The sequence below is a fragment of the Nicotiana tabacum genome, chromosome 6, assembly GCF_000715075.1.
Source record: "Nicotiana tabacum cultivar K326 chromosome 6, ASM71507v2, whole genome shotgun sequence".
Classification (NCBI taxonomy): domain Eukaryota; kingdom Viridiplantae; phylum Streptophyta; class Magnoliopsida; order Solanales; family Solanaceae; genus Nicotiana; species Nicotiana tabacum.
The window spans coordinates 46,296,377-46,368,465 of record NC_134085.1 but is presented as its reverse complement, the minus strand read 5'-3'; the positions used below and the strand labels follow the sequence as shown (position 1 = coordinate 46,368,465).

Genomic DNA, 72,089 nt, shown 5'->3' with positions numbered 1-72,089 from the left:
ATTATCAATTATTTGGAATTTAGAAAAGTGCACAAAAATGGTTACCCAGTTGCAATAAAATGATACAAATTTCTGTATTTTGTAAAAATGGGAATAATTATCAATAAATTACATTACAATTAAAAAATGTGTAAAATATTATATTTTATTGTTTTTGACAAAAAAGCTAGCAAAATTTATTTTTTAAATACAAAAGGGTCAAAATTGAGTTTCAACAGTTGCCCTTCTATGACCGGAGATGATGCAAGAGTCTTCGGGAAAAGAAATTGACATCATACTCATGAGAGAAGTGAGAGGATAGAAGGATGGGAGATGAGAGTGACATGAGGGGGCGTCGCTCCGTGGCCGGTGATGAAATCTAACTATAACGACCCGAACGGTCGTTTAGCGGTTTGAGGCCATGAACAACTTCACTTCAGGTATTATGACTTGTACTCATGACCGACATTAAATTTCGAAAAGTTCAGAGTTGATTTGGAAAGAAAATTCTAATTTCAGAAGCTTTAAGTGAAAGAATTGACTAAGTTTTGATTTATGAGTAAATGACCTCGAAATCGTGATTTTAAGGTTCTAGCATGTTCGTATGATGATTTTGGACTTGGACGTATGTCCAGATCGGGTTTTGGATGACACGGGAGCGTTTCAACGCCTATTTTGAAATTAATTCTATTAACTTCCATATAATTAATATATTGTTCTACGAATTGAATAAAAATTATTTAATTATAAAATCTTGTAGTATTTATTTAAAATGTAATTACTACGATGACATAGTAATTTTTTGAAGGACAATAAATTGATAGAATATCTTAATATTTGGAAATTAGGAAATTATCAATAAATTATCTGGAATTTAGAAAAATGCATGAAAATGGTAGTATTTAACCAGTTTCAGTAAAATGATAATAATTTTTGTATTTTGTAAAAATGGGAATAATTATAAATAAATTGCATTACAATTGAAAAATTTGCAAAATATTACTCCCTTTGTTCCAATTTATGTGAACCTGTTTGACTCGGCACGGAATTTAAGAAAAAAATAAAGTCTTCTAAAATTTGTGGTCCTAAACAAGTCGAAATGGGGCCCAGAGTATTTGTGTGATTGTAAAAGCTTCTCATTAAGAGTAAAATTAGATGTTTAAGCTAAATTGTTTCCAAATTTAGAAAGACATCATTCTGTCATGACCCTAAACCCAACCCGGTCGTGATGACGCCTCTCATGAAGACAAGGCCAACCGACAGATTCTCATTCCAATCTTAAGCAATAAAATAATAAGTATGAAGTCATAAACACGATTAAATCTCAAAAATAAGCAGTTAACAGTATAATTTGCGGAAAAACAAACCCAACACAGCCCGATACCGGGGTGTCACTAGTCATGAGCATCTACTAAGGTCTGAATACAACTGAGTCAAAAATGTACTAAATACAGTCAAATGAAATCGAGAGGGAGAAAAGCAGTTCTGCGAACGTCGAGTAGCTACCTTGCTAAACTTCGATGACTTTGCCTCTGAGCAACCAATACCTGCTACCGGGTTCAGAAAACACTGAATCTACACACAAGGTGTAGGGAGTAAAGTGAGTACTTCCAACTCAGTGAGTAATAAAAATAAATGAAGACTGAGTGATAGGAAATCACGAAGAGCACATCAACATGCTGTATAGAAGCAGTACAAAACCAGTAAGAAAGCAATGAAGCTGTGAAATCTCTTAAGCACCTTAGCTCAGTTTAAACTTCTTCAAAAATGGCCTTTCAATAGTTAAGCAATTGAGTGCAAGCAATTAGAACAGATAAGCATAGAAGATCCGCCCCTCGGGCACAATTACACAATTAAACAGGTACATGATAGATAAATAAGAAAGATAAGTACATAAAGGTTCGCCCCTCGTGCATAATGTCAACAAATCCGCCCATCGGGCAATATCTCAAAACAATACCAGCCCTTCGGGCTATATCTCACATCACAATTGGTACCCGCACTCACTGGGGGTGTGCAGACTCCTAGAGGGGCCCCTTAAGGCCAAGCACTATATCAAGCCATCTCGTGACATCATAAACATGCTCTCAGCCTTTTATCAATATCAAGCCACCTCGTGGCGCACAATCTCAATCTCTCGGCCTCATTATCATAATCAATATATCACTGCTACGGCGTGTAGCCGACCCAAAAGTATCCTCACAATTCAGGCCCTTGGCCTTACTCAGTCAGAATCTCATAATCCCCTCGAGCATCAGTAAATTATGAAGCTCAGCTCAAATATCTTTGAAAATATCAATTAATGTGGTTAAAATAGAATAACATAGCTGAGTTTTTAAAATAGTGAAAATATAGCATGACTGAGCACAAGTATAAAATTAAACAGTGAAGAAAATATCATTAACAATCCCCTAAGGGATCAAACAGTTGGCACGATGGCATTTAGCCCAAAGTATAATAATATCAAATAAGTAGCTTCCCATTATACAGAAAAATAGTCATTCGGGATGGACTAAGTCACAATTCCCAATGGTGCACGACCCCACGCATGTCATCTAGCGTGTGTTTCACCTCAATATAGCACGACGTTGTGCAATCCGAGGTTTCATACCCTCAGAACAGCATATAAAATCATTACTCACCTCGAACTAGCCCGAAAAGTAACTCTGCAACACGCTTGCCTCTCGACCCAACTTCCGATTGCTCCAAATCTACCAAGTTCAGATTTTTATCATCAAATTATTCTAAACGAATGAATTCCAATTGAAAAATATTGACTTTAAGCACAAAACCCGAAATCAGTCAAAACCCGACCCCCGGGCCTGCATCCCGGAACTGGACAAATTTTATAGCAAAATATTCTTCATCATCTCACGAGTCCGTACATATAAAGAACTCGATAATCGTAGTTCGTTTGACCCCTCAAATCATCCCTAAAAGGTCTCATAATCTCAATCCCTAAGTTCACCTTTTTTTTACTGATGTTCATGTCTAAATCCATGTAAGATCACATATTTAACTAAAAAAATAGGAAGAAATCACTTACCTAGTGTTGCTTGGTGAAAATCCCTCCTTGAGCTCTCCAAAATCCAGTCAAATCAAAGAAATGAAAGAAATGGGCTAAAACTAGTGTTTAAAACAATCTGCCTAGGCTTCATCATGTTGTACCTTGTGCTGTGTAGGTTGTACATCATATTACCATTTTCCCCTGATGTATACCTTCTGTTAAAATGCCATAACTCCTTGTGGAAATATCCAAATAACAAACGGTTTGAAGATATAGAAACTAGACTCGAAGATCTTTCATTTGATAGGTTGTACACCATATAACTCTCTAAATATTCTGAGATATGATCTTTTAAAGTCGGCTCTATGCATCAGAAAATTCTGTCAAAACTGCTCCACCAGCCATCTTCAGTCGATCATAACTTTCTGATAAAATGTTCAAATAATGGATGGTTTAACTTTCTGGAAACTAGAATGCAAGGGATAGAAGTTTTATGTTTTGTAAATTTTCGGATTTCTTATAGATTGCAATATATGAGCTTCCAAACTCGACTCCTCGCATCAGAAATTTTCTGGTGAACAGCTGAAGCTCAAAAATTTGCAACTTTTCCAAAGCATGAAATAGTCTGTTTAACCACCCGAAACTCACCCGAGGTCACCGGGACCTCAACCAAACATGCCAACATATGCCATAACATCATTCAAACTTGTTCCAACCTTCGAAACACTCAAAACAACATCACAACACCAAATTCGCATCAGATTCAAGCCTAAGAATTTCAAAATCTTCAAAATTACGCTTTTGATCAAAAACCCAACCAAACCACGTACGAATGACATGAAATTTTACACACACATCCCAAATAACACAATGGAACTACTACAAGTCTCGAAATTCCATTCCGACCCCTATATTAAAATCTCACATATCAACCGTAAAACGCCAAAACTCAATTTCGCCAATTCAGGCCTAAATCTACTCTGGACCTCCAAAACACATTCCAATCACGCTCCTAAGTCCCAAATCACCTAACAAAGCTAACCAAATCATAAAAATTCCAATTCGAGATCATATACTAACAAGTCAAATCTTGGTCAAACGTTTCAAATTTCAAGCTTCAAACTGAGAAGTGTTCTTCCAAATTCATTCTGATCACCCTAAAAACCAAAACCAACGATTTACATAAGTCATAATACACTACACGGGGCAAGTCATGCCCCAGAACTGGTGAGCAAATTGCAAAAGCTCAAAACGACAGGTCGGGTCGTTACATCCTCCCCCACTTAAACATACGTTCATCCTCGAACGTGCCCAGAGTTATTCCAAAAGCCAACCAATCGCCGAATAACCTTACCACACATATACCGAGGATGATCCCATGTCACCCTATCTCATATAGGTCTGATAACACATTGTAACTGAAATTCACAATCCAATCTAGCCCATAAACCATAGAATCACATTTCCACTTCTGAAATCATCAATACGATCAGAATCTCACATTTATACTATGAATAAGTCCAAACAAGCTGTAATAAACCATATCTTTAACCTCAGGTGCAATTACATGATATACCACATAACTCAAACACTGGTAGCGATAACTTCTAATCACAGCAGCTGCACAAAACAACCGAATATCGATAGAAAACCTCTTATCAACTAAAGTCTCATTCCATCACTTTCATATACTGCCAATGATAAATGAAACACACAATAAGCCATAACCATTTCTCAGATCAACCAATCATGAAGTTGCTTCTCCGTTGGCAAAGACCATAGCAAATTTCTGAGCCAAACCTCGATATTATCTTTCCAACATGCTGAAATCAAATCAGTTTGTACTCATTTCAGATCCCGACGATCTCATATAATCCAACACCACTACCATAGCAAATTTCTGAGCCAAACCTCGATATTATCTTTCCAACATGCTGAAATCGAATCAGTTTGTACTCATTTCAGATCCCGACGATCTCATCTAATCTAACACCACTACTCTGGTGACATCACACATCAATACAATCTAAAGCCACAGCTCGTGTAATTCGTGCACCAATAAACAACAATCTGAATGTACTCCAATCATGAAGACGGCTCGAACGAAAGTGTTGTACCACCAACTCACCAGTACAACCACAACAAAATGCTGAGAACCCATCACACGTCGTAGAAACAGAATACGCGAATCTAAACTGAAGTGTCATACCTCCACATAACTTCTCTGCAATGCGCGACCCTATCCAAACACCGGTCCACATGAAACACCTCAAGTCACTATGCTCGAAATCGACAACCACGCGCAATTTGATATCTGGAACCAAAGTAAATCATCATACCCACGGCGAAGCAAATAACATACACCACACAAACTCGAAAGTACATAACCGATATGCCACTCGACTTCCACTATGAAACCCCAATAGAACTACACCATATGTGCCTATAACCAACAAATCATAACACCTCGCAACACAGAAAGGTAACTCATAGATCTCCCCAGATTACTGATAAGCTCAATAACAATCGAATCAACACATCCCTCAACATTACAACTCGAAGCCAACCAAGCCGACTCAAGTTAGAACACACATCCACATTGGCCTGCCCACGAACCCCTTATCAAGGAAACTCTAAAGCTGCTTCTTCAACTCCTTTAACTCTGCCGGTGCCATACGATACGGTGCCCGATACCAAATCAATACCAAAATCAATAATGCAGTCCGGCGACATGCCCGACACCGGAAGAATCCCTCATCACCGAAACTAAATCAATGGTAGGAGTCTCTGCACTGACATCCATCACGAAGGCCCAAATAAGAAAGACAATCCTTCCCAGCCATCCGTTGGGTCTTCGAAATATAAAACCACCCTACTAAGAACATAATCTGTTGAACCTCGCCACTCAATCTGTAGCATTCCCGACATAGACAACATTTCTGCCTTAGCGCAATAGTCAAGAATAACACGACATGGAGACAACCAGTCTATACCCAATATCACATCCAAAGCCCAACATACGAAGCAAAAAGGATCCACTCGGGTCTCCAAACCACTATAGTCACTACACAGTGCCAATACATGCGACCCACAACCACAACATAACCTGTTTATGAGAACTCCCAATCTCCAACTCCATATAGCACACGAATCGCCATATCCGATCCCATCTATCCGAGTTCCTCTAATTTCACCTTCAACTTGATACTCATTCTTGATATAGCATTACAATTCCTCAACCCAGACTCACCATACGAGACCCAAGCATAATACCACATAGTCTAAGGCTCACAACCTGCTGAATACTCTTTTGAATGTTCCCAAAAGCACCACATTCAAAATACCTACCCTGAAAAGACTTCCTACGAATCTGAAGCCATTACCTTCCTAATACTGATGTATAGAATCCCATAATTGACATAGAAATGACACAAGTCTTGACACCCTCCAGCGCAAACCTCAGTTCCTAGCCAAATCATACACTTGAAAATTTTCTAATTATTACATGTACAATCTTGAACGCATTAGAACCATTCTCGAGAGTCATTCACTCTACTCAAACTGCAATTAGCCTGATCAAACGGACCGAACAACCAGTGCCTCATTAGCACTCCAACACCGTAGAATGTAACCTCATTCCAAAACAACCAAGCAACTCCTACTCTATGCACCAAGCATCCTTTACCAACAACAACTCAAGACATTCTGTGATTCACACACACCTATGAAGCATACTATAACCTTTGTCAAGAATCTTCCTTTACTCGAGCCATCCTCGGTCTCAATCTTCGTAGGCCATAACTGATTCACCCGTATGCCTCAACTGGAACCAACATAGCACATAACCGTGTAGTCAACTAATCAATAGCAGACTCCCCCACTTGGCTCGAAGCCATAGATCAAAACACATACAATACCGCATAATGTTTATACTCTACTAATGCCATAATACCATAGTGAGATTAAACTCGATCCATCATAAACTCGTGAAACACCAACCATCTAGTACTTTAAATCTTCTGCAAATCTCACATTCACCCTCATAACAGTTAAATCCACTCTCTTGAGCGACCCAAAATTTAAATTTCACCACGTATATTTCACTTGTAAATAAGATCTCCTAACATACAACATAAGGATCACACAACTTCAGAACACTCCACATGAGATAACCCACCTGTTTTGCCTCAAACTAACATTTCTATATACTTTCTACCGTCATAAACATTACGCAGTCGCTTGATCTTCCTGAGTCTGAACTCATACCGCAACATGAAATTTACTTCACTCCCAACTAGGAAACATGAAAAGGTTCTTCACACACCATAACTCGGGGTTATACCTCAAATCAATATGGAAATCAAGAACCTAATAGTTCTTCTATCCTCCAGCAGACCCTTCTCATCTCTTCTAAATCATATGAATACATCTCGCAGTCACATCACACTCATCACGTAACTATCCAACCATCACTTCTACTAATAGGGGCACTACCGAATATATAAGTTCAAAAACACGGCTCACCTAATCAGCACCTCGATGCTCAAGCTATAGGTAAAAATCCGGCCTCAAGTCCTCTAGACTGGCCCAACGTTAAACACACAAAGATCACATCTCGCCCCTCGATCGGGGAATCACCAGCCATCGATGAACATCTGATACTGAGAGCTCATGCGCGCATACGAACGCGTGGAAAGAATTTAAAGAGTTGAATTTCAAGCTGAATCAAGGACACATGATAAGAATTTAGGAATGTGAAGTTTTTCCTAAAGGTTCAACAACCTCTCGAGGATAAATACAAACGTCTCAGTACCGATCCGCGAGACTCTACTAAACCTACTCATGACTCGTGAGACCTATGTAACCTAGGCTCTAATACCAACTTGTCACGACCCTAAACCCAATCCGGTCGTGATGGCGCCTCTCGTGAAGACAAGGCTAGCTGACACATTCCCATTCCAATCTTAAGCAATAAAATAATAAGTATTAAGTCGTAAACATAATAAAATCTCAAAAATAAGCAGTTAACAGTATAATTTGAGGAAAACAAACCCAACACAACCCGATACTGGGGTGTCACTAGTCATGAGCATGTACTAAGATCCGAATACAACTAGAGTAAAAAATGTACTAAATACAGTCTAATGAAATCAAGAGGGAGAAAAGTAGTGTTGCGAACGTCGGGCAGCTACCTTGCTAAACTCCGATGACTCTACCTCTGAGCAACCAATATCCGCTACCGGGTTCAGAAATACCTGAATCTGCACACAAGGTGTAGGGAGTAAAGTGAGTACTTCCAACTCAGTGAGTAATAAAAATAAATGAAGACTGGGTGATAGGAAATCACGAAGAGTACATCAACATGCTATATAGAAGCAGTACAAAACCAGTAAGAAAGCAATGAAGTTGTGAAATCTCTTAAGCACCTTAGCTCAGTTTAAACTTCTTCAAAAATGGCCTTTCAATAGTTAAGCAATTGAATGCAAGCAATTAGAACAGATAAGCATAGAAGATCCGCCTCTTGGACACAATTAGACAATTAAACAGGTACATGACAGGTAAATAAGAAAGATAAGTACATAAAGGTTCTCCCCTCAGGCACAATGTCAACAAATCCACCCATCGGGCAATATCTCAAAACAATACCAGCCCATCGGGCTATATCTGCATCACAATGGGTACCCGCACTCACTGGGGGTGTGCAGACTCCTAGAGGGGTACCTTACAGCCAAGCGCAATATCAAGCCATCTCGTGGCATCATAAACAGGCTCTCGGCCTCATATCAATATCAAGCCACCTCGTGGCGCACAATCTCAGGCCCTCAGCCTCATTATCATAATCAATATATTACTGCTACGGCGTGTAGCCCGACCCAAAAGTATCCTCACAATTCAGGCCCTTGGTCTTACTCAGTCAGAATATCATAAGCCCCTCGGGCATAAGTAAAATATGAAGATCAGCTCAAATATTTTTGAAAATATCAATTAATGTGTTTAAAACAGAATAACATAGCTGAGTTTTTAAAATAGTGAAAATATAGTATGATTGAGCACAAGTATGAAATGAAACAGTGAGAAAAATATCACTAACAATCCCCTAAGGGTTCAAACAGTTGGCACGAAGCGCAAATATGGCATTTAGCCCAAAGTATAATAATATCAAATAATTAGCTGCCCATTATACAGAAAAATAGTCATTCGGGATGGACTAAGTCACAATCCCCAATGGTGCACGACCCCACGCACGTCATCTAGTGTGTGTTTCACCCATTATAGCACGACGCAATGCAATTCGGGGTTTCATATCCTTAGGACAACATTTAAAATCATTACTCACCTCGAACTAGCCCGAAAAGCTACTCTGCAACACGCTTGCCTCTCGACCCAACTTTTGAGTGCTCCAAATCTACCAAGTTCATATTTTTATCATCAAATTATGCTAAATGAATGATTTCCAATTGAAAAATATCGACTTTAAGCACAAAACCCGAAATCAGTCAAAACCCGAAATGAGTCAAAACCCGACCCCCGGGCTAGCATCCCGGAACTGGACAAACTTTATACCAAAATGTTCTTCATCATCTCACGAGTCCGTACATTTAAAGAACTCAAAATCGGAGTTCGTTTGACCCCTCAAATCATTCCTAGAAGGTCTCATAATCTCAAGCCTTAACTTCACTTTTTTTCTACTGATTTTCATGTCTAAATTCATGTAAGATCACATATTTAACTCAAAAATAGGAAGAAATCACTTACCTACTGTTGCTTGGTGAAAATCCCTCCTTGAGCTCTCCAAAATCGTCCAAGCCAAATGAAAGAAATGAAAGAAAACTCGTGTTTAAAACAATCTTCCCTGGCTTCATCGAGTTGTACCTTGCGCTGTGCAGGTTATACATCCTATTACCATTTTCCCATGTTGTACGCCTTCTGGTAAAATGCCCATAATTCCTTGTGGAAATATCCAAATGATAAACGGTTTGAAGATTTAAAAACTAGACTCGAAAATCTTTCATTTGATAGGTTGTACACCATATAAATCTCTACATATTCCGAGATATGAGCTTCTACAGTCGGCTCCATCCATCAGAAAATTTTCTGGTGAACAGCTGAAGCTAAAAAATCTGCAACTTTTCCAAAGCATGAAATAGTCCGTTTAACCACCTGAAACTCACCCAAGGTCACCGGGACCTCAACCAAATATTCCAACATATCCCATAACATCATTCAAATTTGTTCCAACCTTTGGAACGCACAAAACAATATCACAACACCAAATTCACATCAGATTCAAGCCTAAGAATTTCAAAATCTTCTAAATTACGCTATTGATAAAAAACCCAACCAAACTACATCTGAATGATATGAAATTTTACAAACACATCCAAAATGACAGAACGGAACTATTGCAACTCTCGGAATTCCATTCCGACCCCTATATCAAATTCTCACCTATCAACCAGAAAACGCCAAAAATTCAATTTCGCCAATTCAGGCCTAAATCTACTCCGGACCTCCAAAACACATTCTAATTATACTCCTAAGTTCCAAATCACCTAATAGAGCTAACCAAACCATAAAAATTCCAATTTGATATCATATACTAACAAGTCAAACCTTTCAAATTTCATGCTTCAAACTGAGAACTGTTCTTCCAAATTCATTCTGATCACTCTGAAACCCAAAACCAAAGATTTACATAAGTCATAATACACTATAAGGGGCAAGTCATGCCCGAGAATTGGCGAGTGAAGTGCAAAAGCTCAAAACGATTGGTCGGGTCGTTACACATTCTTTTTGGAAAGAAATAAAAAGAAAATAGGTTCACATAAACTGGAACGGAGGGAGTATATTTTATAATATTTGACAAGAAAGCTTGTAGAATTTATTTTTATAAATACGGAGGGTCAAAATTGAGTGTCAACAGCTGCTTCTCTATGACCAGAGATGATGTAAAAGTCTTCGGGCAAACAATTGACACCATACTTATGAGAGAAGTGAGAGGATAGAGGTTTGGGAGATGAGAGCGACATGAGGGGCGTCACCGCAGGGCCGGTGATGAAATTAGACGGTGGCAACAGGCGGCCGGAAATCGCCAAGAAGGAGCGAGCTAAAGGGGTGAATGGCTAGTCTCTCGATTTTTGGAGAATGAGAGATATAAAATTAGGGTTTTTGGGGCCCTTTTAAAAAATCTAATATCTCTCCCCTTAAGTATTGTGTGTGTATAGATATTTTGTAGGTGTGTATAGTGTAGAAGACTTACGGGTTAAGAAAAAAATTTTGTGGACTAAATTTAAAGTAAAATAAATGTAAAAATGAGTGAAAAAGCATGTGATCAAAATGTAAAGACAGACATGTCACATTGCTTGTCATGTCACATCAATGTCTGTCGCATCAATTGTCTTGTCACATCGGATATTGACATAGACATTAAATTTGATCGGACTTGATCTATATTTTGAAATTAATTCTATTGGCTTCCACATAATTAATATACTGTGCTACGAATTGAAGAATGTATATTTAATTAGAAAATCTTGTAATATTTATTTAAAATGTAATTACTACGATGACATAATAATTTTTTGAAGGACAATAAATTGATAGAATATCCTAATATTTGGAAATTAGGACAATTATCAATAAATTATCTAGAATTTAGAAAAATGCACCAAAATGGTAGTATTTAACCAGTTGCAATAAAATGATAAAAATTTCTATATTTTGTAAAAATGGGAATAATTATCAATAATTTGCGTTACAATTATTAAAAATGTGCAAAATATTATATTTTATAATTTTTTACAAGAAAGCTGGCAAAATTTATGTTTTTAAATACCGAGGGTCAAAATTGAGTATCAACAACTGCCCTCCTATGACCAGATATGATGCAAGAGTCTTCAAACAAGGAAATTGATATCATACTCATGAGAGATGTGAGAGGATAGGGGCTGGGAGATGAGAGTGACATGACAGGTGTCGCCGCGTGACCGGTGATGAAATTCGACGGTGGCAACAGGAGGCCGGAAATCGCCAAGAGGGAGGGAGCTGAAGGGGTACGTGGCTGGTCTCTCCATTTTTTGAGAATGAGAGATATAAAATTAGGGTTTTGGGGACCTTTTAAAAAATCTAATATCTCCCCCCTACGTGTTGTGTGTGTATAGATATTTTTTGTAGGTATGTATAGTGTAGAAGACTTAGGGGTTAAGGTAAAGTTTTTGTGGACTAAAATTAAAGTAAAATAAATGTGAAAATGAGAGAAAAAACATGTGGTTAAAATGTTAAGACAGTCATGTCACATTGCTTGTTATGTCACGTCAATGTCATGTCGCGTCAATTGTATTGTCACATCGGATATTGACGAGGCATTAAATTGTGATGATCCTAAAGGTCATCTTTTGTTTTAGAAGTTGAATCTGTGTTTCGAGGCCTTGAAAACCTCTTTTTGTCTCACATCGATTTGCGTGTGCAATCCGGATGCATTTCTGAAAAGCTTTTATGTGAAATTTTAGAAAAATAATGATTTGGTCTTTAAAATTGGTTAATGTTGACTTTGGTCAATATTCTTGGTAAACAGACCCGAACCCGTAATAAGACGGCCCCATAGGGTCCGTAGTAAAATATGGGACCTGGGCGTATGCCTGAAATCGAATTCTGAGGTCCTAAGTCCGAGAAATAAATTTTTATAGAAAATTATTTGCTGGAAAATATAAAATTTAGAAGTGAAATGATGCGTTTTCTTGATGGTATCAGACTCGTATCTTGGTTCCGCAGCCTGGTACAAGTTTAAAATAATTAAGTTGAATCTGTGAAATTTGGTAAGAATCGGAATTGATTTGGTACAAATCGGACCTATAGTTGAGAAAATGGAAATTTCAATGTTCTTGGATAATTTTATGAATTTGAGGTTTAATTCGTAGTTGTTGATGTTATTTTGATGATTTGATCGCATGAGCCAGTCCATATGATATTTTTAGACTTGTGTGCATGATTGGTTTGGAGCGCCGAGGGCTCGGTGAGTTTTGGATAGGCTACGAAGTGAACTTGGACTTAGAAAAATTGTTGCAGGTTGCAGGTCTGGTGTGGCCTCTGATCTCACAAATCTCGCAATTACGAGATCAGGGATCACATTTGCGAAGTCTGATAGTTTGGAAATAGTGAGGGGCTGTTCGCAATTGCGAAATAAGCCCTGGCCAGCCTTGCTCGCATTTGCGAGCATTTCTTCGCAAATGTGAAGCCCTCAGAAATCCCCAGCTGTCACAAATGCGACAATTCATTCGCTAATGCAAAGGTATAAGAAATTCTCAGGGTTCGCAATTGCGAACCTCTAGTCTCAATTGTGACATTTGCACCTGATAAGTGAGATTTTTGACGGGATTTCATCCATTTTTTAAACTCTTTCAAATCCTAAACTCTTTCGGGCGATTTTCCAAAGAAAAATTCTTCTCCAAATCATTAGTAAATAATTTCTAACTTGTTTTCCTCAATCCATAACATCTTTTTACATGATTTCATTTCAAAATCAAGGGTTTTCATGGGAAATTAGGTGTTTTTGGGTAGAAGTTAGATTTTTCAAATTTTAGGGATTTGGACCTCGATTTGAGGTCCGATTTTAAAACTAATTACATAATTGAGTTTGTGACTGAATGGATGATCGGGTTTTGGTTCGAACTTCGGGTTTTGACCAAGCGGGCCCGGGGTCAATTTTTAACTTTTGGGGAAAACATTTGAGAATTCATATTCATATATTAGAACTGGTTTATTTAGCATTTATTAATATTATTGAATTAATTATGGCTAGATACGAATGAATTGGTGGTGGAATTGAGAGGTAAAGCATTGATTGAGTGTTGAATTGCCCGTTAACTTGTGAAATTCTTGGTATCTTCTCTTTGTGATTGGTGTTGATATGTCTATATGTTGGGATCGGGTTGCACGCCGCAACAGGAGGAATAAGGGATGAAAGTGATTGTCTGGTGGGATCGGGTTGCACGCCGCAACAAGGAGTAATAAGGGAGGACAGGTGGGATCTGTTACACCCAGCATTTCAATATTACGTCCTGCAGTAATAAGTTATGACAGAGTTGCACCTTGTAGTATTACATTACGGTGATGTTACGCTTCGCAGTAATAAGTTACGACGATGTTGCACCATGCAGTAATGTACGTTGAATTTGTCGTAAGGTAATTGACATCAGTCCAAGGAAAAGATTATTTGGGGATTATAAGGATTATAAGTGATGAGTAAATTCGTGAAGGTAAGAGGGTAAGTAATATCGAAGAAAATAAATTTTTGTCAAAGTTTGGCATGTTGGGGTAAAATACGGCCCGAGCTAAAATACCCGATATTTATGGACTAGTGTCATACAAGATACAACATGATCGTAAGGTGTACAAGGTATATTAAAAGAGAGTATTAATTAATTGAGTTGGGACAATTTTTAAATTATGCGGGTAATTGGTTAATTACCGGGTAGCGGGACATTACCTAATTAATTAATTAAGTATAGGATAAGACTAAAATCCTAACCCACTCTCACGTTGCAGCCCCTCAAATTCCAAATGTGGTGAGTCTTAATGCTATTTGTAAGGTGGCATTTAGAGAAATGAGGATATAAACTAGAAATATTTGTTGTTAGCACTGTTTAGTCGAAAAACCTTAAGTGTTGCTACTGTTCATCAATTTTCTTGGCCGATCATTTTTGTTGGTTCCAAATTAGTTGATTCTCGTTGTTGAAATGTGGAAATAAAGTTTGAAAGGCTTAGGATTTAAGCCACAAAAATATACAAGTACCGTTGTAGTTGGCATACAAGTGTGATAAATTACTATCATCGATCAAAGGTTCAATACAAGCTTGTGGCTGACATCAATTTATGCTTTAGAAGGCCAGGGAGTGTAGAAATTTTCAATTTCTTGGAGTTGTATTGGCAAGTTGTCGAATCCTATTCTTTATTTCATTTCCTATAAGCATGGAAGGATATGATTACCATAGAGCCCTACTGGAAGTTATCAATAATTAGGATGGACATGGTAAGCTATGTACATTTTAATGACATTCATTGCCAATTGGACAGTATATCCTTAATGTTGAAGCTACAGAACTGGTCTTTGAAAAGCAAGACAATGCAAGTGTATATGATTGTGCAAGCCAAATTTGGACGTGGGAAATTACGGCTCCCGAAGCAAGCTTGCAGATTCATTTACATTGATCAGATGTACCTTACATTGTACTTTAACTTCATAGATGTGTTGCTCTCATTTTTAAGAGATTGTCAGGAAAACCGGCTCAGGTATGCTAAGGCTAAGCTCTTCTTTCATTTGGCATGATCTCGTTTTTACATTCATATCCCGGAATTTACGTATATTTTGCTAGTCTCGCAAATTGCGTATATTTTCCTAGTGTTATAAGTTATAATATTTTCCTTATCGGGACTTCATATTCATTTGAGTATTTCATTCTTCCAGCCAAGAGAGCAGAGAAGTTATATATATATATATAGTATTAAAAGTATTTTCATTACCATCGAGCTATAATCGACGGGCAGGCCCCTATTGGGAAACCTCTGATCAGATGGTAAGTTATATGACGATCGTACTGTGGCCGAGCGCTTATGAGCGAGCCCAGTTGGTCGAGATACAGAGCCTAGTATGGCCGAGCGCTTATGAGCGAGCCTACTACGATAGAGCAGATATATATGTATACCGAGCCTAATAGGGTCGGACAATTAATTTACTTACTATATTGAGAGAATTGAGTCATTATCAGCACGTAAACATATCTTTAGATTATCTTTTACTTCCAGTTACTTGCAGTTATTATATTATCAGTTCAGTTTCAGCTTTCAGTAGATTGCCTTACATACTTAGTACATTATTTCGTACTGACGTCCCTTTTCTGGGGGCGCTGCATTTCATGCGTGCAGGTTAGACAGACAGACGAGTAGGCCTCTTCAATAAGTGTTGCCCGAGCATAGCTTTATCGATAAGCTCCATGCCTTTCGGAGTTTCTGGGTCTAGAGCCTTATGTATATCTTGTATATATACATATATATGTCATGAGTAGGTCGGATAGCCGTTACGATCCCAGTATATCCATTAGTAGAGGCTTGTAGACATATCTTGTTAGTTAGTGCATTATGTTGGGCTTTCAGGCCTTGTATGTATATTTGGTTGGTTTGTTAGTTGTATTAAATATGACGGCCTTGTTGGCCAAGCTTTATATTCATATTTAGTCAGCATTCGTTGTCGTCTTGTAATGTGGCCCATGGCCAAAAGTATGACATCATATGTTTAGAGTTCCTTAGTTGCAAGTTGGTACGCAAGGATAGGTAAGGCACTGGGTGCCCGTCTCGGCCCATCAGTTTGGGTCGTGACAGGATCGGTATCAGAGCAGCTCTGTCCTAGGGAGTTTATAAGCCGTGTCTAGTAGAGTCTTGTTTATGGGTGTGTCGTGCACCACACTTATAAGCAGGATGCTGCAGGGCATTTAAGATTGTCACTCTTTCTTCTTACTCTAGATCGTGTGGTAGAGCTCACTTATAATAATTCAAATTTCGATTTTTTTTTATTCGTAATAAGACGATACCTACATCCGGAATGAAGGTTGGAAGGAGAGATAGTTGTGGACGAGCTGAGTAAGAGGAATTGGATTTTTGTATGATGCCTACGATAAGTAAATGTGAGGTCTTTAGTAGATCATGGGTGTACTGAAAGGTGTAAGATTCCTGATAAGAAGTCTTAAGGCAAGAATGTCTATCCATCTTTATGGTGAAGGACAATGAGAGATTAAGAAGATAAATACAAGTTTCAACAAATAAAAGAAGCAAGATGAAGAAGGGTACGAGACGCCCAGTTAATGAAGGTGAATAGTGTTTATAATTGAGGCAGAGGAACATAAGCTTTTTGAGTTATATTCAATAGTAATAGAGGTATATACAATTGGTCGCACCTATTCCAGATATGCCCTATAGGGGTTAATAGAGGTAGTATAAGAAGATATGATGGATGAATTGTTGTGACAATTGACATTATCAAAGGATATTACAAATGTGCTAATAGATCTCCTTGTGAGAAACCCAGATGGTACACTTTAAAATAGTGCAGCCAGATAGAGTACTACAAAGACATGCACTATAAGCCTTGAAGGGATACATATTACCTTAGGGTGGCTCACGTCCCTAGTAAAGCAAGAACATTAAGCAACTTGAAGAGCCACGGAAGGGAGAAAAGGGAAGCTAAAAGAAAAAAGAATGTCTTGTTCGAATTTTCAAAATAAAGTGATAGGCATAAATGTTAGCGGGAAATAAGAAAGGAGTTAATGAAGCATTATGAGTAAGATGTGGTACATGGATGACAATGGTAGATTAAAAGATGACAATATTACAAAATTCTATAGTCAAGTAAAGGAAGAGACGAGGGGTGACAGGACTTAGGACAACAAAAGAGTATAGGCTATACAGTTATGTCCTCATTTCGAGAAATAAGTCCGCAACTCTAGCGTGATTACTAAGAGGAAAAGTTAGACCTAGAGTAATAAAAATCAATATGGGCTGGTGAATAAGATAAACTAAATATGAATTAGGGACTGAGTGATTTGGTAATAGTCAGCGTCGTGCGAATTTCAGATCGCATTCCAACAATAATAGGACGGATAACAGAAGAAGGTTCATGAGAAATTCAGAGGATGGTCATTCAAGAAGACGCTTCACTAAAGCAAGCAATTTTAGCAAAGTTAAGCTTAAGGGACTGTATGTACCAGTTACATTAAGTATCACCCTCACGAGTAAGGGGATTTGTCATCCTTGGTACAGAAGGATTTCCACAAGGCGAGTGAGGATCATTGATGTAGAGAAACGACGCCAAATATGAAGAGGTAAAACATTTATAGGTAGATCCTCATGGTTTCAGCTCTTAGTACACCCCTACAGGGGGGAATATAGAGTAATGTGACATTAAGTCAGAATTAAGTGGTTCTAGTGACTATGGAATGGTAAAGGAAGAATGCGATAAATGAAAGAGGAATGAGACGGCACTTATCCAAATCTTACAGATACGCTGCAATTCAGGAATATTGTGCAAGCACGACGTCAAGGAGGGGAAGTAAATGTTCCTACCCGAGCTGTTATTAATAAATAAGGAACCAGTGCAAGACATAAGTTAAGAGATAAGAAATAACCCAAGAAAGATTATGAGGGATATGGATAGAAGAATGGGCCAACGAGTAGTTAGTGGTCAGGAAGATCCCAGTTATGGCTAAATAGGAGGTTACAGACAAGACATCAGATCGTGTAAGATAAACATAGTAGAACCCAATGTGAAGAATTCAACCTCAAAGAATATCATTATAATACTTGAGGTATATTCAAACAAGAGTCGGGGTAGTTAAAAGTACCGTATGAGTATTACGGGTATAAAAGAAAGTGCCACTAGGAAGGCAGTCAAAATATTAGTTTAGAAGCAACCATACAAGCACAAGGGCATGGAAGTAAGAAACTACGAATGATTATAGGCAAGTAAGGACATCAAAAAGGTCCGTAATAAGCCCACTTTGCGAGAGTCAAGGGTTCTTCCTAAGTACTACAACGAAAGACTAGATGAAGAGATAAGAAAGAAGGCTTCAACCTAAACACAACAACCTAAAGAGGAAATGATTGTGTAACAACAATCTGGCAATAACATTGTAAGCATTCCAAAGGAAAGTGGCACCTACTGTGGCTAATGAATGGGAAGTAAGAATTAAAAGTGATATTCGAGATCATATGAGTTCTTTGAAAACTCTGGCAAGTGTGGGCACTAAGATAAGCTAAGTATGGATGCAACAAGGGTCAGAAAAACCAGGAAAAGTAATTGCACACGTTTAAAGAAAGCTGAGATGGAACGAAAGGAATTATTCGATCAATGATTCAGAGTTAGTACGTTATGGGTACATTCAAGATTTTAGAGCATTATCCAGGCACCATATTTGTTGACAATCATACAGCCACAGAAGATTTTGGTATAAGTTAAAAGAAAGAATTGAGCACATGGCATAGACAAAGGATTGAATCGTTAGAAGAATGTATCATGGATATTCCATAACGCCCAGGTAATAACTTATACCATGAGCCACAGATTGAAAGATAGCTTAAGCCTACATAAATGTTGATCAGAAGGAAGAGGAAACTAATTACATCACCCAAGTAAATCAGGAGTCTAATTATTGGACCTAGAAAAATTATAGAAGTTGTGCTTGAGAACATGACAGAATCACTCTTAATATCAGATGTTCAAGAGAATTAACACAATAACCATAATCTATAATGGCTCTACAAGGAAGCCAGTTAGAAAAAGTTCCAGCCTCATAAGAAGTCAGTATGAAGCTCCCACCGGATTGTGTATATACTAGAGGTGCGAATATTATAATAGAGCTTCAAGTTATGGACGTGAATTACACCTGGGTGGAAAAGAGGTCACAAAAGAGATAGAAGATGATGATGCGAGATTTTAATGTAAGTAAGATAAAGGTGAATAACGTACAAGATACTCAAAGGCAGAAGATTGTGAATAGTCCATACTTCGGATAGAAGGATATAAACACCGGGAATGATAGCGGCGGCGTCGACGACAAGTCTTACAGCCTATGGTTTTTAAATACTGAGAGATCTAGTTAAGAGAGTAGATAAAAGTTGGAGACGATGTGATGTCTCGCTTGACATTCCATAATAACATAAGGAAATCTATGGTGCAAGCAAGTCGAAGGAAAGTTGTGAGTAGTATAAATGTATATGTATAAGTCGCAAGCTAAAGTATGGTAGAGCGACAAAGTTTTAAGGAAACATGAGTAAGGATGAGGAAAAGTAAGTGAAAAGGTGACGACCATGGATAAGTCCTTTGGATTTAGTCCATGGAAAAAGGAGAGGTAATGGTTTCTTTAAGTTATTAAAAGTTCAGTATAGCCTGAATGAACTCGAAGGAGTCTAAGATTAATAGCATTTAGAAGAAGTGAAATTCGTGAATTCAACAAAGTACCGAGCGAAGTACTTCAGTATACTCGTACATGCCCAAAGGGACATCTAATCAAGCTCTACATATGAATCTTAGAGATTGGGCACACTTACAAGATCAAAACTATACATGATGCATGATGAAAGGTAGCAATAGTTACGAGATTGGAAGGATTCCGACTACAAGTTGTGGTGTGAGAAGGAATCCTAAGGAGGGATGCCCTAAACTTTGGACATATTCACAAAACAGTCGCCTAGATGGCAAGGACATTTCTAAAGTATTCGGAAGATATAAGTTAGGAAAATGATAAGAGCATTGGTCAACATTCGAGGACGAATGTTCCAAAGAGGGGAATGATGTTTCACCCCGCAATTCAATATTACGTCGTGCAGTAATAAGTTATGACAGAGTTGCACCTTGTAGTATTACATTACGGTGATGTTACGCTTCGCAGTAATAAGTTACGATGATGTTGCACCATGCAGTAATATACGTTGAATTTGTCGTAAGGTAATTGACATCAGTCCAAGGAAAATATTATTTGGGGATTATAAGGATTATAAGTGATGAGTAAATTCGAGAAGGTAAGAGGGTAAGTAATATCGAAGAAAATGAATTTTTGTCAAAGTTTGGCATGTTGGGGTAAAATACGGCCCGAGCTAAAATATCCGGTATTTATGGACTAGTGTCATACAAGATACAACATGATCGTAAGGTGTACAAGGTATATTAAAAGAGAGTATTAATTAATTGAGTTGGGACAATTTTTAAATTATGCGGGTAATTGGTTAATTACCGGGTAGCGGGACATTACCTAATTAATTAATTAAGTATAGGACAAGACTAAAATCCTCACCCACTCTCACGTGGCAGCCCCTCAAATTCCAAATGTGGTGAGTCTTAATGCTATTTGTAAGGTGGCATTTAGAGAAATGAGGATATAAAAAAGAAATATTTGTTGTTAGCACTGTTTAGTCGAAAAACCTTAAGTGTTGCTACTGTTCATCAATTTTCTTGGCCGATCATTTTTGTTGGTTCCAAATTAGTTGATTCTCGTTGTTGAACTGTGGAAATAAAGTTTGAAAGGCTTAGGATTTAAGCCACAAAAATATACAAGTACCGTTGTAGTTGGCATACAAGTGTGATAAATTACTATCATTGATCAAAGGTTCAATACAAGCTTGTGGCTGACATCAATTTATGCTTTAAAAGGCCAGGGAGTGTAGAGATTTTCAATTTCTTGGAATTGTATTGGCAAGTTGTCGAATCCTATTCTTTATTTCATTTCCTATAAGCATGGAAGGATATGATTACCATAGAGCCATACTGGAAGTTCTCAATAATCAGGATGGATATGGTAAGCTCTATACATTTTAATGACATTCATTGCCAATTGGACGTTATATCCTTAATGTTGAAGCTATGGAACTGGTCTTTGAGAAGCAAGACAATGCAAGTGTATGTGATTATGCAAGCCAAATTTGGAAGTGGGAAATTACGGCTCCCAAAGCAAACTTGTAGTTTCATTTACATTAATCAGATGTACCTTACATTGTACTTTAACTTCATAGATGTGTCGATTATGAGGAACTGCCTAGATTTTGCAATTACATGCTCTCATTTTTAAGGGATTGTCAGGAAAATCGGCTCAGGTATGTTAAAGCTAAGCTCTTCTTTCATTTGGCATGATCTCGTCTTTACATTCATATCCCGGAATTTACGTATATTTTGCTAGTCTCGCAAATTGCGTATATTTTCCTAGTGTTGTAAGTTATAATATTTTTCTTATAGGGACTTCATATTCATTTGAATATTTCATTCTTCCAGTCAAGAGAGCAGAGAAGTTATATATATATATATATAGTATTAAAAGTATTTTCATTACCATCGAGCTATAATCGATGGGCAGGCCCCTATTGGGCAACCTCTGATCAGATGGTAAGTTATATGACGATCCTACTGTGGCCGAATGCTTATGAGCGAGCCCAGTTAGTCGAGATACAGAGCCTAGTATGGTCGAGCGCTTATGAGCGAGCCTACTACGACAGAGAAGATATATATGTATATCGAGCCTTATAGGGTCGGACAACTATTTTACTTACTATATTGAGAGAATTGAGTCATTATCAGCACGTAAGCATATCTTCAGATTATGTTTGACTTCCAGCTACTTGCAGTTATTATATTATCAGTTCAGTTTCAGCTTTCAGTATATTGCTTTACATACTCAGTACATTATTTCGTACTGACGTCCCTTTTCTGGGGGCGCTGCATTTCATGCGTGCAGGTTAGGCAGACAGACGAGTAGGCCTCTTCAATAAGTGTTGCCCGAACTCAACTTGATTGGTAAGCTCCATGCCTTTCAGAGTTTCTGGGTCTAGAGCCTTATGTATATCTTGTATATATACGTATATATATCATGAGTAGGTCGGATAGCCGTTTCTATCACAGTATATCCATTAGTAGAGGCTTGTAGACATATCTTGTTAGTTAGTGCAGTATGCTGGGCTTTCAGGCCTTGTATATATATTTGGTTGGTTTGCCAGTTGTAATAAATATAGCGGCCTTGTTGGCCAAGCTTTATATTCATATTTAGTCAGTATTCCTTGTCATCTTGCAATATGACCCATGGCCAAAAGTATGACATCATATGTTCAGAGTCCCTTAGTTGCAAGTTTGTACACAAGGATAGGTAAGGCACTAGGTGCCCGTCTCGGCCCATCAGTTTAGGTCGTGACAGGATCGGGTTGTGTGAGCACCTAATTTTTTCCCCACATGAAAATAACTCGTCCAAAAATAATTTTTAAAGAATTTTAGAAGTTTTTCTTTCTTTAGTTGCATTTCATGCATTTTAATATTTTAAAATTATAAAAAAATACCAAAAATATCAAATCATTATTACACGGCATTTTATTAGGTTTTAATTGCATTAGAATTTAATTGCATGTTTTAATATCATTCATTAAACAAAAATCACAAAAAAAAAAATTATTACCATTGTCATGCCTACATCTTTAGTTTTAATTAATTAGTGTTAAAATTATTGAAAATAGATAATGATATTTTTATAAAATAGGTTTAAATAAAAATTAGGATTTTAATTAATTTTATTATGTTTAAAATCAATTTTTAAAAAGAAAAAAAGAAGAAGAAAGAAACAAAGAAAGGGAGATGAGTAAAAAACTTGGTCTAGGCCAATTTCTAAAAGCTCAATTTTATTCTTTTTTGCCCAACCCAATACCATACCCAATACCTTCCTGGCCCAAACTCTATTTTTCATTAAAAACTAACCCTAGAGAAGGAGACAAGGGGATCTTAGACGTAAAAAAGAAAATCAATCCCTCTCTCTAGAAGGAGCGCAACTTTCCCCTTCTTCAACAAAAAAATCGGACCCTCCCCATTATGAACCTGAGCCCGTTTCACCCTGATCTTCTTCCTTACTTCTTAAACACACAATAATCGGATGACCTAACACCCAAAAAAATTCCTAAAAGCTAAGAGGGAACGACAAACTCCTCTACAGAAAGATCAGCCTAATTCCTAGGCCAAAAGTGAGCTTCTCCGTGGAAACACACAAAAAAAAAAAGAGACAAAAAAAAAAAAAAGCAAAGTAAAGAGAAGACAAATACGACAGAAGAATAGAACAAAAAGCTCACGCGAAAATTGTTAGAATTTGAAACTTTTTCTCTCTTATCTCTCAAGTTTCGTTTTATGGGTTTAGAAGAGGAACTTCTTGAAGCTGTGATTTTGGATTTCTGCTGAGTTTTCACTTAATTTCAGACTTTCACTTGATTTACTTAGCTGATTTGGTCACATTTAGGTATGTTCTTCATTTTATAATTACCTAGTTTCAAGTCAATAAATGCAAATTTGAAGTTTGAATATCTCATCATATGTTAATTAGTTGGTTTGTTTTGTCTATATCCATAATTTCTTACTTGGATATTGTATTTAATGACATGTGTTGAATATTTTTGCTCCATCCAGCTTAGTATATGAAAAACTTAAAAAATCAGCTTCAATATAAGACACATATTAGTTTTCTTCGATTTTTTTTTTGGTTAAGTTTTGTTGAGTTTTTTCTTTCTTGTTTTGTGATTATCTGTTTTGCTTAGTTCAAAGATTAGTTCATGGCTGAGTTTTCATTTGTTATTTAAGGAATATTTTTGCTCAATTGCTCACTGCTTTCTTTTAGCTTTAGTTAATGGATATGGTAAATGAGAGGCAATGGTCCTGTAATTGGTAAGGATCAAATGAATTAATTAATGGAAAGATAAAGCACCTTTGTTTATAGAGTTTTTCTTGTCTTTTATCTTTCCATACACTAGTAGTCCGACGTGCGGTCAATATCAAAAAAATATTTATCACTTTGTTAATTTTTTGATGATTATATTTAAAATATCACAATAATTTGATTCTTCTATTCTATATAAATAGAATAGATATTGTCTGATTTTTAATAAATAAAATCTCCATTAAATTAAAGGGACTTATATAGTCATCAAATAATTTTTTGTTACCTATTTTTATTTATTATTTTAACCAATATTTAGTATAATTGTATTGATAATAGAAATTATTAGCATCTTACTTGTTTAATATGTTTGTCTGTTAATTTTTTTTTGTAAAATAATAGAAGATATATATTCTATTACTCTTAAAATTATTTATTTATTTTAAATTTTATTATATTTTTCCCAATAATAATGTTCGAATTTTAATGAATAAATACACTTTTTCAAAAATAGAAAAACAAAAATGATTTTAAAAAATAAAATAAAAAAATAACTCATCTAAATCAACCCTCACCCAAGTTTGAGTAGTTAATTTAGATAGTTAATTTCTTTGTTAATTTTTAATAAATAATTTTTTTCTTATTAACTAATTATGCGGTGTGGCTTTTTTCTAGGCTACCACTTGGATTAATGTGTTGCCTTTTTCTTTGGCTTTAAATAATATATAGATAGATTATTAGCATATTACTTGTTTAATTTTTTTTTCTGCTAATTTTTTTTGGTAACGTAATAGAAGATATATATTTTATTACTCTTGAAAAAATTATTATATTTTCTCAATAATATTGTTTGAATTTTAATGAATAAATACACTTTTTATTTCAAAAAAGGAAAAAGAAAATAATTGTAAAAAATGAAATAAAAAAATTAACTAATATAAACCAACACTCACCCATGTTTGAGTAGTTAATTTAGGTAGTTAATTTTTTTGTTAATTTCAATGGATAATTTTTTTGTTATTAACAATCATGCAAACTTTTCAAATTCTTGTATTGTCAAAGGTTAAACAGAGTCATCCTGATGTCCTCACTTGGAGCAGTGCCACATCGCTTTCTCCGTATCTAATATCAAAAAGATAAATTAGAATCATAGTGCAATTCCAAATATACACAAATATGACTTGAAAAAAATCATACACAACTAAGTTTCTCATTTCAGATAAAACACGGCTTGCTTGCTCCTTAGGTGCAAACTTCACGAATGTGTATCCCTTATTCTTGTTCGTTGACATCTCTTTGTGCATTCGAACATCAATTACCTCTCCAACATGCTGAAACACCCTTTTTAGATCCTCCTCCACATCATCACGGTCTAACCCACCAACAAATACTTCCAGCTCTTTCTTAGGGAAGTAAATGGATAAGAAGGCAGAAGGAGCCTTTCAAAGGGTGCTTTAATTTTTACTCAATAAATGGATGCTTTAAAATCAGTTTTCTTTTTTAAAGTGGAAAAAAACGTGCCCTTTAATTGTGCCATGTAAAATCAGTTATTTTTTAAAAAAGTAAATGATTCTAAAATTTTGTATTCTAAAAAATAAAACTGTCTGAAATTTTGAATTCTGGAAAAAAATGTCTTTTACATTTTTTTAAATATATTTGAAACTCCAACAAAATTGGAGAATTGTCCAAAAATTTTACACGTGTCAATTTAATATTGCGCCACTTATCATCATAATATTTCTTTGCCTTTCCTATTATATATAGATAGATTTTTAAATATATTTGAAACTCTAACAAAATTCCAAAATTTTTACACGTGTCAATTTAATATTGCGCCACTTGTCATCATAATATTTCTTTGTCTCTCCTATTATATATAGAAGATAGATTTTTTAAATATATTTGAAACTTCAACAAAATTGGAGAATTGTCCAAAATTTTTACACGTGTCAATTTAATATTGCGCCACTTGTCATCATAATATTTCTTTGCCTCTCCTATTATATATAGATAGATCTCCTATTATATATAGATAGATTAGAGATACCCACTATCTCTCCGATATCAAATCCATTCCATTTTGATGCTGAATGACATTTTGACAATTTTAGTCGTTTGTTAATGAAAAGATGGAGATTTTAGTCAAACAACTTAAATGTGATTTTTTTTAATTTAAAGACATTTTCTTGTTTTCTATTGGACGGATTTTTTTATTTCACTTCATTTGTCTCAATCTTGAATTTCTCCTTGCTATGCTTTTTCATCAATTAACAATGACGTATGCTTCATTTCATGGCATTTGTCTTTACTTGGAATTCGGCGATGTGATATAAATTGTTTGCAAATTAGCTTGCGCATGAATTGATCATGGAATCTCTTTTAGCAAAAGTACTCCATTATCATGGCCTTTCAATAATCTCAAATTAGATTAGGAAAGAAAACAAACATCTTAGCTTGCAATAGGTGCGATTAATAATAAATTATCGTGGTTATGAGTACGATTTTCGTGGCATGGTAACAATACTTAATCCCCAATTCGGGTGTGCATTTCATGTGACCCGATCATAACAACTTTAAATAATAATAAAATAAATATTTCGCAAATTGCGGGTGCATTTCATGTAGCATGGTTTTCAATTTATTCCAAAACGGCAAGTGTACGACAATCGAGACTTGTTCCAGAAATATTTCATAAATAAATAAAAGCGGTTATAAAGTTAAAAATGCACAATATGTTTAAAACAAGTAATAAATCAGATAATTATGCCAATTATTAACAGTTGAGCGACCGTGCTAAAACCACGAAATCCGGGAATGCCTAACACCTTCTCCCGAGTTAACAAAATTCCTTACCCGGTCTTCTATGTTCACGGACTGTAAAATAGAGTCAAGTTTCCTCAATTTGGGATTTAAAATAAACCGGTGACTTAGGACACAATAAATTATTCCAAGTGGCGACTCTGAAAAATAAATAAATAATCCCATTTCGATTTATGTCACTTCAATTGGAAAAACTTCCTTATATCCTTTCGGGTAAAAAGGAGGTGTGACAGCTCTGACGACTCTGCTGAGGAACAAAGAACCCAGAACTTTTGGTTCAGGGTTCAAGAATTCGAGCTTAGAATAACTGTTATACTTGGCTTTATTTATTATCTGATTTTTACATGTTTGGGCCTAATATGCTAAATGCCGCTTTTTACCATATTGATATTATTTGAACTGTATATAAAATGTTGCGAAACCCTTCTCTTCTAATATTCTGGGAAATGCACGCTGGTGTGACTTCTTTTCTGTTAGTGTCACACCCTAATTTAGAACGAGACTCGGACAAGCTACAAAGCCGGATGATCTTTTGGTTACCGGTACGCTGCCCCCCCTCCCCCCCCGGCTCGAGTTGTCCGCTTGGGTAAGCCAGGTCTAGAACAATACACCCAGGTTTTAAACGTAGAATAACATAGCCTCATGCCGGATCCCTAGTAGGAATGCTTGTTTGCATCATGTGCATTTGAATTTGGGGACTCAACACAGGGGTTGGGTCCGTCTAGGACAGGTGTACCCGAAATCAAAAGACCATCCCGATGCATTCATACCTACTATTTGTGCATTTATTTATTTCGGTTTGCATGTTAACCGGCTCTTAGATTAGTGAGAAAGATCAAAAGAAAAATCGAGTTTGAGGTAGTAGAGAAATTCATCCGTTCCTTAAAAATGGTGTTCAAAACGTCCTGAAACCTTGCCAAAATTTTCGAAAAAAAGTGTTTATATTTTTCTGTTGCGTCGAAACTAACCGAAGAACGCGGGTTTGATTCTCACCAGATCCAAAAAAAATATATTCTTTTCCTTCTTTAAAAGTCTTTCTTTCGTAAATGTAATGACCCGATTGGTCGTTTTGCTTTTTAGAACCCCGCCCCCAAAAATAAAACTTTTCGCGCTTGCTTTAACTAATTTACGACCTGCGGGGATGGTTGGTTCGGGATTTGGAAGAGTTTTAGTTGTAATAGGCACACTTGATTCCCTAATATTTTCTTAAAAGGCTAAGTTTGACTTTGGTCAACATTTTTAGCAAATGGACCACCGACTTGTGTTTTGACAGTCCCGGAGGGTTCGTACGGAAAATATGAGACCTGGGTGTATGCCCGGAATCGAATTACGAGGTCCCTAGCCCGAGTAATGAAGTTTTGTTAGAAATTGTCAAACTAAAATTCTAAGGATTTAATGAAATTAAATAATACTTGATCATATTGGTATCAGGCCCGTATGTTGGTTCTGGAGCCCAGTACACGTCCAATATAACATTTAAGAGTTGCATGCAAAATTTGGTGTCAATCTGAGTAGTATAAGTACGTTTCGGCGCGTTAGAAGTGAATTGAAGAACTTGAAGTTCATAAGTTTGATTCAATTGGTTTAGGGGGTGTTTCTTAGATTTATCGTTGTTTCGGGCATTCCGTGGTTTCGAGCAAGTCCGTTTTATGATTTTAAACTTGTTGATATGTTCGGGCAGGGCTTGGGGGCCCCGAGCGTCAATCGGGCGAGGTTCGAGTGAAGTTGGAAAACTTGGGAAGGAGTTGAAGCTCTAGGTTGCTGTCATAACCGCACTTGCGGTTGGTCAGCCGCAGGTGCAAGAACGCAGAAGCGGTCATCCCCTCGCAGATGCGACCAAGGCAGCCCAAGCCAGAAGCTGCAGAAGCAGCTAAGCTTCCGCAGAAGCGGTTGCTTGCCGCAGAAGCGGCGCAGCTGAATTTTTGTAGAAGTGGACACCTTTCTGCAGATGCGGTGGGCGCAAGTGCAGCCCAGGACCGCAGATGCGAAAATCACTGAAGCAGTGACCTTCATTTATTATGGGATCTAGGCCATTTTTGCTCATTTTCACTCATTTATTGGGCTATTTTGGAGCTCTTTAGAGAAGACTTTCACATAGCATCTTGAGGTATGTTCATCCTATTTATTACTAGTTTAATACTTGAACGTCGGGTAGATTAACATACAAAGATTTAAGGAAAATCATGGGATTAGAGCAAAGGCTAGGTTTCGATAAAAATTAGATTTAATCACGAAATTTGTTATAAAATAAAGTAGAAATCATATATTATTGATCTTTAGGTTATAAAGAACATCTTTCTTCGAAAAATTTCAGAATTCGGGCACGTGAGCCCGGGGTCGGATTTTAGGAAAATTGTATTTATGGTTTAATAGTTAGAATGCGAACTTGTATTGACTAGTTCCTACCTCGTTTAATTAGTTTTGGATCGTTCGACTCCAAATTGAGGGTTTAAGCACGTTCTTGGTATAGGAAGTACACTTTGGAGCGAGGTAAGTCTCCTTTCTAACCTTGTAAGAGGGAATTGTCCGCATAGGTGAAATAATTAGTTATGCTCCTATATGTGAGGTATACGTACACACTAGGTGACGAGAGTCCGTACGTAGCTACTATTATGTTAATTGTCTGGGTAGTTTAGGACCCGTATCATGCTAAATTTGTAAATGTTTATATCCTTTCATGCTAATGAGATCACTTAAGATATGCAAAAATTTGGTAATGAACCTATGTGAACGTATGAACTTGTTTGAATGCTTGTATGAATTATTTGAATATAAATGCGCCTTTATGCTCCTTCTTGATCATAATTGATATTTGTGGATCGGTCCGATCGCTTCGGTAAAAATAGATGCATCTATGGTTTGTGCCATTCGACCATCTGGCAGTGAACAATTTCTTTTTTATTGGACCGGGCCGTCGACCTTGGCATAACGTGAGCATGATATTTATGTGAAATCTTATTCATGACTTACTTTGTTAAATACTCTGAAATGTAAATGGCTAACTATGATACTATCGAGGCATGACTTATCACTTCCTGCTATAAATTGATATTATCTGTGATATCCATGCTCAGCATAAAACTTTATTATATTATTGACCCTAGTAAGTATCAAGTCGACCGCTCGTCTCTACTTTTTCGAGATTAGACGGGATACTTACTATGTACATATTGTTTATGTACTCATACTATGCTTCTGTACTTAATTGTATAGGATCTGAGGTAGGTACATCTGGCTACCAGTCTGGTGCGCATTCCTGATCATAGTCTGAGACTTCCACGGTGAGTTGCCCCCTTCCTATGCCGTTCAACAGCTTGATGTAGTCTCTCTTTACTTTTGGCTGTCTATTCTATTTCAGACAGTAGGATAGATTTACTCTTTGTATATTCTACTAGATGCCCACTGTCGCGCCCCCTTTTTCTCGCGAAATCGGGTTTATGACATTTTTTGTTGGGACAAATCTTTCCTTTTGGAAAGGGGGTTTGCATTTTTTGAAGAGTCGCCACGTAACGACTTAAGGTGCGTTAGGGCACCTATAAGGTTCATTTATAACTACGTTTGGTAACCAGAGACAAGGTAAGGGTTTGAAATTATCCGAAAGGGAAGGTGTTAGGAACCCCTTAGGATCTACTAGTGTGGTTCCCGGCCAAACAGTTTTTGTAAATTTGTACAAGTAGCAAATAAACAAGTATGACTCAAATAGTAGGGGATTTAAGTTTAAGTACACAGATGTTTGGAAAGTAGTTAATGAAAAGCAAGATTTTGAAAAAAATTATAATCTAAGCATATTTAGGAATGTAAAAGGGGTATCCTAGGTTTATTTATAATATGGATCACATCAATGCAATACCCGGTATGACACTCCTCAAAGAGGGGATACATGTGGTATTAACGCACCGGTCATCATATCCATATCTACCCTTTCCCGCCCCGTAAAGGTAATTAAAGCGAGGGTTGGTCTCGACCCTTATTGCATGCTGTTACCCATCCCTTCCTATCAGTCCCGGAGGAATTTAGGACTCCTGTCCTATAAAAAGGGGTTCTAGGCAGACCCTCAAGTTTAAATTTAAAATACTAAGGCGACATATAATAAACAAGTAGGACTTCAATTAAGGGGAGCATGGAAGACCAGTGAAAGGCTCAGATATACCTCCACACAAGTACACATAAATAGCATGACTCATATATAATTAAGGTCTAAATTCAGAACCTAAACATGGTATCTAAGTGATAACAACAGAGTCAGATTTATGACATAACTCAAATAGGAAGTCCTAATCAAGCTTGCCTACTGATTTTAACATGCTGACAGTCAAACAATAATCACAAAGACGGCTTTGATTTTATTTTAAGTTGATTACCTAATACTTGCCTAAGCGTAAAATAATATGCATCAGTTACCAAAATTATTAAAACAATTTGAAAGTTATTTTACCTAAAGCATGATGTTCGAGGGAGATATGAGGTATAACGCCTTATTTGGATGGCCATGGATACACTGCATGAGAGCAATATCATCCACCCTCCACTAGGTGATAAAATTCCCGACAAAAGACGGGATCAAAACCATCTATGGGGAACAATACGCGGCAAGGGAAATGTTTGTTATACACGATGTAATACCAATGCTCATGCCTCCACCCCCGAATGAAACAACGGGCAAACCAGGTGTCACACCTGGTCGAACTTGACAAAACAAAGTAGAGATCCACGTCGCATCTACGCCCCCGGGCAGTTAGAGTAGACCAATCCCAAGGCATCGCCAGCATATCTCGTTTCAAAGTACGCCCATTCCTTTTTATTTTATTTCAAATTTGGAATTAACCTTTGTGCATGCATCTAACCAGAGCTGCCGAGACGTTAGTGCTATTGCAAGACCTCGAGGCCCCGAAGGCGCACCCATTGCACTCTTTTCCTTCGACCGAGTTTTTATCCCAGAAGAAGGGTTTTTACCGGCAAGGTTTTTAACGAGGCAACATCTGCAAGCCGCTTAAGGGGGAACTCCGCAAAAAATATTCAAGGCTATCCCTGCAGCCGACTTTTGAATAGGCGAGGGGCATTCCCCCCGAAAAACTGCCCACTCGAAGGAGTTTTGAAAAACACCAAATGAGGTTTCCTATAGGAAAACGATGTATCGGACCAAACGGTCGATATAGTCAGGTCCCGTCGGCAAAAACATGTACTATTGTATCGGGCAATCAAAAAATAACTTTTGTCAAAAAAAAAAACAGAAGGTGGGGGGGGGGGAGGGAACTCCTTCTCACAGTAGGGCAACAAATCCTTTCACCAGAAATGCCCCGAAAAACTCGGGAACGGGCACCAACAGTTCAAACGCTCCAACGGTCTCCGGATCGAGTCTCTGAGATCGCAAAATTTTTTAGGCAAGACAAACCTCCAAGAGATCGGCTTTGACCCGATATAGGTCAACTCAACACAATAAATATATTACGATAATGGATCGAATGATGACTTCCAGCATCCCATTCTCCGAACAGGGAAATCACAGTATATTCTCGGCAGGGATCCCTTCATCGGATGCATCCCGAAACGCTCAGAGACTTAGCATCAGCAATTCAGCACTCGCACAACTCTAGGGTCAGAACTCCGGGATCATAAAGCCCCTACAAGGCAACTCCCAGCTCACGAAAAGTGGTCTTCACGCTTAAACAAATTCGATGACTCGGAGACTATCATTTATCGCCAATCACCATGCGCTGGAAAACCCGAAACTGTAAGACCCCTAGCGGGCATACTCGGCGTAACTAGATCTATTCTACATTACAAAAATTGTAAGACCTCAACAGGCATGACAAATTGTAAGACCTCAACCAACATGAAAATCCTGAAGTATAGGCTATACGTCGCATTTGTAAGAGTCCCGAAAGGGCATACCCTCAGTGTAGACGCTAAACTATCACTCGGGATCAAAAAATGGCTCCGGCCAAACACATCAGACTATGGTCAAAATGGCTGATACAACTAAACTAACACGACTCGGGGACACTCGACCGTCGCTAAACAAAAATCACAGGCCACTACTTCGAATATACTTCAGAAAGAACCGGTTAAAACAGACTTCCCTCAACATGCAAAAACGAGCTTCGACCATGTAAGCTCCAAATCACAAGGCTTCGAACTACTCAGCCTACGAGCTATAAACCTTCCGAGGTGCTCAAAACATCACCGATAACGACTTGAAATCGAGGTTCTTCCAGAACCGACGACAGGTCAGGCAAAAATCTGTCAAAAGACCTTAACGAGCGGAAAACAAAGCCTACAAAAAATCCCACGGGCAAAAACAGCGTAAGAGCCATTGTCGCCAGCTAAGCAAGCCTCCGAGACATATATTAAAAGGTCTCTACGGCCAAAACAGCGTAAGAGCCATTGTCACCAACTTGAAAATTGACAACTTGAGGATTAAAATGAGCTCGAATCGTAACCCGATTCGGAGGGCAGATCCAAAATAGTTAATTATGCAAGCCTCCAAGCCACATATTAAATGGTCTCAATGTCCAAAACAATGTAAAAGGCACTATCACCGGTCTGAAAATCAAAAGCACTTAAGGGTCAATTGAATCTCGAGTCGCAACGTGACTCGGAGACTGGACCCAAAATAAGTAAACTGCAAAATGTTTAAGTGCACGACATAAATGCCACTGTCACCAGCGAGAGTGCGCCTCCGAGCCACGCATTTATGAGGTCACTTCGACCCAAAAAACAAAAGGTCACCATTGTCTGCCCATGCAGATAGGAAAGAACTTGAGTTTTAGTTAAAGCTGGAATCGCAACGCGACTCGGAGACTGGACCCAAAATAACTGAAACAGCGTAATACCCAATGGCAAGAAATGAGAACAATCACCATCTACCCGCACGAGGCACAAAAGATCGAAGGGAAGGCAAGCTCAAATAAAGGCATGACTCAGAGACCAAGCCTAAAACAGCTAGGCAACATATAGATGCCCCAACACCTACTCGCATTAAGGATCGCGCTTGAAAGCCCACGAGCCTGCCTGATCGGTTCCGAACCCACGAGGATCCCACCAAAGCATGGAAACCAGCCTGCCGGATCAAAGGCGAGACGGGAAGGTACAAAAGAGGTAAAACTTCAAGATTTCTCTCATTTTATATATGCACAAAAGGTGCGCTTTCCATCTACAAACATGCTCTATAAACAACAAAATACAAAGTGGCAAAATCTACACTCCACCCATAAAGGGTTACGGCCTACCGACCCTAGCCTTGCTCTTCTTGGCATCAAAAATAAGCAAACCGGGCATCACGCCCGACCACCTTCGCTCGAACGAATCCTGCTAGAAGGACGGAACCCCTAGCATTGGTCACTTCAAAGCGCCTGCCCCGAAGATCTACGGCGAACGCATCCCTCGAAGGCTCGTTCCAACCCAACTCGATCATCGGCGACAAGTCGCCACTCCTTCATCATCCTCGGACCAGCTTAGTTCTATACCAATCCGGGCACCGGTTGTTCTCAATCCAAACTTTTGAGGAATCAAGCTACAGCTTCACAATCATATCCACTAAGATCGAAGCTCGAAGCTTGCATTTGATACTTCAGGTATTCCTAGCTCAATCGACTCCGCTCCTAAGGTCAAAAAGGTGAAACGCTTACCACAAGAAGAATCATGCCTCACCAAAAGGTTTCTGTAATACGAGCTCCGATATTTCCCGAATCGCCAGTGCACCAACTCGACTCTTCTTTCCCCTAACCAAGAAGCCCAAGGGGCCTACCCTCATCCAGGGCCCTCAAAAGTATAGCCCCTTGACGGAACGGCTCAAAGCCTGGGTTTGTTGGAGCCTTACGGAGGGAAAATCCTATAAGAAAGGGAAGACCCGAGATGCGGAGGAATCATGCTGAAACTTACCACAGAGTAAAGCCGGCAAACCTACTCGATGACCGAGCATATTCATGATGTCCCAACCCTTGTTGGCCCAAAGGAACCGCTGTTCCAAAACTAAGGACTCCAGGAATGCCAGGCTTGGATGATGCACTCTCCTCAGAAAAACGGGCCTGTCTCGCTCCGATCAAAGCTCCTTCATTATTATGAAGCACACATCTCATCTATCGCCGTGCCCGGTCTCTATCGTGCCCTGAATAAGAAGCCGCTAAGGGCATGACCCAAGGGCAACATAAAATCAACAAACCTCGAGGATCCCCGGAGAGAGGAAGCAACCTCACGACTACATGCGAAAAGGGCGGGAATAATGCAACATCAACGAAAGGCACCAGCCACCGGCACCGCCTCTAGTTTTGAGGTAATGCTCAACCCTGAAGACCTCCGCCATAGCAAAACAATGCCCCAATAGGCCAACAATGCCTTCACCAAATTGGCATACAGCTTCAAAAAGCCTCCGCCAAAGAAGGCTAGCTTACGAAGAAATGGGCGTCCATAACAAATGCCCGTGCAAAAGGGGTTTCGAGTAATGATCAGTACAACCCGGAGCACAACCAGGCCTCCATTCAAAGATTACCTCCAGGAAGTTACCGGCGTCCCAGAACCGCGAGTCCTCAAGCAAGTCTCTTCTCGAAGGCCGTTAAGAGGCCCAAAGATATTATCCACGCTTTCACACAGAGAAAGGATCTCGGTGGCCCGTGGTTATTGGCCTAAATTTGGGTTCGGTCTGAGAAGTCACAAATGACCCCACGTGAAGCCGTTTCATCAACCAAAGGCCGGGGGGAATATTCATGCCCAAGGCTAGTATCACAGGCAATGAAACAGGATTATGCATTCAAAGCTGCCAAAAACATAAAGAGATACTACAAGTGTCGAAGGAAGGATTCAAGAAAATATCTTTATATTTATACAAGTGTTTGCTTACAATGACCCTCGTGGGGTCCTTACATATGATTACCTTAAATATGGTTACAAAAGCCCACATGGGATCCTTGCAGAAAAATAAAGAAGTACAAATGATATGCATACAGTAGGAGCCTAAGGCCTAGCCTATCCATGCTGCGTCTCCGTCATCATCCTCTCAGGCATATGACCTCAAAGACAATATCTTCCAAGTCCGATCCCCTCGAGGATCACATCCTAATCCTCCCGGAATGGCATCTTCAAAAGAAGGGTATGGAAAAAAAAGGCAGGAGAGAAGAGCAAAATGATGAGGGAGAAGCTAGAAGAACACAAGAAGTGGCTGGGTGAAAAATTTGGCTAGTACGAACTACGCCGGTACTGCCATTTTGAAGCCACTTCTTGAGACGTCGCCTCGGCCCGGAAGGCAATAATTGACACCCCCGCAAAATCCAAAAGTGGTGTGACACGCCGATCTGAGGGAGGAGGGTGAGCAGCGGTGTATAATCCGAGCCCCCTCTTGAGCAGCGGTGCATAATCTAAAGTATTTCCGGGGTAAGAGGAAATCGGTCCTCTACCTCATCACCCCGGGCCAACGACAACAATGACAACAACAACAACAACATCACAACAACACAACTTCACCCAATCAAAAGAGGATCGAGGATCGGGCCACGGTGCATATGGCGTAATATCTTGAGGATAAGAGCTTCAAACATGATAGGACGACAGAAATTCAAGATAGCAGGAAAGGAAGAAAAGATGGGTGTCAAAGGAAATTTAGATAAAAAGCCAACCACGAAAAGTCCCATATATAGGGAGGGTAAAGTAACCGACGACGCCATTACCATCCTCGAAAAGCGCAATAGCCGATGCAATCAAAGCATTCATAGAAACTAAACCGATAATAACAAAGATCGAAGAATCGCGACATTTCGGGTAATCCTAGAGAAGTGGGAAGGCAGGGCACCTCGACACCTGTAAAAAAGGGACTGCTCCGTCAGCGCGACGTCGTTATGGGAGATTGAGAAGTCGGGTGTCAAAATCATTTCTTATCACTTCCCTCTAAGAAACGCGGAGACTATCTGTGCACAATGAAATCTGGGAGGCCGATTTATCCTCGATTGAATTCCCCGAAAAGTGATCCTAGAAGCCCGGGATCTCAAGTCAGTCATGTCCCTCAAGATCGGCTGGTATCCTACCAAGGATAATGTCGACTAAAGGCCCGAAGAATGCAGGGATCTCCGGAGGAGTACACCCGGGTTCGATCAGGTCTATTCAAGCAGCTCGACATTAGCCCACGCGTACATCACAGAGTTAGCCGGTTGTCCCATCCTATTTCTTTTGTCACACAACGTATTTCGATAAAAGGGGATTCACTAACACCCTGTAAAGGCAGAGCTCCAACCATTCTACTCATGTGCAATAATATCTTCTCTCTCTTTCTCCTCTCTAACTCGCTTGCCCTCACTGGCTCGAAGCCATTTAGCTTTATTGCCTTCTTATATGTTCTTTGTTTATCACTTGGTATTAGCTCGAAGTCACCTTAATATCTACCATTCTCTTACTTGCTCTTCGTTATATAATTTAGTAGTGGCCATAAAGATCCTTGTTTAATTATATCCTTAACTATTATCCCATCCCCAACTATCCCCGATACCTCGAACTTGACCTTGTCATCAACCCCGAGGTCCCTCATCCATCAGACCTAAACCTACGCAGCAGGCCCTTTGGTTTGATTACTATCTCGTTTTAGCTTACATTTCATCATTAAACTCCATATTATTAGCATCAACTGCTCTAATAACTAGCTCGGGAATAAATCACGTATTTTTAGAATCTTATCTACAAATTTAATTGTTACCATTTTCACGGTAAACACATATGACTGTGGATTGTGCTATAAAGTGACTGATATAGTTGAGGCATCCTATCAAGCTCATCACGTCCTTTTTGCTCCTAGGTGGCGGTAATTCCTTAATAACCTTGACTTTAGACGGATCTAACTTGATTCCTCGATAGCTGACGATGAATTCCAATAACTTTCTTGCGGGAACCCCGAATGCATATTTTGCGGGGTTTAGTTTCAAGTTGTATCTCCTTAACCTGTCAAAGAACTTCCTCAAGTTCAATATGTAATCTACGGCCCTCTTGGATTTGATAATGACGTCGTCCACATACACCTCTATCTCTTTGTATATCATATCATGAAAGATGGTTGTCATGGCTCTTATGTAAGTAGCCCCATCATTCTTTAGACCGAATGGCATCATCTTGTAGCAGTATACCCCCCCCATGGTGTAATAAAAGCGGTTTTCTTTGCATCTTTTTTGTCTATCCAAATCCGGTGATAACCCGCGAAGCAATCTACAAAAGATTTGAGTTCATGTGGCGCAATTATCGATCAGGATGTGTATGTTTGGCAGTAGGAAGTCATCCTTAGGACTTGCTCTGTTTAAATTCCGATAGTTAACACATACTCTGACTTTCCCATCTTACTTCGGTACTGGCACAATGTTAGCTAACCAGGTTGGGTACTCAACGACCCTGAGAACTTTGGCTTTGATCTGCTTGGTAACTTCCTCCTTGATCTTCAAGCTCATATCTGGTTTAAACTTTGTGAGTTTCTGCTTCACTGGCAGACACATGGGATTAGTAGGCAACTTGTGAGCCACTATGGACGTGCTTAGATTGGTCATGTCATCATATGACCATGCAAAAATGTCCTCATACTCTTTAAAGAAGCGGATGTACTCTTCCTTCTCTATTGATGATAAGTGAATACTGATGCGAGTCTCCTTGATGGTTTCGGCGTCCCCCAAATTTACTACTTTGATTTCGTCCAGATTGGACATAGGCTTATTCTCAAAGTTTTCAACTTCCCTGATAACTTCCTCGGGTATCTCATCTTCTTCATCTGAATCGCTATTCTTATGTTGCGTTGCCTCATTACATGTCACAGTCACCGGTTCATCAGGAAAAGTAACAATAACGCCAGGGACTCGGCGGGCCCGAGATGGTGTGACGGTCTAGTTCCTGAGAACAACTCCCTTCTCCACAATCTGAATAGTGAGGCCTTCTTCCTCCTCCTCCTCCTCCTCAATTATTTCACTGCAGTTCATGTCTTCATCCTCCAAGAACAGATTCCTCAGCCCCGCTAACGCTTCTTCTTCTACAGTTCCCCATATTGTGTTAGCTTGGGGAAAAGGCTGATCTCGATGCAACACCGGTTGCTCGAGAGGGTAATAAGGTCCGCGCCATGGGGGTGACCAATCATCATACTCCTGCCATGTATACTGATATCCGAGCCCAAAGGTAGTACCGTGACGCTTCAGCTATATCGGCTAAGTAATACCCTGGAGATTCTTTCCAAGCCCTATGCCGGGTTCATACCTGGACCATGCCAGTATGCTTTCTATTTTACTGCTCCTCCATTTGTCTTTTCGACGGCACTGACACGTTTGATATGATGGTAGGTTTCACCTCCAAACCTTCTCCTGTTTCTAATAATCGGGGTGGTTTGACTGGTGTGAACGGGGTTACTCTCATCTCCGTTAATGATGACTTCTTGATGGTTCCACCTACATTTTACGGCTTGATGTAGCGTGAAAGCCACAGCCCCAGCATCATGTATCCATGGTCGGCCCAACAGAAGATTATATGAGGCTGATATGTCGAGCACTTGAAATTCAACATCGAACCAAGTTGGCCCCATCTGTAGACAAAGGTTAATTTCCCCAATCGTGGCCCTTTAGGACCAATCGAAAGCTTTCACATTCATGCTCCCTACCCGTATTTCATGGAAACCTTTGCCTAGTCTTTTCAGAGTATCCAATGGACAAATATTGAGGCTTGAACCTCCATCAATCAAGACCCTGGCAATGAACTTGTCTTCGAATTGCACTGTGATATGCAATGCTCAGGTGTGATTCAACCCTTCAGGTGGCAACTCATCTTCATGGAAGATTATATTATGACTTTCTAGTACCTGCCCTACCATATTGGCCATCTCTCCGCATGTGATATTGTTGGGTACGTAGGCTTCACTCAATAGCTTCATCAAAGTATTCTTATATGCCTCTGAATTTTGCAACAGTGATAGTGTGGATATCTGAGCTGGGGTTTTGTTCAAATGATCAATGACAGAATATTCCCTTGCTTGCACTTTCCTCCAAAGGTCATCTGGTCCTATTTCAATAATAGGCTACTTGGTAGCAACATCCTTACTTGGTCCTCCAAAGTGTTCAGGTGTATAGATTCTCCCGGTCCTAGTCATTCCTTGCATAGCATCGGATTCCTCCATCTTTGCCTTCCCTTTTTGCCTAGCCTCGGCAACATAATCCCAGGGTATTGCTTTTGAGTCGAAAGGAGGTGTGGTTGATACTGTCACCGTGAAAGGTGTGACCACTTCCACTTCAAATGGAACAGGGGTGGCCGCAGGCGGAGCTACCTCTACCTCAAATAGAACTGATGCAGTTATCTCAACTTCGATCAGTGACTGAGTCTATACTACAATGGGAGTGAGTGTGACTACAAGTTTAAAGTCATTGCCTTCTCGAATAAGCCCGATTGACCCCTCAGGATCCCACTCTTCTTCCGTCTCTATCACAGGTACCCCACCACCTCTATGATCAGGGAGAGGGTTGTTGCAGACATTGGGCGTGGCTTCCTTCACCTGTATGACCTTGTTGTCAATCAACGTATGGATCTTATCTTTCAACGTTCGGAATTCGTCAATGGTGTGCCCTTTCATACAGGAATGGTATGCACAAGTTTTGTTTGGGTTAGCCCATTAGGATGGGTTCTCCAATGCCATAGCAGGAATATGGGTGACGTAACTAGCGGCTTTCAACCTTTTATACAGCCGGTCGATGGGTTAAGCAATAGCAGTGTACTGTTTAGGTGGCTTGCGGTCAAAGTTTGGTCGTGGTCTTGGAAAATTTTGGCAAGTTGGAGGCGATTGGAAATGAGATGGTTGGGAGTTATAGGTATGATAGGCAGTGGTTGGTTTGAAATATCTGGGAGATGAGGGTTGATATGTGGGTGGTGGTGCCTAGTATGTGGGTGGAGGTGTTTGATATGTAAGTGGACATTTCGGGCCTTGAGCTACCATTACTGCCCCAACGTCTCTTTTCTTTGATATACCGCCTGATTGCAATGCCTTATTTGTGGCCTGTAATGCCTCAAAATTTGTTACAATCCCGCTTTTGATGCCTTCCTCAATTCTTTCCCCAAGTTTGATGATATCAGAGAATTTATGGTTTTCAATAACCATTAATCTTTCATAATATTGCGGATCATGTACTCTAACGAAGAACTTGTTCATCTATTCTTCGTCCAAACATAGCCTGACCTTGGCTGGTTCCGACCTCCAACAAGTAGCATACTCGTGGAAGGTTTCGGTGGGCTTTTTCTTAAGATTCTGGATGAAGAAAACATCTGGTGCATTCTCTGTATTGAACCTGAATCGGTCCATAAAATCCGATGCCATACTCACCCAATTGGACCATTTCTTGGGATCTTTGCTGATGTACCAAGACAAAGCATCTCCAGTAAGACTCCTCATAAAGAGTTTCATCTGGATCTTTTCGTCTTTCTTGACCCCGACAAGATTGTCGCAATAGGTCCTTAGATGAACCCTAAGATCACCTATACCATCAAACATCTCGAACTTGGGAGGTTGTAACCCTCTGGCAGTTGTACATCTAACTGTATGCATAAGTCTTCATAGTTCAAACCTTCTATTTCTTTGCCGCCTTCGACACCCTGAACTCGACCCATCAACTTCTTGAGTTCTTCAGCCATGTTTTTAATGAGCAGGTCCTTCTCTGAGGATTCTGGTGTATAGGAGATTGGTCAGATAGAGTGATGTACGATTTCCACGTATATGGTGTTGTTCTGGTGAGTGCCAGGTTCCTGGGTGTAATGATGGTCATTGGTAGAGTTTTGAGGATCAAGAATGGGTTCTGGTGTATTCTAGGGAGTATGATAAGTGGCGGATGGTGGGTAATGAATTGGTTGATGGTGATTTTGTGCGGAGTTGGTATTGGTAGGGGATTGAGATTTTGGGGTGGGTTGCATATTGATGCGGTGCAGGAGAGTTTTACGGATGTTGGTTTGGTGTGTTTTGAGGAGATGCTGTGTTCTTTGTGTTTTGTTGGTTGATGTCGGGGACATTTAGGGTGAGTTACAAGTTTGCCAAGTTGCGGACCTTCTCAAGGTCTCCCTATAGCTCTAATATTTTTTGTTCTAATCTCAAGACTAGATCATTTGGTGCCGGAGTACTCCGACCGTCTGAAGTTTCTGCTTTCTCAGCATTATCTTTTCGAATACCACTTAAGTGGTCCATTTTTGCTTTTCCTTTGCCTTTTGTATTACTTGGAGGAGGAGGAGCTGGAACGCCTCTAGATCTAGTGTGATATGCTGATGATACCAGTATGAGCGAACCAACCTTAGGGATGGGAATAAGAAATAAAGAAAAACAAAACGTAAACAAGCCAGTAAGGATTCTAAAATGTTTGCAGTATTTAAACACATATTACGGGAATGTGAATTCGCGTCCTAATTTGGGAACCTCATTGTGCCCGAGGTAGGCCTAGCGACAAATAAATTTGGAGTAATTTAGTGCCAATGATTGCCTCATTTCATTAATGTAATAGTAAACGTACCAAAACGAAACTAAATAAGATAATGTCACTAATGGCTCTTGGCTTTATTACATTTGAAAAGCAAGTAATTATAATCTATTTGGTCCTAGAAGAACCCTCTCCAGACTGGATGCTCTTGTCAATCAACTCGCGCAGGTTCAGCAGCAGGAGTGCCCTTGCAAGATGCTCCTTTGTTTCCTTCAATGTTTTGGCAGTCAGTGACCCTTTTCCCCATCTTCCCTTCCCACTCCATTAAACTATACTCTAGATATTCTAGCCTTTCGCTGGATTTAACATCTTTTGCTTTCCACTCGTTAATCATATCCATGTTAGCCTTGTGCAGTGCCATATGCTCGGCTTTAGACTCTCGAACTCTTTTTTCGCAGCTTGTTGTACTTCATCCCAGCTTCAGCAACCTCATCTATGACCCTGTTTCCTGGCCTAGCCCTTGGCTCAATGACCCCAGTTATGTTGTCCTCCAACCACGAAGGGTAAAGGTATGAGTGGCCTGCGTGCTATCGGTCTAGCTCAATAGTATCCTTCTCCACAATAATCTTCAAGGTCCACATGCGTTGCACTTCATTCTTGTACGGGATGACGTCACCTTGGAAATTGGCTCTAAAGTGACATATTTTAAGGACCCGTGGTATGATTTGTCTCCTGCCTGCTTGTCTCATAACCCTGAGAGCAGCGTAAGGGTATATGCCCCTCGACTCAATCAACACCAAGTGCGGAAAATCCCTGGATCTGATGATGAATTCATCGGTGGGGAATCACTCGACCATCACTGGACTTGATCCTAGGTCAAATTTTCGAAAAGCTTTACCCATATCGCAGCATCCTCTGGCTGAGCAAACATGTCTGGATTATAGTTCATTCTTTTGGGATGATGGAAGGCTATGTGATCATTCCACGGCCTTCGCGGAAATTCTTGACGGTATTGTCTCTTTTGGAGATGTTCCAACAACTAGACCTGTAGCAGCAAGTTGCAGCCCTCGAAGAACCTAAACCCCTTCAGACATCGTTCCAAAGCCCGGTACATGTCTGCTACGATCATAGGGACGATAATGTATGTCTCCCCCTTGATCTCGTCCATCAGAGTTTTGGTCACCATGCAGCCTAGTATGGATACTATCTGCCACGACCCCGGTTCACCCTCCGTTAACTATCGTGACAGCACCTAGTCTCTACGACTAGGTAAGCCTAAACTTGCAGAACATAACCAAAACTTGTGGAAGTAAAACAATTTAAAAACAGAAATAAGGCAATAATAGTGTTAAATGTGCTGCTTGGCATACACCATATTTATATAGATATCAAACCCAATAACTAAATCCAAGACCCGAAAACCCACGAATCACAAGCTAAGAAAAGGAAATACTACATAGCTCTAACTCCGAAATTTGTCTAATAAGAACAGAAAGTACAGAAGGGCCAAATACAAAAAAAAAGCAGGAATATAAAGGGACTCCTTGGTCTGCGGACGCGACAGATGTACGTCGAAGTCTCTAAGTAGTCGCCTCCCTCAAGGATGGTAGGCCTGAGTAGAAGTACATGGATCTGCGCATGAAAAACATGCGCAAAAGGGGCATGAGTACACCACAACGGTACTCAGTAAGTGCCAAGCCTAACCTCGGTCGGTAGTGACGAGGAAGGTCAGGGACCTACTGAGGTTAAATATAATATAAGGGTTAACAGTGTGGAATAAAATAGTATAAATAAGTGCAACAATAAGAAATAACATAGAATTGACGGAACAAAAACAACTAGAATAGAGACAAGACAAGCCACAAAAAGAAATATAGCTCAACACAGAGATAACAATCGGGGCACTTTCCAAGATACCATCATGTAGTCCCAATTACAACTGTCCAGTGGATCTCCCCGGATACCATCCCGTAGTCCATCATATATATGTCCGAAGGATCTCTCGGGATCCCGTCCCGTAGTCCAACTATTAATGCGCGGGGATCTACCAGAATCCCGATCTGTAGTCCCAAATATTAATACCCAGTACTGGGGGAATCTACCGGGTGCATTCTCGTAGTTCCATATAACTGTGTAGGGGGATCTACCGGGAATCTAACCCATAGTCCCAAAGTAAATATGCAGGGGGATCTACCGGGAATTTAACTCGTAGTCCCAAAGTAAACAGACAAGGGGGAGCTACCGGAATCCCACATCCGTAGTCCCAAAATAAATACACACAGCAGCAGAAAGATAAACAGAAATAGCAAAATTCATGTTAAGGCAATAAGTGATTCTAGCCTAGCATGCTGCACATAATTCAAGTAAGGCAGGTTAAATCAAATAAAGCAATTAAGTCACTTAGACATGTTTTCCTAAGCTAACGACAGGCTTAATAGTGCAAGTAATAGAAACAGGAAAGGAAACATACTAGTAAGTACTTGAAGAAAACTGGATTTCCAACAATTAGCACAAGTACGCACTCGTCACCTCACGTACAAGGCATTTCAATTACCAAATATACCAATCCTAAGGGGAAGGTCCCCCACACAAGGTTAGACAAGCCACTTACCTCGAATCGGCTCAAAATCAACCCAACACCACGCTCTTGCCACGAGTACTCGACTCCAAATGGCCCAAATCTATTCTATTCAATCGCATAATGTAAATAACACTTCAAGTAACTGATTCTACAATTAAATTCTAAGCTAATATGCGAAATTATGTAAAATGATCAAAATTCCCCTCAGGCCTACGTCTCGGAATCAGGTGAAATTTTTATTTTCCGAAACCTCGTACTCTCACGAGTCTATACATAACACGAATACTGAAATCGGAGTCCAAATGACCCCTTAAATTATCATTTAAAGGTCTTTTAAACTCAAGCCCTAATTACCCATTTTTCCCAAAATTCTCACCATTAATTAGGTCTTTAATCACATAAAAATGAGTTATGAAGTCAAGGATGTTACCTCGAAGTGATTCTCCTTTGTTTTCCTCAAAAATCTCTCTTAAAAGCTTCAAACCCGGAGGAAAAATGGTGAAAGGATCCTTCAAATTTGCAAATGCAACTATTTATATGTTCTGCCCAGGCATTTTCGCATTTGCAGCCCTAGGACCGCATCTGCAGTCCCTCTTTTGCGGAACACAAGCCGCATCTGCGACAACTCATTAAAATTCCCAATTCTGCACCTGCGACCTTCTCACCACATCTGCGGTAACCGGGTGCATAACTTATTTTTGCTTCTGCGGTGACAACGCCGCTTCTGCGGCTCCACACGTGCGGAACCGAAACTGCAGGTGCGGTTATGACAGATACCAGCTGAACCTGTAACCTCTTAACTTCAAAAATCCTTCCATTAACTATCCGAAATCATCCCGAGGCCCCCGGGACCTCAACCAAAGGTACCAACAAGTCATAACCCACTATTCAAACTTGTACCAATCCTTAAAACACCTAAAACAACATCGAAACCTCGAATTAACCAAGGATTTAAGCCTAAGAACTCCAAATTTCTCAAAATACTCTTTCGATTAAAAAGTCTATCAAACCTCGTCCGAATGACCTGAAATTTTTCACACACGTCACATTCAACCCTACGGAGCTACTCCAACTTTCGGAATTCCATTCCGACCCTCGGCTCAAAATCTCACTATCGTATTGGAAACTCCAAAAATTCAACCTTCGGCATTTCAAGCCTAAATTAGCTACGGCCCTCCAAATCACCATCCGAACATCCCCCTAAGCCCGAAATCACCCAACGGAGCCAACGGCAGCATCAGATTTCCATTCCGAGGCCGTCTTCACACTGTTCCAACTAAAGTCAACTTTCTGACACTTAAGCTCTCATTTAGGGAATAATTGTCCCAAAACTCTCTGAAACTTAAAACCGAACACCCCGACAAATCAAAATAGTAGAAATAAACTTGGGGAAAGTAGTTAATAAGGGACCGGGGCATAAATTCTTAAGACGACTGACCGGGTCGTCACATCCTCCTACACTTAAACATTCGTTCGTCCTCGAACGAGCATAAAGACATACCTGAAGTAGTGAAAAGATGAGGGTAACGACTGTGCATATCCTGCTCGGTCTCCCAGGTCGCCTCCTCGACCGGCTGACCATGCCACTGAACCTTCACTGATGCAATGTTCTTGGACCTCAACTTTCTAACCTGCCTGTCCAATTTCGCCACTGGCTCCTCAACATAGGATAGATCCTTGTCCAACTGGACTGAACTGAAATCTAGCACGTGCGACGGGTCACCGCGATACCTCTGGAGCATCGAAACATGAAATACCAGATGAACTCCGGCCAAGCTGGGAGGTAAGGCAAGCTTATAAGCAACCTCCTCAACATGCCTCAATATCTCAAAAGGGCCAATAAATCTCGGACTCAACTTTTCTTTCTTCCCGAATCTCATAACGCCCTTCAATGACGAAACCCGAAGCAGAACCCGCTCTCCAACCATATAGGAAACATCACGAACCTTTCGGTATGTATAACTCTTCTACCTGGACTGGGCTGACATAGCCTATACTGAATCACCTTAACCTTCTCCAAAGAATCCTGAACTAAGTCCGTGCCTAATAATATAGCCTCACTCGGCTCAAACCAGCCCACCGGGGATCTACACTGTCTCCCATATAAAGCCTCATACGGTGCAATCTGAATGGTGGACTGATAACAGTTGTTGTAATCAAACTCCACCAATGGCAGGAACTGATCCCAAGACCCTCCAAACTCAATCACACATGCACGGAGCATATCCTCAAGAATCCGAATAGAGCACTCAGACTATCCGTCCATCTGAGGGTGAAATGTTGTACTCAACTCCACCCGAGTACCCAACTCATGCTGAACAGCCCTCCAGAACCGTGATGTAAATTATGTACCCCTATCTGAGATGATGGACACTGGAATACCGCGCAAACAAACAATCTCTCGAATATAAATCTCCGCCAACCGCTCTGAAGAATAAGTAGTGCATACAGGAATACAATGAGCAGACTTGGGCAGCCTATCCACAATCACCCAAATAGCATCAAACTTCCTCAAGGTCTGTGGGAGCCCAACTACAAAGTCCATGGTGATCTGCTCCCACTTCCACTCCGGAATCTCTATCTGCTGAAGCAACCCACCCGGTCTTTGGTGCTCATACTTCTCCTGCTGATAGTTGAGACACCGAGCAACAAATCTAATAATATCCTTCTTCATCCGCCTCCACCAATAGTGTTATATCAAATCCTGATACATCTTCGCGACACCCGGATGGATGGAATACCGCGAACTATGGGCCTCCTCTAGAATCAATTCTCGAAGCCCATCAACGTTGGGTACACAAATCTGACCCTGCATCCTCAATACCCCATCATCACCAATAGTCACATCTCTGGCATCACCATGTTGAACCTTGTCCTTGAGGACAAACAAGTGAGGGTCATCATACTGACGCTCCCTGATACGATCAAATAAGGAAGACCGAGAAACCACATAAGCTAGAACCTGACTGGCTCTCAAAGATCCAATCTCACAAACTGGCTGGCTAAGGCCAGAATATCCATCGCAATAGGCCTCTCCGATGCTGGTAAATAAGCCAAACTCCCCAAACTCTCTGCCCGACGACTCAAAGAATCAGCCACCACATTGGCCTTTCCTGGGTAATACAAGATAGTGATGTCATAGTCCTTCAGCAACTCTAACCATCTCCTCTGGCACAAATTTAGATCCTTTCGCTTGAACAGATGCTACAAACTCCAATGGTCAGTATAAATCTCACAGGGAACCCCGTATAAATAATGGCGCCAAATTTTCAGGGCGTGAAAAATGGTAGCTAACTTAAGGTCGTGAACAGGGTAGTTCTTCTCATGTATCTTCAACTGTCTGGACGCGTAGGCAATCACCCTACCGTCCTGCATCAGCACCGCTTCGAGGCCAACCCTCGAGGCATCACAATAGACCGTATAAGACCCCGAACATGTAGGCAATATCATAATTGGGGTTGTGGTCAAAGCTGTCTTGAGCTTCTGAAAGCTCGCCACACACTCCTCCGTCCAATGAAATGGAGCACCCTTCTAGGTCAACCTGGTCATAGGGGTTCAATCGATGAAAATCCCTCCACAAAATGATGGTAGTAGCCCGCCAAACTAAGGAAACTGTGGATCTCGGTAGCTGAGGATGGTCTAGGCCAACTCTGAACGGCCTTTATCTTCTTCGGATCCACCTGAATTCCCTCACTCGATACCACGTCGCCTAATAATGCCACTGAATCTAACAAAAACTCTCATTTCGGGAATTTAGAATATAACTTTTTCTCTCTCAAAGTCTGAAGCACAGTCCTCTGGTGCTACTCATGATCTTCCCAACCCCGGGAATACACTAGAATATCATCAATAAAGACAATGACGAACGAGTCAACATACGGCCGGAAAAAATTATGCATCAAATGCATAAAGGCTGCTGGGGCATTGGTCAACCCAAATGACATAACAAGGAACTCGTAATGACCATACCGAGTCCTGAAAGCCCTTTTCGGGATATCTGTCTCCTGAATCTTCAACTGATGGTAGCCTAATTGCAAATCAATCTTAGAAAACACCCGTGCGCCCTGAAACTGGTCAAATAGATCATCAATACGTGGCAAAGGATAATGGTTCTTCACTGTAATCTTATTCAACTGACAAAAAATCAATACACATATGCATAGAACCATCCTTTTTCTTCACAAACAAGACAGGAGCACCCCAAGGTGATACACTAGGCCGAATAAAACCCTTATCAAGAAATTTCTATGACTAATCCTTCAACTCCTTCAACTCAGGAGGAGCCATACGATACGGAGGAATAGAAATGGGCTAAGTGCCCGACAATAGATCAATGCCAAAATCAATATCTGTATGAGGCGGCTTGCCTGGAAGATCAGCTGGAAACACATCAGGAAAATCCCATACTACTGGGACTGAATCAACTGAAAGGGTATCAATACTGACATCTCTCACATAAGCTAAATATGCGTCACACCCTTTCTCAACCATACACTGAGCTTTAAGAAAAAAAAATAACTCTACTAGGAGTGTGATCTAAAGTACCCCTCCACACAATACGCGGTACACCTGGCATAACCAGCATCACGGTTTTGGCGTGACAATAAAGAATAGCATAATGGGGAGACAACCAGTCCATGCCCAAGATAATATCAAAATCAACCATGCTGAGTAATAATAGATCGGCTCTGGTCTCAAAACCACTAAGAGCAACCAAACACGACCGATAAACGCGATCTACAACAAGAGAATCTCCCACAGGAGTAGAAACATAAACAGGGGAACTCAAAGAATCCCGAGATACACCCAAATATGTAGCAAAATAAGAAGAGACATAAGAATAAGTAGAGCCTGGATCAAATATAACTGATGCATCTCTGTGGCAAACTAATATAATACATGTGATGACAGAATCGGAGGCAACAACCTCGGTACAGGCAGGAAGGGCATAGTATCTGGTCTGGCCTCCCCCTCTAGGGCAACCTTTACCTCCCCGACCTCCACCTCTAGTTGGCTGAGCAAGTGGGGTAACAACTGGAGCTGTAACCATAGCCTAAGAACTCTACGGGGCATGCTATGGCTGAGAAGTCTGTGGAGGTGCACCCCTCCCAAGTCTAGGGAAATCCCTCACCATATGGCATGTGTAACCACACTCAAAACAAGCTCTGGGAGAACATGGTGGTTGTGGCTGTCTAGGGCCAGGTCTGCTGGACTGACCTCTGAAAACACCCCGCGCAGAAATTGGAGGTGCATAATAAGGCTCTTGAGGTCTCCCTAGCATGCATACTCTTGATCCTCCTAGCAATGCTCACCACCTACTGATAAGAAATATCCATCTCCATCTAACGAGCCATGCTAGATATGATGTTGGGGATAAGGCCCTCAATAAATCGGCGAACCCTCTCGCGGACAGTAGCAACCAAGGCTGGCGCATGCCTAGCCAAACTGGTGTAACGAACTGCATACTCTAAGACAGTCATAGTGCCCTGGTGCAAATGCTCAAACCCTGCGTGCCATGCGTCCCTGAGGCTCTGAGGAACATACTCTCTCAGGAACAGATTTGAAAACTGAGTCCAAGTCATTGAAGCAGCTTCATTTGGACTGTCTACTTATATGTGCGCCACCACTCATAGGCAGCTCCTCGAAGCTGGAAGGTAGTGAAAGAAAGCCCGCTCGATCCAGAGATACCCATGGTACGAAGAATACAGTAGCACTCATCAAGAAATCCCAGAGCATCCTCCGATGTTAGACCACTAAATACAGGGGGCTTGTACTTTTTGAACCTCTCAAGCCTCAACTGCTCATCCTCGGAAGCCGCTGCCCTGTCCTTGAGCTGAACTGGCACTGCAGGCGGCACAGTAATAATCTTAAGGACTTGCTCAACATGCACTCGCTGCTCAGGAGTGCGAGCGGCGGGAGTTTTTGCTCTTCCCCTGACCTGAGACGTAGTTGCAACAAGGGGAAGCAACCCTGCCTGAGCCAAGGTGGTGTACATGCTCATGAACTGTGCAAAAGTCTCCTGAAGAACTAGAGTGGTAGTAGCAGTAGGCGTGTCAGGTGCCTGGAGTCCAGCTGGATCCACTGGTGGTACCTTGGCGGCAGCTCGGTTAGGTGCTCTGGCTGCACCACCCGGCCCCGGCCTCTAATGGCTGCAATAGGGGGTGCGGGTGCCTGATCATCTCGAGTAGCACGTGTCCTCACCATCTATGAGAGAATAGAAGACAGAAGTTTAGAATTGTGATGTCAAAATATCGCACGACAAGGAAATCAAATGAAGTGTAATTTTTCTAACAGTTACATAGCCTCTCGTAGATAAGTATAGACGTATCCATACCGATCAGCGAGACTCTAATAAACCAGCTTGTGATCCATGACTCCTATGAACCTAGAGCTCTGATACCTACTTGTCACAACCCCGGTTCGCCCTCCATGAACCATCGTGACGGCACCTAGTCTCTACGACTAGGTAAGCCTAAACTTGCGGAAGATAACCAAAACTTGCGGAAGTAAAACAATTTAAAAACAGAAATAAGGCAATAATAGTGTTAAATGTACCGCTCGGCATACACCATATTTATATAGATCTCAAAACCAATAACTAAATCCAAGACCCGAAAACCCACGAATCACAAGCTAAGAAAAGGAAATACTACATAGCTCTGACTCCGGAATTTGTCTAATAAGAACATGAAGTACAGAAGGGCTAAATACAAAAAAAAAGCAGGAATAGAAAGGGAGTCCTCGGTCTGCGGACGTGACAGATGTACCTCGAAGTCTCTAAGTAGTCGCCTCCCTCAAGGATGGTAGGCCTGAGTAGAAGTACCTGGATCTGCACATGAAAAACATGCGCAGAAGAGGCATGAGTACACCACAACGGTACTCAGTAAGTGCCAAGCCTAACCTCGGTTGGGTAGTGATGAGGAAGGTCAAGGCCCTAATGAGGTTAAATACAATATAAGGGTTAATAGTGTGGAATATAACAGTATAAATAAGTGCAACAGTAAGAAATAACATAGAATTGACAGAACAACAACAATTTGAACAGAGACAAAACAAGCCATGGAAAGAAATACAGCTCAACACAGAGATAACAACCGGGACACTTTCCAGGATACCGTCCTGTAGTCCCAATTACAGCTGTCCAGTGGATCTCCCGGGATACCATCCCGTGGTCCATCATATATATGTCCGAAGGATCTTCCAGGATCCCGTCCCGTAGTTCGACTATCAATGCGCGGGGATCTACCAGAATCCCAATCCGTAGTCCCAAATGTAAATACCCAATGCTGGGGGAATCTACCAGGTGCATTCCCGTAGTTCCATATAACTGTGCAGGGGGATCTACCGGAAATCTAACCCATAGTCCCAAAGTAAATATGCTGGGGGATCTACCAGGAATCTAACCCATAGTCCCAAAGTAAACAGACAAGGGGGAGCTACCGGAATCCCACATCCATAGTCCCAAAATAAATACACAGCAGTAGCAGGAAGATAAACAGAAATAGCAAAATTCATATTAAGGCAATAAGCGACTCTAGCCTAGCATGCTGCACATAATTCAAGTAAGGCAGGTTAAATCAAATAAAGCAATTAAGTCACTTAGACATGCTTTCCTAAGCTATGACAGGCTTAATAGTGCAAGTAATAGAAACAGGAAAGGAAACATACTAGTAAGTTCTTGAAGAAAATCGGATTTCCAACAATTAGCACAAGTACGCACTCGTCACCTCACGTAAACAAGGCATTTCAATTAGCAAATATACCAATCCTAAGGGGAAGGTCCCCCACACAAGGTTAGACAAGCCACTTACCTCGAACCGGCTCAAAATCAACCCAACACCACGCTCTTGCCATGAGTACTCAACTCCAAATGGCCCAAATCTATTCAATTCAATCGCATAATGTAAAAAACACTTCAAGTAACTGATTCTACAATTAAATTCTAAGCTAATACACAAAATTATGTAAAATGACCAAAACACCCCTCGAGCCCACGTCACGAAATCGGGTGAAATTTTTATTTTCAGAAACCTTGTACTCTCACGAGTTCATACATAACAAGAATATTGAAATCGGAGTCCAAATGAGCCCTCAAATCCTCATTTAATGGTCTTTTAAACTCAAGCCCTAATTACCCATTTTCCCAAAATTGTCACAACTAATTAGGTCTTTAATCACATAAAAATGAATTATAAAGTCAAGGATGTTACCTCCAAGTGATACCCCTTTGTTTTCCTCAAACATCTCTCTTAAAAGCTTCAAACCCGGATGAAAATGGTGAAAGGATCCCTCAGATACGCGAAGGCAACTATTTATATGTTCTGTCTAGGCATTTCCGCATTTGCAGCCCTGGGACCGCATCTGCAGTCCCGCTTTTGCGGAACACAAACTGCATCTGCGACAATACATTAAAATTCCCAATTCCACACCTGCGACCTTCTCACCGCATCTGCGGTTACACAGGTATGTAAATACTACCGCATCTGCAGCCTCTGTTGTTCCTCCTTATTTTCGCTTCTGCGGCTCCGCACGTGCGGAACCCAAACCGCAGGTGCGGTTATGACAGATACCAGCTGAACCTGTAACCTCTTAACTTCAAAAATCCTTCCGTCAACTATCCGAAATCATCCCGAGGCCCCCGGGACCTCAACCAAAGGTACCAACAAGTCATAACCCACTATTCAAACTTGTACCAATCCTTAAAACACTTAAAACAACATCGAAACCTCAAATTAACCAAGGATTTAAGCCTAAGAACTCCAAATTTCTCAAAATACTCTTTTGATTAAAAAGTCTATCAAACCTCGTCTGAATGACCTGAAATTTTGCACACACGTCACATTCAACCCTACGGAGCTACTCCAACTTTCAGAATTCCATTCAGACCCTCAGATTAAAATCTCACTATTGGACCGGAAACTCCAAATATTCAACCTTCGGCATTTCAAGCCTAAATTAGCTACGGACCTCCAAATCACTATCCGAACACACCCCTATACCTGAAATCACCCAACGGAGCAAACGGAACCATCAGATTTCCATTCTGAGGCCGTCTTCTCACTGTTCCAACTACAATCAACTTTCCAACACTTAAGCTCTCATTTAGGGACTAAGTGTCCCAAAACTTTCCGAAACTTAAAACTGAACACCCCGAAAAATCAAAATAGCAGAAATGTACTTGGGGAAAGAAATTAATAGGGGATCGGGGTGTAAATCCTTAAGACGACCGGCCGGGTCGTCACACTATCCCCTTAGATTGGGAACACCAGAATGCCCAAGAAACACATAATAAACACGAAGACCCTACGGTGAATCCAACCTAAAGAAGCATTTGAGAACTCATCATCAAAAAGACGGTAGGAGCTACTGTGACCGTTGTGAGCACGTGATTTTTGCCCTATAAGAACTACTCGCAAAAATTCAAAAATAAAATAGTTTTGTGTTGTTTGTGATTTATTTGTATTTTTGTCTGTGCATGTTTATTTCTACTTTAATTAAGAAAATACAAAAAAAACATGTGTTGCATGTGCGTTTAGGATTTAATTTTACAATTAGGAATTAATTAAACAACATTTGGATTTGCGAGAATGAAAATCACAAAAATATGTACTTTGCATTTTTTGGCGTTTAAAATCAAATTGTGTGATTATCTTTGTATTTAATTTTGTGTGATAATTATCATTGAGGGTTAATTAGTATTTTTTCTAAGTTAATTTTGGCTTTACAATTTATTTTGGAATTTTTGGTAATTAGGAATTAAAAAGAAAATAAAAGGAAAAAGAAACAAGAGAAGAAGGGTAAAAATCGGACTGGGCCAGTGTTAAAAAGGAAATGTTCAGGCCCAATGTCACACCCCATGTCCAGGCCCAACCGGCCGGTCCAAGAGACCATACCAAACGACGTCGTTTCATCGCCAATCAATCTCGACCATTCAATCATCCAATCTAACGGTCCAGATCACCCCTCCCATAACCCGTGTTGACCCATTCCCCATACCCGTTCCAGTACCCGGACCGCCCCAGTACTACTCCAAACGACACCGTTCCTCCTTAGTGAAGTGATCAAGGCCGTTGATCGTGAATGATCCAACGGCCAAGATCAAATCCCCACCCCACAATATATTCCTAAACTATACCCTGCCCCCTAAGCCATACCCCCCCTTTCGCCTTCGTCTCTAACCTAGAGACAGACCCAACAACCTCCGCCTTCAACCACCACCCTCCGCCCACCGAAAATCGCCTTACGGCGGTTCTGGTGGTCCAAACAGCCCCAAAATTACACCATAGCCTCCCCACGACGTCCTCTTTCCAAATCCTGTATCGGTTTCCCTCGAATCAGTACCCAACGTTTCGAATCTTGGATCGAAGAATCGAACCAAACCCTAATCCGTCCAAACGACCCCATCTTTACACCACTAATTCCCCTCGACCTCCACATTCTGAATCCCTAACCCTTATCCCTTGAATCATCCTATAACCTCTCGAATATTCGATCGAAGATCCCCGTCCCAAACCCCAGCCTGTCCACTTAACCCCAAAATCACACCCAGTAATCACCTTGACCTTCTCATCGCTAATCCCTAACCAAATTGGATCGAATCTGAGTAAAACACGTCGAATGACGGATCTAGGTTTCAAACGGTTCGGGGCTGTATCAAAGCTGTCAGGGTCGAATGGGTTCTAGTTAGTATTATAAGCCTATTTCTGATGAAATAGACATATGATACTAACTGGAACTCAAGTTCGAAAAAGCATGTTGGTGGGATCCGAGAAAAGAACAGTGAGTTCTTCTTAGCCTCTTCTTTTCTTTTTTCTATATGTTTGTTTGTCTGTTTTAGTCGTAATTAGTTGTTGCTTTAGGTTTTCAGTTTTAGTTAATTCTTAATCCAGTAAATATTCCGCCTCTTTTTCTGATTCTTGTTTAGTTTAAATACTCCAATGTTTGTTTGTGTAGTTCAATCGGTTAATTGTTAGTCTTATTGTTATTATAGTCCGTGTCTTTAAGTGTATGATTTTAGATTTTAGGTTGATTTTCTTTGTTGTGATTCAGTGCCTTGAATGCTTCATTTTTCTTTTTAGTTATAATCAAAAACTGCCACTGAGCATTAGAAGTCCAGTTGTCTTATAGTTAAATTGCTTCTAATTTGTGATAAAAATCCAGACTTTCATCTTTTTTTCCAGTATGTGTTTACTGTTTGATTGTTTTCACTCATACCTATCTGCAATGTGTTGTTTGCCTCATTTTGTAACTAATTAGAACTCCCAGGACCTTAGTTGAATAATTAGGACAGTAATTTCAGGAACTTTAGGAGGGTAATTTGGGGTTTAAAGGTTTAGCAAAATGGTCTTGCTAAGTGGGCTGACAGTAAAGCATTTAATTAACCCTTAATCTAATGTGTTAGTGGGGAACACAACATAATGGTATGGGGAGGGTCACAAGGACTTGATTAAAATATAGCATTGCCCATACACCTTTAAACTAAACAATGAAATTAGACATTTAGGAGTGGCTGTCAGGGAATATGATGGGAGACACACATTTCTTAATTTGGCCTTGTGTTAAAACAGGCTGGAAAAGGGGCTGTAGTTGGCAAATAAATAGGGGGATTTTTTTGGCAGAAGGATCAGTTTTTTGGGGGTCAGTGTAATAGAAATAGAGAGAGTTCTTGGGAGTTTCATTATTCCTGAAGAAATCAGTTGATTGCTAGCCACTGGAATCAGTAGTGTTTTCTACTTAGTTTTTCAGTAGACTTTTGGTTTCAGTCGAGACCTTCTCGGATCAGTTTGAGTGTTTTGTTGCTGTGGTATATTTCTAGGGTCAATTTGAAGGTCATTTGGGTTTATTCAAATCGGTTTTGGGTTAATCTATTCATCTTGTTGGTTCAAAACATTCTTGAACTCTTCCTGGATTGATAAATATATTTATGGGCTGAACTGGTTCTGTTTGTGGCTGTTTGGAATTTCAAATTGCTGTTGTGAACTGCTGTTGTATTGCTGCTCGCATTTCTGCTGCTGCTGATCTTTCTTCTACTTTATTTCTGTTCCAATTCCAGGTACACTTCCTTGATTTGCTTCCATGTAATTCCAAGTTGAAGTTGAAATGAAAATTGCTACCAGATCTCTGCACTTTGGATGCTGTCTGATATAGTTTAAGTGGTTTAAATCATTACTTGTTGTTAGTCGATTAAGATGGTATTGATTTGAGCAATAGACTTAGTTGTAATAATGTGGAACGTTAAGTGAGATTGCCCTAGGTTAATCTGAATTATATGTTGCAACTGACTGTTAGTCAGCTTAAGGATCTCGAGTTTGTTGATTGGGTCAGATCGATGAGTGTGGAATGAAATTGGTTGTAGCTAACTTAGTTTGTATGTTTAGTCTAGAGTTCTCGAACTGTAGTAATGTGAGCTGAAATTATCCTTCAGTTTGGCTAGTTTATTTTTGTTCCTGATAATTTGATTATTAAAGTCAGAAGGCAGTAGAAATAGGAAATCACTTCGAGTTCTTGAATTCTCATGTGTATTGACAGTAAACTTGCATGAAACCCTGAATCGTTTGAGCATTGATTTAACATCCTCAGTATATATTTTCTTTCACCTTAATAGTATCCAATAGCTCATCAAAAGATAAGTAGAAATAATCCGAGCTTTAAGCTGAAATCAGAAAGGATAGTTGTTTCATCAATATGAATAGGTAAATCACGTTTTTCCTTTGTTGTAAATGGTAAGATACGAATAACTTGAAGTTGTCCACGAATACTTGAAATTCAGTTTGAATGGGCGATCAAGGCTTAACAGCCTATCTCGAATGGACTGGGCTCTGATGCATTTCAGGCGGCCCAAGTTTGGTTTTAATTAAAACGCCCGTGTAAACCTGGGCTCAGGCCTAAGACTGGATTGCTCTCGTGTGTGCCTGGATTTTGGTCCATTTAAACGTGCGGTGCTTCAGGCCCAAGCTGGCTGACAGTTCAAGTAGCGTGAATCCATTGACCTCAAATATAGTCGTTATTAATTAGGATTTCTTTTATAGAGACAAGAATAATTAGAAAAATCATAGTCGCTTTAGGATCAGTCTTTAAATAAAAATGAGACGAGCCTCGACAAACGAAATACACGAGCTGCGGGGCCCTCTATACGTGTTGGTAAAATTACTTAGACTTCGGGATGGGCCATTTAGCAAAGTTTCACGGCCTTACCCAAAATAATGATACACTAGTCGCTTTAGGCGCGCCTTTAATAATTTACTTTCTTAAACTTGGGTGCACATTTATGTGACCCAAATCCAAATCTCAACAGAGTTGAAATGTGTCAATAACCACGGGTGCATTGATGTGACGTGGCTCGAGATGTATTTTCACGACGTCGCAATTCTCATTAAAAAATAATAAAAGAGGTAAAAAGTTAAAATTTGCACATAGGTTCAACATGTATTAAAATCAGATAAATAAGCCGAATATGACAGTTGAGCACCACGGAACTCGGGAATGCCTAACACCTTCTCCCGGGTTAACAGAATTCCTTATCCGGATTTCTGGTTCGTGGACTGTAATACAGAGTCAATCTTTTCCTCGATTCGGGATTCAACCGGTGACTTGGGACACCATAAATCTCCTAAGTGGCGACTCTGAATCTTTAAATAAAATCCTGTTTCGATTGTCCTTTAATTGAAAAAACTCCCTCCACGTCCCTTTACGGGGGCGCGGCCAAAAAAGAGGTGTGACAGATCTGGCGACTCTGCTGGGGAAATAACCTAGAATCTCTGGTTCAGGGTTCAAGAATTCGAGCCTGGAATAATTGTTATTATTTGGATTCATTTATTATTTGATCCTATTACATGTTTTGGCATAAATGTGCAAAATGTTGCTTTTATCGCTTTGATATTATCTGAACTGTATATAAACTGCTACGAAACCCTTCTCTTCTCAACTCCGGGGATGTGCTTACTGGTTGAGACTCCCTATTCTGTTAGTGTCATACCCTGAAATAAGAAAGAGGCCGGACAAGTTACAAAGTAGGACGATCTCGCGGGTCCCCGGTACGTAGCCCCCTCCTCGACTCGAGTTGTCCGCTCGGGTACACAGTCTAGAACAAATACCCAGGTTTCGAACCTAGAATAACTCAGCTTCATGCCGGATCCTCATTAGGAACGTTTGTTTGCATCATGTGCATTTGACTTTGGAGGCTCAACACAGGGGTTGGGTCTGTCTAGGACAGGTGTACCAAAACGACAAAAAACCATCTTGATGCATCCAACTTGCTACCTGTGCATTTGTTTGCTTCGGACTTGCATGCTGACCGGCTTTTGAATACTTTGAGGAAAGAGAGATAGAGGTAGTTAATCGCCTGTTTGAAAAAAAAAAATCAATGTCCAAATAGCATCGAAACTCTGTCGAATTTTTGAGAAAATGAAAAAAAAGAATGAGGGTTTTGTTTATGAAAAATGGTTTTTATTTGCCATTTAAAAGAGTCTTGTTTTCAAAAGAAGTTTGTTTTATCTACTCGAACTACGCCGGTTTGATTCTCATAGGGTGCGGGATACGTAGGCAACCCTCATTGGGTCCAACCTCCCATTTACAAAAATGTCAAAATTTTAATTTTCATCATAAATAAGTCGGGTGACGCCGTTTTTGTCAAAATAGCCGAATGTTCCCAAAAGGGACGCCGGAAGGCTGACTTTGCATAAACGGCCACTCATAGTCATTTTTTGGATTTTTGACCGGTTGACTCACCCAGCCTCAAAATCTTCGTTCCCGAAGTGCTTAAAGGCCGTGTTCGGAACCGGATCTTTCTTTTAATTTGTGAAAAATTTAAAAAAAACATCCAATTGGTTGAGTCAAATAAATTTTATTTTTTGTTTAATCACCTTAATAAACGTGCAGGATGAGCACGATGCAAAATGAACCTTTTTCAATAATGACTAAAATCCCTTTCAAGTTGCGGCTATGGTGGGATGATTTAGGTGGTGAAGGGCAAGATGAGGTCAAGAAATATCTAAAAGGTCTTACGAGTTTATTGGAAATCCAGCCTCGGGGGGATATCATAAGAGCTTTGGTCACCTGCTGGGACCCGACACACAATGTCTTCCACTTCTCCGATTTTGAACTCACTCCGACTTTGGAGGAAATAGTCGGGTACATCGGAAATGCTGAAGTTCCGTTGAGGCAAAAATACCTGGTTGCTCCAAGAGCTGTCACTGTGCATCGGTTTTTAGATTCGTTAAAGATACCCAGGACGGTCCATAACCCAGATTTGGCCGCATGTTTTTGTAATCCGCGCTTCATATACGACAGATACGGTCATGTCGAAGGATTCAACAACCTAGGTAACAACTTATGCAGCAAAAGTAACCGTTAGAAATGGGACGAGCATAGACGAGTGACTTTTATGATAACCTTTTTGGGCCTTTTGGTATTTCCAAGGAAAGACGAAAACATTGATCTGAAAATAGTCGGGATCGTCAGTACCTTGCTCATTCAAGATGAAAGCACTCTTGCGCCTATGATAGTATCTGATATCTTCCAAGCTCTCACAACCTGCAAAGCTAGAGGGAACTTTTTCGAGGGGTGTAACTTGTTGCTACAAATATGGATGACTGAGCATCTCTGCCACCATTCCCAGCTCTTGAGTTATGGCTCCTTGAAGAAAACTTACATAGAAGAGTTCTACACAAGAATCAAGGGGGTCAGTCTACCCGAGGGAGTTACGGCATGGACATCATTCTTTTGGACCCTCACCACCAGCCAAATACTGTGGACACTAGGATGGTTGCCCGTTCACGAGGTCATCCATATGCCGGCAGCTAGGACCCACTTTCTATTGATGGGGCTCAAGAACATTCAGCCTTACGCGCCATATCGGGTTTTGAGACAACTCGGGAGATGCCAAACAGTGCCACAGGAGGAAGATCTTAGTGCTCAAGTAATTGAGATTAGCCCTGACGGACAGTTCCCTGAAGCAAGAGTCCGTCAGATCTGGAGTGAATGCCAATGTTTAAAAGCAGATACTTGCGTGCAGGATCAGGCCAAAGGCGAAGTGGCGCCAGGATACCTTGCTTGGTACATGAGAGAACTTGAGCACGAAAGGCCGGCTAAAAGACCTCAGCTCCAGGAATTCGTCAAGGCGTCACAAGAACAATGGGATTGGTTAGCTAGAGATCACGAGTACAGGGTTGCAATAGGCAAGTTGGAGAAGCAAGTTATAGATTTGAAATTTGAGAAATATTTGCATATCGCTGCAGATGAGGGAGACAAGAGAAAACTAGCTCAGGAAAACGAGGTCCTCAAAGCTCAAATCCAGGAAGTGAAATTAGCTACCAGAAACCCGACGAGAAGCCGGGCCAATGAAAGGCTCATAAGCGGTCTAAAAAAGAAAGTCCTCGAGTATCAAGAAGATCTGGAAAAATCTAAAGCTAGTCTAGCGAGAATCTAGGTGAAATGGATAAAGAAGGAAGAAGAGCGAGCCCAGTCTATGCAACAAATGTAGAGGGACTACGAAAGGAACATCGCCATATTGAGAGAAACAATATCCACTCTAAAAGAGCGGATCTTCAGACAAGCCCGAGATGTCAGAGCAGATAGGAAGTGCTACTATGATCTAATGGCCCGAATGGAGAAATAGATGAATGAGTTTCAGGATCAACTCCTTTATAACGTGCAAATGCTGGGGACGCGGAATCAACAAATAGAGCGATTGCTTATGTAAAGGGACAGAATCAAGGGAAGAATCGACGATATCAGGCACTACATCACCGTAAAGTGCCTAGCTTATGAGGATATGTCCTGTACCACCTTCTTTGCTTCAATAATGATTTATGTCCACCATATCATGGAAGATTTGAAAGATCTGCAAAGGGGCCTTGCACCAAAGTCTGCGGCGAGGCCGAACGACGCCCCGCGGGCGCCAAAATTCAAAACTCTAAAACAATCATAGTTTGAGTCTGTATTTTCCTTGTCTACAGAGTCTGTTGTCCGTCGGAGTTTGTATTTCCCTTTTTGGCATAAAGTCTGTAGTCTATATCAAGTCTGTCAATTTCCTTTCAAAAAATGTTTTGCCTTGTAATAAAACGTCTTGCTAGTAAAGGTTGAAAAATCCAAAAAATGGTGTCTTTATTTTCCGCGCTTATGGCAGAACTACGCGCGGTCTGATTCATACGGGGACATGATACGTAGGCAATCCACATAAGATTTGACCACCACTAAAAAGAAAAAGAGAAAAGGTAAAGTGAATAAAAGAAAGGAAAAGAAAGAAATAAAAAGAGAGATAAAGAAAGTTTCAGAAACACTTAAATGAGGCACAAACAAAGTAAGCTGGAATAACGCATGCGGTCGAAGCAAAGACATGTTAGTAATGGTTAAACTGTCTAGGAACATTGCATTCCCCAACGTGAAATTGCAATATGTGTTAAACTCTAACGCTAACAAGTTTGCTGTCCCTCCAGAGATTTCGAGCCAGTTAGTTTGTTAGAACGTTCTGGCAGATTACCATTACCAAACAAGATCCAAAGGGCCCATACTAAAAAGCATGACTAGTTCAAACCAAAGTGTCGAGGATGAAAGGACGGAGAATCAAATGTTGAAGGAGGAAATGGATAAGATGAGACAGGAGATGAAAGAAATGCAACTAGCCTTAGATAGGGTACAAAAAGTGCCTAACCCTCCCGTTACTCCCACTCTCCCACCAGGACACTCGCTGGAATACCCTCCCCCTGGCCCTTCGACAAGCTTCCCCAGTCACCAATAATATCAGGGAAGAAATGCCTATGATCCCCAAGCTTCACAACCCAATCAGAACCCTCCTCCACCAAATGTTCCTGTTTTCGTGGCACCCCCACCAGCCACGCTGCAAAGATCATCCATCGAGCCGTTGTTTCAGGCTCACGATAACCAATATTACCCCCTGAACCAACCTTCAAAGCACCCAAGCCTCATACTTATAATACTCACTTCGAGATCCCGGTAGAGACTGAAAAGCCGGCTAAGAGCCCAGAGCAAGACGAAGTGCTTCGAAAGTTTAAAAGCCTGGAGCAGTCCCTCAGGAATATCCATGGGTTAGGCAACCAAGTCAGTGTGGCCTACAAAGATTTGTGCCCTTTCCCTGACGTTCAATTGCCGGCAGGGTTCAAGATGCCAAAGTTTCATCTATACGAGGGGCACGACGATCCTATGGCACATTTGCGAGGTTTTTGCAGCAAGATGAGAGGAGCAGGTGGTAAAGATAAGCTGCTGATAGCTTACTTTGGTCAAAGTCTGAGCGGTTCTGCACTGGAATGGTACACAAGACAGGATCCGAGTAGGTGGTACACCTGGGACGATCTAGCACAAGCATTTGCAGGTCACTTTCAGTACAATCTTGAGATCGTCCCTGACCGTCTCACATTGCTGAAACTTGAGAAGAAGCCCGGGGAAAGCTTCAGAGAATTTGGGTTCCGCTGGAGAGAGCAGGCATCAAGAGTTAATCCTCCGATAAGAGAGGGGGAAATGGTGGACTACTTTCTGCAGACTCTGGAGCCAACTTACTTCGGTCACCTGGTGACATCAGTTGGAAAATATTTAAATGAAGTAGTAAAAATGGGCGATATGATTGAAGAGGGACTTAAGTCCAACAAAATCCTGAGCTATTCGGCGATTAAAACAACCACTCAAGCCATCTAGAGCGGCACGGGAGGTGCGCTCGGAAAGAAGAAAAGGGAAGATGTCGCAACAGTCGAGGCAGGTACTTGGTCCAGATCCAGAGGTCCCCCCCCACTACCAACCTAGACCTCATCACTCAAATTAACCACACATTCCATACGGCCCTCCACAACTCTACTACCCACCACAAGAGCCACATTTCTCTGTCCATCACGCACAAACTTACACCCAGCCTCCGGCTCGCCCACAATGGCATGCGCTGGCTCCCTAGAATACATATCCACCTCCACAAAATATATATCCACCTCCACAAAACACATATCTACCTCCACAAAACACATATCCACCACCAAGGGCCTACAAGAATCCTTCGGGACAAGGTTTCCGTGGGAATCAGACTTTCAGGAATGAAAGGGTGCAGAGGCAGAGAACATTCACTCCGCTGGGAGAAACCTATACTACTCTATTCCACAAATTGAGGCAGTTAGGCCTATTGAGTCCTGTGGAGCCCAAATTGCCAAATCCCCTTCCCCAAAATCTGGACCACTCGGTAAGTTGTGAATATTGTTCGGGGGCTCCCGGGCATGATACTGAGAAGTGTTGGAAGTTGAAGACTGCCGTACAAGTTCTTATTGACACAAATAGGATCGAGGTCCAGGAGCCAGAGGCACCTAACATCAATCATAACCCGTTGCTGGCGCACCATGAAGCCCACATGATAGAAGTTGTGCACGAAGGAGGGAAGCTCAAGAATCCCTCACAAACGGTAATGATGATCCGTGCCAGTCCGAAGGAAAAGTTGATCAGTGGAAAAGCGGTAGTACAATCGGAAAGGGTAGAAGGCAAGCCAGTGGTGGTGATGGGGAAGAGTTCTTCTGATGTTACCAAGAATCCAGAGCCGGTCAAAGTAACGGTGCAAGGGATATCAAGCAAGCCAGTAGCCGTGAAGGGAGCATGCACAGGACCAGTTGTTATCAAGCCAATAATGCAGTTGCCAATAATCAGCGAGAAAGTTGTGCCATGGAGATACAGTCAAGTAATGGTAATGCATAAGGGGAAGGAAGTTGTGGAGGAAATATGTGAGGCACAGGGGTTAACTCGTTCGAGAAGGTGTTTTTCTCCCGCTGAGTTAAGAAGGGCCAATCCATTAGCGACAAAGAATCCAGTTACCGAGGAAGAGGCGGAAGAATTTTTAAGGAAAATGAAGGCGCAAGATTAATCCATTGTGGAGCAGTTGAGAAAGACCCCGACATAGATCTCATTGTTATCGTTGTTGATCCATTCAGACGAGCACCGCCGGGTATTGTTGAAAATTCTGAACGAAGCCCATGTTCCGGATAAGATCTCTATGAATCATCTGGAGAAAATATCAAACAAGATTTTCGAGGTCAACAGGGTCACTTTTTCAGACGATGAGTTTCCCGTGGAGGGTACAGAACATAATAGAGCCCTTTATTTGACTGTAAAGTGTGAAGACTCGGTAGTCACTCTAGTACTGATTGATAATGGGTCCAGTGCCAATATCTGTCCTTTGGCCACATTGAACAAACTGAAGGTCGATGGTGACAGGATTCACAAGAACAACATCTATGTTCGAGGGTTTGATGGTGGTGGTACAAACATAGTGGGTGACATCGTACTTGAATTAACAATTGGTCCAGTTGAGTTCACCATGGAGTTTCAAGTGTTAGACGTGGCAGTGTCATATAATCTTCTGTTGGGGCGACCCTGGATCCACGCTGCCAAAGCAGTGCCTTCTACATTACATCAGATGGTCAAATTCGAGTGGGATAGGCAAGAGGTCGTAGTACATGGGGAAGACAATGCAAGCGCCGTAAGTGATGTCATCGTACCCTTCATAGAGATTAATGATGATAAGGGACTGTGGGTTTACCAAGTTTTCGATACGGTTTTAGTGGACAAAGTTCCCGAAGGCGAAAGCATCCCACTTCCCATAATAGCAGCTGCAACTATCATGGTAGTCTCGGAGATGTTGAATAACGGGTTTATGCCAGGCAAAGGTTTAGGGGCTGATCTTCAGGGTATTGTTCAGCCGGTTTCTTTGCCCAAAAATCTGGATACCTTTGGGTTGGGGTTCAAGCCTACAGTGGTGGATGTGAGACATGCCCGCAAGTTGAGGAAAAGAGTCTGGGTCCTTCCCAAGCCCATCTCGCGCCTATCCAGATCGTTTGTAGAGCAGGTATCAGAAAGTTGTCGGTCCCGAAAGTTCTCGGACCACTGATTGGGCCTGATGGAGATTTGAATGAGGGCTTTGAAAGGCTGTTCGCCGTTGTTAACTTGATAGAAGCTGGAGAAGGGTCCAGTAGGTTAGATGTACAGTTTGTGGGGCCTAGGGCAAATATCAACAATTGGATGGCTACTCCCCTTCCTACCCGGAAGGAGTCTTGGTAGTGGGCTCTGATTTTTCTTTCTTGTCTTTTTGGATTATTCCAGGGTTGTAATCTAGTTTTGTTTTGTATTCGGCAAAGTGTGAAACTCTGTTATCCTATATTTTAATAAAGTGAAAGCTTTTTTCTTCTTATTTTGTTCTAATTTTGTTTTCTTCTTTTCTCTTTCTGCACAGTTCTCTTTATATTGATTCTAATGACATGGCATGCACGACAGATCTTCAACCCAGTCTAAGAAATCAATCTGATTCCGGACTAATTGTACAAGAGGTCGATTATGATGATGAATCGGAATACGATGAGGATGAAGCCTTCGAAGAGATAAACAGAGAGTTAAGCCAGTTTGAGGAGAAATCCAAACCCAACTTAAATGACACAAAAACCATGAATTTAGGGGATGCAGATGATATCAGGGAAACTAAAATAAGCATCCACAGTGCACCAAACATCAGGGAAGAACTAATCAAAGAATTTATTGAGTTCAAAGACATTTTTGCATGGTCGTATGATTACATGCCGGGGTTAAGCACGGATTTAGTGGTTCACAAATTGCCCATTAACCCGGCATGCCCTCCCGTCAAGCAAAAATTGAGGAAGTTCAAAACAGACATGAGTGTGAATATTAAAGAGGAAGTAACCAAGCAGCTGCAAGCAAAGGTTATTCGGGTCACTCGATATCCTGATTAGTTGGCTAATGTGGTGCCAGTGCCGAAGAAAGATGGGAAGATCAGGGTGTGTGTCGATTACCGCAATCTGAACAGGACAAGCCCAAAGGATAACTTTCCATTACCCAACATCCATATCTTGATCGATAATTGTGTCGGACGTGAGATCGGGTCTTTTGTGGATTGTTATGCTGGGTATCATCAGATTCTGATGGATGAAGAAGATGCGGAAAAGATGACTTTCATTACGCCGTGGGGGACTTATTGCTACCGGGTAATGCCATTTGATTTGAAGAATGCTGGGGCAACGTACATGAGAGCGATGACTACTGTGTTTTATGACATGATACACAAAGAGATTGAGGTATACGTGGACGATGCGATCATAAAATCCAAGAATCAGGAAGACCACGTAGCAGACCTGAGGAAGGTTTTCCAAAGACTTCGAAGGTATGATATTAAGCTCAACCCAGCCAAATGTGCATTTGGTGTTCCATCGGGAAAGCTGTTGGGATTCATCGTCAGTCGGCGAGGCATTAAGTTGGACCCGTCAAAGATCAAATCCATCCAAGATTTGCCACCGCTGAAGAACAAGACAGAAGTAATGAGTCTGTTGGGAAGGTTGAATTATATCAACAGGTTTATTGCTCAAATCACAGCAACTTGTGAACCCATTTTTCGGCTATTGAAGAAAGATGCTGCGGTAGAATGGACGACAAAATGTCAGGAATAATTTGACCAAATCAAAGTATATTTATCAAATCCACTTGTGTTGGTTCCACCTGAGCCGGGAAGACCGTTAATTCTTTATCTAACAGTCCAGAAGAATTCGTTTGGCTGCGTACTGGGGTAACATGGCATTACGGGAAGGAAGGAGCAAGCCATCTATTATCTCAGCAAGAAGTTTACAGGCTATGAGGTTAAGTACACTCAACTCGAGAAGACATGTTGCGCCCTAACTTGGGTGGCCCAGAAATTGAAGCATTATCTGTCATCATATACTACTTATCTCACTTCACGCTTGGATCCACTGAAGTATATTTTCCAGAAGCCTATGCCCACAGGGAGATAGGCAAAATGGCAGATATTACTCACAGAATTCGACATCGTCTATATGACAAGGACGGTCATGAAGGCCCAAGCATTGGCTGATCACTTGGCTGAGAATCCTGTTGATGAAAAATACGAGCCCTTGAGAACGTATTTTCCTGATGAAGAAGTGATGCATATAGATGAGTTGGAAATAACCAAGGAACCAAGATGGAAGCTTTTTTTTTATGGAGCCACAAATGCAAAGGGAGTTGGAATAGGAGCGGTACTTATTTTTGAAACAGGACATCATTATCCTGTTATGGCTCAGTTGTGTTTCTATTGTACCAACAACATGGCTGAGTATGAGGCATGCATTTTGGGTCTACATCTAGCTGCAGACATGGATGTCCAGGACGTCTTGGTCTTGGGAAACTCGGACCTCCTGGTGCATCAGATTCAGGGTGAATGGGAAACAAGGGATTTGAAGCTCATACCATAGCGATAATGTTTGCACGATCTGAGAAAGCGATTTCGATCAGTGGAGTTCAGACACATCCCAAGAGTTCATAATGAGATTGTCGATGCTTTGGCCACCTTAGCATCAATGTTGCACCACCCAGACAAAATTCATGTTGACCCGTTGCATATTCAGGTTCGTGATCAGCATGCTTATTGCAACATGTTAGAGGAAGAATTGGATGGCGAACCATGGTTCTATGATGTCAAGGAATACCTCAGGATGGGGATATACCCGAAGCAGGCCACCGGAGATCAAAAGAGAGCCATTCGGCGACTGGCAAATGGATTTTTCCTCAATGGAGGAGTGTTGTACAAAAGAACACCAGATTTGGAATTGCTGAGATGTATAGAAACTAGTCAAGCCACGATAGTTATGATAGAGGTACATGTTGGAGTTTGTGGGCCACATATGAGCGGATATGTATTGGCGAAGAAGATTCTTCGAGCGGGGTACTATTGGATCACTATGGAGCGTGATTTTATCAATTTCGTGCGGAAATGCCATCAGTGTCAGATACACGGAGATCTGATTCATTCTCCGCCGACAGAAATGCATACAATGTCAGCACCATGGCCATTTGTTGCCTGGGGCATGGATGTCATTGGACCTATTGAGCCGGCAGCTACCAACGGTCACAGGTTCATTCTGGTGACCATTGATTATTTCAATAAGTGGGTTGAAGCTAAAACTTTCAAGTCAGTAACCAAGAAGGCGGTGGTGGATTTTGTTCATTCCCATATCATCTGTAGATTTGGGATCCAAAAAGTGATCATCACGGATAATGGTGCTAATCTTAACAGCAATTTGATGAAAGAGGTATGTCAACAGTTTAAGATTATACACAATAATTCCACCCCATATCGTCCCAAGGCGAATGGAGCAGTTGAGGCAGCCAACAAAAACATAAAGAAGATACTTTGGAAGATGGTAGAAGGTTCGAGACAATGGCATGAGAAGTTACCATTGGTATTGTTGGGTTATCGCACTACTGTTCGTAGTTCAGTAGGTGCAACTCCTTATTTGTTGGTATACAGAACTGAAGCAGTGATACCGGCAGAAGTTGAAATTTCATCCCTTTGGATTGTCGCTGAGGCTGAGATCGATGATGACGAGTGGGTCAAAACCCGTTTGAAGCAATTGAGCTTGATTGATGAAAAGAGATTAGCAGCAGTATGCCATGGCCAGTTGTATCAAAAGAGGATGGCAAGAGCATATAATAAAAAGGTGCGTCCCAGGAATTTTGAAGTAGGACAGCAGGTGCTGAAACGAATCCTGTCACATCAGGCTGAGGCAAATGGAAAGTTCGCCCCGAATTAGCAAGGGCCATTCATTGTAACCAGAGTGTTGTCCAACGGCGCTTTATGTTTAACAGATATCGAAGGGAAATGCGTCGATATGGCTATCAATTCTGACGCAGTTAAGAGATATTATGTATGATTTCTTTTAATTGTAATTGTTATTTGTTTGCATTTGGCACGATATCAGAGAATGAAATGACGGAGGCAATTTGTTCTTCCATCCAAACACTTCAACCTTTGCTTCCCCTTTTGAGCCTTATTTATTCTTTCATACCTCTCTTTTGGAATCAGTAATGAAAATGAAAGAAAAAGAGAAGAGAAAAATAATGATAATAAAGACAAAAGAAAAATCACAAGAAAAACAAAGGAATTGGGAACTACGTTTGACCTGATTCCTCAAAAAGGATACGTAGGTGCCTCACGGCTCGGTCATAGTGTAACAAAAATAAAAATCCCCAAGCAAGAAACTGGGACAGAAGGTGTGTTTGTAATTTTGGGAAGGAAGTTTGATTCTAAGAGTTGTAATTTTTTACTCATCAAAATTATTTTGAACCTTTTGATACCCCTTTTTCTTTTAGCCATACACAAAAACCCATATTGATGTCCAAAAAAGACCTCCCGATAAGTATCCAAGAAGTGCCAAGTCATGCAAACGGAAGTCAGGAATAACACTCTGATCCCCAGCAGAGAAGAGGATCATAAGTTGGAAATGAATTGGTAGCCGAAAGAATCCCCAGCAGAGAAGAGGATCATAAGCTGGAAATGAATTGGTAGCCAAAAGAATTCCCAGCAGAGAGAGTCATATCGGTAACACTCCAATCCACAGTTGGAAAAAATAAAATAAAATGAGAGAGTCTTATCGGTGAAAACCTCCACAGGCACCATAAGGCGATGTAAGTTGAGAGAAATAAAACGAGAGAGTCTTATCAGTGAAAACCTTCACAGGCACCATAAGGCGACGGGAGTTGAGAGAAATGAGAGAGTCTTATTAGTGAAAACCCCTCGAAGGGCACTATGAGGCGACAAGACAAGATTGGCGGAAAGGATCCGCATTTGGCAAAGAGTTAAGTGAGTGTTTATCCCTGCAAGATGAGGCCGTCCAAAAGATTGATTGATACAAGTAGACTGAGTTGATTAATCCGGAATGCACGACATGATCATTGGGATCGGTTATATCGTTCAGATAAGTTCTTTTCTTTCTTTTTCCCTAGCATTTGTTCAGAAAGACTTCTTCTTTTTCTATCTTTTGAAATCATCACTTTTTCATTTTTTGGTTTAAAGTCTTTATCTCCCCATCAGTTTTTTTTGAAAAGAATTTTCAGAGCTTATTACCAGTTGCCAAGATGGTGCAAAAACACAATGTGGATAGGACGGGCCAAATATAATGCAATGGAACGAGAAAGACGTTCGTTGCAAGACCAAATGATGGATTGGTCTAGGATTTCGGGGAGGGTATGGAGAAAAGTGGGAAGCAACAATTGGTGAATAAAGAATCGTCAAGAAACAAGAGCTTCCCTGGCAGATTATCGACCAAGTTCCAAGAGGGTCGGACAACACGAAGCAGGGAAATAAGAGGGGGAAAACCATCCCCAGCAGGAATATGATCGCCAGCAGGAATATCATCCCCAACAAATAATCTCATCCCCAGCAAGCTTTGGTGATGTAATGGAACACAAAGCTAGGAAAGAAGAAAGAGAAAACCATCCCCAGCAGGAGTGGCACGACCATTCGCCACGTTTTAAACTAACAAAATTTATTTTCTTTGATTTGAAGCAGGGACAGGAAATGTTATAGATGATGAAAAGACATCATAAAACAAGAAAGATTGTCAAACTGGGGCAGATAGTTTTCTTTCATTTTTTGAAAATTTTCTAGAAGCCCGTTACCCACTTGGGGAAGAAGCAAGATAACACAAGTTTGGGGAAAGATGGTATCCCCAACAGTTTTCGGAAGAAGGCCAAACAAGTTTTAAAGGAAGCAATTTCGGAAGGAAGATAACACAAGTCTTAAGGGAAGTAGTTCCAGTGGAAGGAAAGCACCAGCTTTAAAGGAAGTAGTCTTTGAAGGAGGAAAATAACATATTTTTGAATAAAACACCGGTGTTATCCCCAGTAGTTTTCAGAGGAATGAAACACCAGTTTTGAGGGAAGCAGTTCTGAAAGAAGATAATTTCAAGTTAGAAGGAAAATGGTCCAGGAGGTAGGAGGGAGCAACAACAATAAAACACATTTTTTAAGAAGTAGTTGAAGTCAGGAGCCCTCCTGGAGAATGGAGGTATTATGTTTTGGGAAGTAGTGAATTCAGGAGCCCGCCTGGAGAATGGAGGTATTACATTTTGAGTTGTAGTTGAAGTCAGGAGCCCTCCTGAAAAATGGAGGTGCTATATTTCTTGAGAAGGTTGAAGTCAGGAGCCCGCCTGGAAAATGGAGGTATTATCTCTAAATTGTTTATTGAAGTCAGGAGCCCGCATGGAGAATGGAGGTATTATATTATTAAGAAGTTGTTGAAGTCAGGAGCCCTCCTGGAGAATGGAGGTGTTATGTCTTTAAAA

General features: G+C 40.6%; 1 long non-coding RNA gene across 1 annotated transcript; it reads left to right on the top strand.

Moving 5' to 3' along the window:
- The first annotated feature begins 23,303 nt into the window (after window positions 1-23,303).
- Window positions 23,304-57,191, top strand: LOC107763866 (uncharacterized). The gene is made up of 3 exons (XR_001643124.2): window positions 23,304-23,787; window positions 30,235-30,302; window positions 57,041-57,191. It is a non-coding gene; the product is annotated as an uncharacterized LOC107763866 (long non-coding RNA).
- The last annotated feature ends 14,898 nt before the right edge of the window (window positions 57,192-72,089 follow it).